The sequence below is a fragment of the Bubalus kerabau genome, chromosome 10, assembly GCF_029407905.1.
Source record: "Bubalus kerabau isolate K-KA32 ecotype Philippines breed swamp buffalo chromosome 10, PCC_UOA_SB_1v2, whole genome shotgun sequence".
NCBI lineage: Eukaryota > Metazoa > Chordata > Mammalia > Artiodactyla > Bovidae > Bubalus > Bubalus kerabau.
In genome coordinates, this window is record NC_073633.1 from 8,627,182 (window position 1) to 8,699,270 (window position 72,089).

General features: G+C 43.4%; 1 long non-coding RNA gene and 1 pseudogene across 1 annotated transcript; one reads left to right on the forward strand and one right to left on the reverse strand.

Moving 5' to 3' along the window:
• The first annotated feature begins 23,181 nt into the window (after positions 1-23,181).
• LOC129620727 (GTP:AMP phosphotransferase AK3, mitochondrial-like) lies at positions 23,182-23,879 on the forward strand (annotated as a pseudogene).
• A 266-nt stretch (positions 23,880-24,145) lies between these two features.
• Positions 24,146-53,589, reverse strand: LOC129620813 (uncharacterized). Its single transcript, XR_008698731.1, has 3 exons — positions 53,422-53,589; positions 33,080-33,196; positions 24,146-26,833 (listed from the first exon to the last, which is right to left on the reverse strand). It is a non-coding gene; the product is annotated as an uncharacterized LOC129620813 (long non-coding RNA).
• Between the last annotated feature and the right edge of the window lie 18,500 nt (positions 53,590-72,089).

Here is a 72,089-nt window from a genome sequence, read left to right on the forward strand (position 1 = left end):
AAGGCCCAGCCTCCCTGGCCCCACCCGGCATGACTCTGATAGCTGTCTCAGACCTAGAGCTCTCTGAAGAGCAGACTGAGGCTGTGGACCACATGGCCATTCAGCCTCTCCCTCTGCTCCACCCTCCTTCCGCCACCAGCGTGGATCCCAGAGATGCCATCCAGTAAACATCCTTCAAACTCCACTCCCCCTCAGAGTCTAACCTCCCAAAGAGCCCAGCTTGCAACAGCATCTATACAAACTGGCAAAACTAAAGCTATGGTATTAAATTTATTTACAGGGCAGCAAGGGAGAAGCAGACACAGAGAACAGACTTAGGGACACGGGGAAAGGGGAAGAGAGGGTGAGATGTATGGAGGGAATAACATGGAAACTTACATTACCATATGTAAAAGAGATAGCCAACGGGAATTTGCTGTATGGCTCAGGAAACTCATAAAGGGGCTCTCTATCAACCTAGAAGGGTGGGCTGGGGAGGGAGATGGGAGGGAGGTTCAAGAGGGAGGGGACATATGTATACCTATGGCTGATTTATGTTGAGGTTTGACAGAAAACAACAAAATTCTGTAAAGCAATTACCCTTCAATAAAAAAAAATTTTTTAAGAAAAAAAAAGAAACAAAGTGAAAAAAAAAAAAAAAGCTATGGTATTAAATGGAAGAGCCTTAGATTTATGGTGTATGAAACCTTGGAAGAGAGACAAGAATTAACTGAGAATCTGAGTTTCCTCTTTTGATACTTTCAATATTAGCAAGAATAATTACTATTTCAAGTAAGGTACAAACTCATACAATATATTTGTCAGCCCATTTTTGGTCTGTGGATAAAATTATTTGGATCTGGGCTTCCCTGGTGGATCAGTGGTAAAGAATACACCTACTAATGCAGGAGACACAGGTTCAATCCCAGGTCTGGGAAGATTCCTACATGCTGTGGAGCAATTAAGCTCGTGCCCCACGACGACTGAGCCTGTGCTCTAGAGCCCTGGAGCGGCAGCTACTGAAGCCCACACGCCCTTCTCTGCAATGAGAGAAGCCACACAGTGACACGCCTGCTCACCACAACTAGAGAAAAGCCCACACACCAAGACCCAGCAGAGCCAAAAATAAGCAAATAGATACAATTATTTGAATCTACTTTATTTTTACTTGGTAGGTGTAAAAGATTGTAAAAATGACTATAATTTTCCCCTCCTTGTACCTGAGCTTTTAGAATGTGACTACAACCTTCCCCATCAAGAGGCAGGCTAGCCCTTGAATCCCGGGTATCCTTGTGACTTGCTTTGGCTGATAGAATGCGGTGCAATTGATGTCGCACAGTTGAGCACTTCTGCTCTCTCTCAGATCCCTACCCAGATACCATGTGCAAAAGCCTCAGTCAGCCAGCTGGAATGTAGGAGACACTATAAAGCAGCAATAAGCCAACCAACCTGGGCCCACCCTGCAGTTGCCAGCCAACCCTGCAGAATCATGACTGAGCCTTCCAAGACCAGAAGAACTGCCCAGCAAAGCTCATCCACAAAATCGTTAGCCACACAAGTGGCTATTGTTTTAACCTACAACTTTGGAGGCAGCTTATTATGTGGCAAAGATCAGATCAGATCAGATCAGTCACTCAGTCGTGTCCCACTCTTTGCGACCCCATGAATCGCAGCACACCAGGCCTCCCTGTCCATCACCAACTCCCGGAGTTCACTCAGACTCACGTCCATCGAGTCAATGATGCCATCCAGCCATCTCATCCTCTGTCGTCCCCTTCTCCTCCTGCCCCCAATCCCTCCCAGCATCAGAGTCTTTTCCAGTGAGTCAACTCTTTGCATGAGGTGGACAAAGTACTGCAGTTTCAGCTTTAGCATCATTCCTTCCAAAGAAATCCCAGGGCTGATCGCCTTTAGAATGGACTGGTTGGATCTCCTTGCAGTCCAAGGGACTCTCAAGAGTCTTCTCCAACACCACAGTTCAAAAGCATCAATTCTTCAGCACTGAGCCTTCTTCACAGTCCAACTCTCACATCCATACATGACCACAGGAAAAACCATAGTCTTGACTAGACGAACCTTTGTTGGCAAAGTAATGTCTCTGCTTTTGAATATGCTATCTAGGTTGGTCATAACTTTCCTTCCAAGGAGTAAGCGTCTTTTAATTTCATGGCTGCAGTCACCATCTGTAGTGATTTTGGAGCCCAGAAAAATAAATTCTGACACTGTTTCCCCATCTATTTCCCATGGAGTGGTGGGACCAGATGCCATGATCTTCGTTTTCTGAATGTTGAGCTTTAAGCCAACTTTTTCACTCTCCACTTTCACCTTCATCAAGAGGCTCTTTAGTTCCTCTTCACTTTCGGCCATAAGGGTGGTGTCATCTGCATATCTGAGGTGATTGATATTTCTCCTGGCAATCTTGATTCCAGCTTGTGTTTCTTCCAGTCCAGCATTTCTCATGATGTACTCTGCATAGAAGTTAAATAAACAGGGTGACAATATACAGCCTTGACGTACTCCTTTTCCTATTTGGAACCAGTCTGTTGTTCCATGTCCAGTTCTAACTGTTGCTTCCTGACCTGCATACAAATTTCCCAAGAAGCAGATCAGGTGTTCTGGTATTCCCATCTCTTTCAGAATTTTCCACAGTTTATTGTGATCCACACAGTCAAAGGCTTTGGCATAGTCAATAAAACAGAAATAGATGTTTTTCTGGAACTCTTTTGCTTTTTCCATGATCCAGCAGATGTTGGCAATTTGATCTCTGGTTCCTCTGCCTCTTCGAAAACCAGCTTGAACATCAGGAAGTTCACAGTTCACATATTGGTGAAGCCTGGCTTGGAGAATTTTGAGCATTACTTTACTAGCGTGTGAGATGAGTGCAATTGTGCGGTAGTTTGAGCATTCTTTGACATTGCCTTTCTTTGGGATTGGAATGAAAACTGACCTTTTCCAGTCCTGTGGCCACTGCTGAGTTTTCCAAATTTGCTGGCATATTGAGTGCAGCACTTTCACAGCATCATGTTTCAGGATTTGAAATGGCTCAACTGGAATTCCATCACCTCCACTAGCTTTGTTCGTAGTGATGCTTTCTAAGGCCCACTTGGCTTCACAGTCCAGGATGTCTGACTCTAGGTCAGTGATCAAACCATTGTGATTATCTGGGTCGTGAAGATCTTTTTAGTACAGTTCTTCTGTGTATTCTTGCCACCTCTTCTTAATATCTTCTGCTTCTGTTAGGTCCATACCATTTCTGTCCTTTATCGAGCCCATCTTTGCATGAAATGTTCCTTTGGTATCTCTGATTTTCTTGAAGAGATCTCTAGTCTTTCCCATTCTGTTGTTTTCCTCTATTTCTTTGCATTGATCGCTGAGGAAGGCTTTCTTATCTCTTGTTGCTATTCTTTGGAACTCTGCATTCAGATGTTTATCTTTCCTTTTCTCCTTTGCATTTCGCTTCTCTTCTTTTCACAGCTATTTGTAAGGCCTCCCCAGACAGCCATTTTGCTTTTTTGCATTTCTTTTCCATGGGGATGGTCTTGATCCCTGTCTCCTGTACAGTGTCACAAACCTCATTCCATAGTTCATTAGGCACTCTATCTATCAGATCTAGGCCCTTAAATCTATTTCTCACTTCCACTGTATAATCATCAGGGATTTGGTTTAGGTCATACCTGAATGGTCTAGTGGTTTCCCCTACTTTCTTCAATTTCAGTCTGAATTTGGCAATAAGGAGTTCATGGTCTGAGCCACAGTCAGCTCCTGGTCTTGTTTTCGTTGACTGTATAGAGCTTCTCCATCTTTGGCTGCAAAGAATATAATCAATCTGATTTCGGTGTTGACCATCCGGTGATGTCCATGTGTAGAGTCTTCTCTTGTGTTGTTGGAAGAGGGTGTTTGTTATGACCAGTGCATTTTCTTGGCAAAACTCTATCAGTCTTTGCCCTGCTTCATTCTCTATTCCAAGGCCAAATTTGCCTGTTACTCCAGGTGTTTCTTGACTTCCTACTTTTGCATTCCAGGTATCTCCAATATTGATTCTGGAAAATGAATTTTTAGCATATGGGTCCATTTCCAAAAAACATGACAATCAGTAACACTGCTTTTCTCTCCCATCTGCCTTTGTCCTTCTTCCAAGGTAGGGATCTGAGTCAATGCTATTGAATAGATAGGAGGAAATGAGGAAGAAATGCTGTATGCTACTGCTGCTGCTAAGTCACTTCAGTCGTTTCGGACTCTGTGCAACCCCATAGATGGCAGCCCACCAGGCTCCGCCATCCCTGGGATTCTCCAGGCAAGAACACTGGAGTGGGTTGCCATTTCCTTCTCCAGTGCATGAAAGTGAAAAGTGAAAGTGAAGTCGCTCAGTCGTGTCCGACTCTTTGCGACCTCATGGACTGCAGCCTACCAGGCTCCTCCATCCATGGAATTTTCCAGGCAAGAGTACTGGAGTGGGGTGCCACTGCCTTCTCCGAAATGCTGTATAGGTGCAGTTAAATTTCACTTTACAAATCACTCAAGAAAAAACTGCAGAACTTCCCTGGTGGTCCAGTGGTTAGCAATCTGCCTGCCAATGCCGGGGACATGGGTTTGATCCCTGATCTGGGAAGATTCCACCTGCCTTGGGACAACTGAGCATGTGTGCCACAGTCCTGAGCCTGCTCGCTGTGAGCCTGTGCTCTGCAATGAGAAGCCACCGCAATGAGAAGCTGGAGTACTGCAACTCCAGAAACCAAAGCAACAAAGGCCCAGAGTAACCAACAATAAATAAATACAATTTAAAAAAAAGACTGCACAGCTAAGAAATGAACTTTCAACCAATTATACAGAAAGAGATTTTTGGTCAGGTTGGACGTTTTAGAATCAAGATTATGAACGTTTCTATGCAATCTATTGTCTTGATGTTTCTCCTATGAACACAAAAGTGGGGACTGTAACAGGCTCCCTTAGAGAACTTTTAGGAGGCCAGCAGCCTCCCTTGCCTGCTAGGGATTACAGCAAGTATAGGAAGAAAGAATATCTCTGTTTTTCCAATAACAGAATAAACCGTGTTTAAAAATAATCATTTCAGAGCCTGACGTTGTGTCCCTTACTTCTGCGTCTAGTACAGAAGTACGCTGGCAATGCAGCCATTTCCTGGAAAAACGTCTGCTGGTCTCTGGCCCAGGTCCTCACAGAAACCTGGTTCTTTCTGCTGCTGTGACCGTCCAGATAAATTCGCCCTCCAACCGCAGCTTTGACACAGAGCGAGGGGTTCATCCCTCTGGGATCTAGTGCCCTGGTGGTTTGCTAAGTCGTAATTAGACTTCAGAAACCTGACTCTTTTTACCTCAATCTCTGAAGCAAAGTTTCCTACAAATTTAACCTCAGGTCATATCATTAGGAACTTTAAATGTCTGAAAAACCTTTCACTATCTGATGCTTTTTATTTCTCCAACCTGGACACTTAGGACACACCTCCATTCATGAGGCTACTTCCTGCTCCCACCAGCTGGAAGAAGAAGCTGAAAGAGGCGGAGTGCTTACACCCCTGGGAGGTGGAGCCACCCGCTGACTCACTGCGTGGACACTCGGAACTTGCAACGTGGGCAGCAGGCCCTGAAGAGATGTACATAATTAGTGTGTACTCCCTAGCAAAATAACCAGAAGGTCCTGTGAGCAGGTCCCATTAAATCTTCCTATATTAGGGCCCTGACCTCTCAATAACCTCCTTATATTTGCATGAGTTCATCTGCACAGTCACGATGCCATTTGCATGACAGGGTTTGCCTTAAGAGAAAGAAAGAGACGTGAATGACAGAGGCGCCACGTGTATCAGCGTCTAGAATACAAGGAAGGATGGAAACATGTTGTTTTTCTTCCTAACAAACTTAGGTATTTTCTACCCCAGTTGGTCGGTGTAAAGCACGCTGACTCACAAATGCAGGGCAGTTGGGGCTGGGTGGGGGGTGGCTGGGGATATACGACTGGGTATCTTCCTGTACTCCTGAGACACACCTCCTGTGTCGGGGAGATAAAGGGTGATCAAGATGAATCTCTTTATCTATAGTCTTCAAGGAGGAAGTTTTGGGACAGTGCAGGCAAGTGGCCTTGCATCTGTGGGCAAGGCAGAAGGGAAACCCAGTCAGCTTTACCTGTGGGCTGGGGTGACATGCCTCCTCCTCACTCATCTGAAACAGCCCTTCATATGGGACTGCTAATGAATGTACAAGCATATAGGGAGCTCAAGAAGACCATGCTGTGGATTAAAGAACCACTCACAATGTCAGGGGAGTTTCTACAATTATAACTTTAAACAGATGTTCAGTATTTTGAGGCTAATAAAGTATAGCTGCTGCTGTGCTGTGCTCAGTCGTGTCTCTTTGCATGGACTGTATGGACTGAAGGCTGCCAGGCTCCTCTGTCCATGGGATTTTCCAGGCAGGAATACTGGAGTGGGTTACCATTTCCTACGCTGGGGATCTTCCTGACCCAGAGATCGAACTCAAGTCTCTGTGTCTCCTGCATTGGTAGGTGGATTCTTTACACTGTGCCACCTGCAAGACCATAAAGTATGGACAAATGATTATAAAAATTCTAAGCATGTCTGAATGTTTTACAGCATGAAAATAATCCAGTGCAGTTTGAACACTTAGGTAACTTAAGCAAAGGTTTTAAGTTTTAAGAAGTGGAAAAAAAAAAAGTAAAGTAAATATTGTATAACATCACTTACATGTGGAATCTAAAAAAATGGTTCAGATGAACTTATCTGCAAAGCAGAAACTGAGACACAGACGTGGAGAACAAACTTACGGATGCCAAGGGGGTAAGCGGGGCAGGGGAGGAATGAACTGGGAGATCGGGACTGACACACACACACTACTATGTATAAAACAGGTAACTAATGAGAACCTACTGCATAGCACAGGAAACTCTACTCAATGCTCTGTAGTGACCTAAACGGGAAGGAAATCCAAAAAGGAGGAAATACATGTGTACATATAACTGATTCACCGTGCCATACAGCAGAAACTAACACGACATTGAAAAGTAACTATACTCCAGTAAAAATGAACTTTTAAAAAGTATGAAAAAAACCCCGATGACCTATATGTAAGAACTACTAATGCAAGATTACAGAAAAGGTCATAGTATAAAACCAACAAAACTATAAAAAAGGAGTGAGAAGAGGAAGAACAATTCAAGAACAATAAGGAGGATGGTTAAAAATATGAATAATAAAAATGTAAGACTAAACTAAACAATCTCAAGATGAAATGAAAGAGACAAACCCAAGAATTACATGGTAAATGGGAGTACTGCAAAGTAAGGCTTTGGAGACAAGAGGTAAATACAATAAATATTATGTTAGTAGATACTAACATTCTTTAGAGAGTGGATGTAATTCTGGGAAGAGTTACATTGAATGCACAGAATTCTCAAGGTGTGTAGCATCTATGTAAACATACGCATTGCAGCAGTAGCTGCTGGAGTCACCATCTTTTACCAGCTTAGTCACTGGACAGTCAGGAACCTCACATACTGCTTATTCAGCTGTGTATAAACACTCAGTTCTCATGTTGTTATAATCATAAAAGCAAAAATAATAGCAATGATTTAAATGTATTTTTCATACCTAAGCTTTATTAAGATTTTGCTATCCCCTCGGCCCTGTACCAAGCTTTTCACGTGTAATACGGCATTGATCCTACTAGAACTACTATTACCCTCATGCTACAAACAAGGGATCTGAGACAGAGTTACTAGCCTTCAACCTAGACTAGCGATCAATGCAAAGAAACAGAGGAAAACAATAAAATGGGAAAGTCTAGAGATCTCTTCAAGAAAGTTAGAGATACCAAGGGAACATTTCATGCAAAGATGGGCTCAATAAAGGACAGAAATGGTATGGACCTATAGAAGCAGAAGGTATTAAGAAGAGGTGGCAAGAATACACAGAAGAACTATACAAAAAAGATTTTCATGACCCAGATAATCAAAATGGTGTGATCACCAACCTAGAGCCAGACATCCTGGAATGCAAAGTCAAGTGGGCCTTAGGAAGCATCACTACGAACAAAGTTAGTTGAGGTGATGGAATTCCAGTTGAGCTATTTCAAATCCTAAAAGATGACACTGTGAAAGTGCTGCACTCAATATGCCAGAAAATTTGGAAAACTCAGCAGTGGCCACAGGACTGGAAAAGGTCAGTTTTCAATCCAATCCCAAAGAAAGGTAATGCCAAAGAATGTTCAAACTACCGCACAACTGCACTCATCTCACACGCTAGTAACGTAATGCTCAAAATTCTTCAAGCCAGGCCTCAATTGTACATGAACCATGAACTTCCAGATGTTCAAGCTGGATTCAGAAAAGGCAGAGGAAGCAGAGATCAAATTGCCAACATCCGCTGGATCATGGAAAAAGCAAGAGAGTTCCAGAAAAACAACTACTTCTGCTTTATTGACTATGCCAAAGCCTTTGACTGTGTGGACCACAACAAACTATGGAAAATTCTTAAAGAGATGGGAATACCAGACCACCTGACCTGTCTCCTGAGAAATCTGTATGCAGGTCAGGAAGCAACAGTTAGAACTGGACATGGAACAACAGACTGGTTCCAAATAGGAAAAGGAATACGTCAAGGCTGTATATTGTCACCCTGCTTATTTAACTTCTATGCAGAGTACATCATGAGAAATGCTGGGCTGGAAGAAGCACAAGCTAGAATCAAGATTACAGGGAGATATATCAATCACCTCAGATATGCAGATGACACCACCCTTATGGCAGAAAGTGAAGAAGAACTAAAGAGCCTCCTGATGAAAGTGAAAGAGGAGAGTGAAAAAGTTGGCTTAAAGCTCAACATTCAGAAAATGAAGATCATGGCATCTGGTCCCATCACTTCATGGCAAATAGATGGGAAAACAGTGGAAACAGTGATAGACTTTATTTTTGGAGCTCCAAAATCACTGCAGATGGTGACTGCAGCCATGAAATGAAAAGATGCTTGCTCCTTGGAAGAAAAAGTATGAGCAACCTAGACAGCATATTAAAAAGGAGAGACATCACTTTGCCAACAAAGGTCCGTCTAGTCAAAGCTATGGTTTTTCCAATAGTCATGTATGGATGTGAGAGTTGGACTGTAAAGAAAGCTGAGCAGCAAAGAATTGATGCTTTTGAACTGTGGTGCTGGAAAAGACTCTTGAGAGTCCCTTGGACTGAAAGGAGATCCAACCAGTCAATCCTAAAGAAAATCAGTCCTGAATATTCATTGGAAGGACTGATGCTAAAGCTGAAATTCCAATACTTTGGCCACCTGATGAATAGAACTGACTCATTTGAAAAGACCCTGATGCTGGGAAAGATTGAAGGCAGGAGGAGAAGGGAATAACAGAGGATGAGATGGTTGGATGGCATCACCGACTCAATGGATGTGAATTTGAATAAACTCCAGGAGTTGGCGATGAAGAGGGAGGCCTGGTGTGTTGCAGTCCATGGGGTCGCAAAGAGTTGGATACGACTGAGCAAATGAACTGAACAGAACTTAGATTAGCCTTTATGACTTTTCAAATATCAGCACTAATCTTACGGGGTAATATGAAGTGTAAAGGGTTTCCCAGGTGGCACTAGTGGTAAAGAATCCGCCTACCAATGCAGGAGACATAAGAGACGCGTGTTTCATCCCTGGGTTTGCAAGATTCCCCTGGAGAAGGGCACGGCAACCCACTCCAGTATTCTTGCCTGGAGAATCCCATGGACAAAGGAGCCTGGAGGGCTACAGTCTGTAGGGTCTCACAGAGTCAGACATGACTGAATCGGCTGAGCACGCATACACGGATGAAGACTGAAATTGCTCCAAAGGCCTGGGATACTCAATGCTAGAGCTCTGTGGTTTGCTCCTGAAGCACACTGGGCCATGCGGCACTGCAGTCTTTTTTCCCAGTATTTCCAGAGGGAGCCTGTGAGCTGCCTCACACTGACCTGAGCCCTGGACACAGAGCGGGAGTCACATGGGTTTATGACCAATAGTGGGTGCTATCTTGAAGTTAACAAGAAACTGAATGACCTTGTTTACTTAACAGTCTCACTAACTGGGCAAGGCAGTGTCATGGCTAAGAACAAAAGAGGGGGTGTTGTAGAGTTAGAGAGACCCGGGTGCAAATCTAAATCTACCACTTACTAGCTAAGATTGCTGCTGCTAAGTCGCTTCAGTCGTGTCCAACTCTGTGCGACCCCAGAGACGGCAGCCCACCAGGCTCCCCCGTCCCTGGGATTCTCCAGGCAAGAACACTGGAATGGGTTGCCATTTCCTTCTCCAATGCTTGAAAGTGAAAAGTGAAAGTGAAGTTGCTCAGTCATGTGCAACTCAGAGACTCCATGGACTGCAGCCTACCAAGCTCCTCCGTCCATGGGATTTTCCAGGCAAGAGTACTGGAGTGGGGTGCCATTGCCTTTTCCGACTAGCTAAGATTACAGGCAAGTAATGGTATTACCATCTTTAGGTTTCTGTTTCCTCCCACATTGCAAAAAGAGAAATGGAGTTAGGTTCTACCTGTAGCCTGAACAATTTAACTGAAAAATCAATAGACTCAGGTTTCCTAGAATCAGCGTTAACTAGCACCTAGAAAGGTTTGCCAGCGAGGTTACAGAATTCTCTTTGCCATGAACCTTCAAAACTATGACACTGCCTCATGAGTCACACGGGTTTCGATGAGACCTTCCCCACTTCAGAGGGAAGTACTGGTGGTCTGTGAAGAAGTCCCAGGTGGTCCCTCTGGTCCCTTCATATCAATATTAATGAGAGCCTTTTGTTGTTAAACTATTTGCTTAACAAAAGATAACTTTCACTTAATGGAACCACTGTTTCATTTGCCCACACTCCAAGTTTTGTTAAAATACATTAGAAAATGAAGCTATTGCTGCTTGAAAATTATCTGCCACGCCTCTGTTTCATGATAGCAGAGAGCCTCCAAACATGTCTGATACTTTTTGTCAGTGTGCCTAAACATATCAAAATCAGTTACTTCCCAGCATCGATGAGATAAATAAGCAGACAAAGGTAAATGAGGAGTGGTTGGGTTAAATAAAGAACTTAATCCTCTTTTGTGCCTGAGCATTAAATTTGATTAATTTAGGTCTAGTCTATTTTTTTGTGGCAGGCAGAAAATAGAACAATGGGTAAACAAGCACAGAAATGTGTAGTCATGGGTTTTAGGCACGTGTGATAAGAGTCTGCCTGAATGAATGGACAAATTAGGCAGGTGCCAGTTCCACCTGGCAAAGACGCTAGGGAAAGTCAGCTCAGTATTTCTGTTTCAGGGCAGACCCAACCCAAGAAAAACCTGCCTTATGGTCCAGAGGTAGATACAGACTCAGTCCACCTATGGCGACGGTCCACCCAGCTACCTGCAGAATGGACCCACACACCAAAACTGCCTGTCGTGCTTGTTCCATACGAGTGAGTGAGCAACTCTGAAAATCTGTTCCATTACTTCACAAACGATGACTGTCCTACACGTGCAAGTCCTAATCCATGTTCTCAGGACACGTGTGGTTTGGTAAGAAAAAACACAATTACAGAAGTTACAATCAAGTATACTGAGAACCAGGATAAGGCAAGTAGAAGAGGGGTAGGGCAGGAGTCCTAACCAAGTCTAGCGGTCAGGGACTGCAAAAAAGAAACCAAGCCAGACACTAGCTACAGGCACTAAAGGCAGATGTCACTCAGGAACCACTACAGTAGGGGGAAGATACCTCAGTATAAAACTGAGCAGAAGTCCAAATACAGTAGAGACAGGTAGGGATTCACAGGCAACAAGCAGAGTGAGGGGGTCAGTGGATGAAAAATCACTAAGCAGACACCTCAAGGATTAAGGATTCTGGCTAAATTGCCCTAACAGGATTTTTGCTAAAGGCAAGCCAGGGACTGAGACATCAAGGGTGGGGGATGAGGAACCTGAAGAAGTGAAGTGAAAGTCATTCAGTCATGCCTGACTCTTTGCGATTCTATGGACTATAGCCTTCCAGGCTCCTCTGTCCATGGAATTCTCCAGGCAAGAATACTGGAGTGGGTAGTCATTCTCCTCTCCAGGGATCGTCCCAACCCAGGGACTGAACCCAGGTCTCCTGCAGTACGGGCAGATTCTTTACCATCTGAGCCACCAGAGGAAACTGATCAGATATCAAAAGTGGTAGGACACCAAGGAAGCAGGGAATTCCCACTAAACTCACTTAACAGGATTCCTGTGAAAACTGCCTTCAGCAGAAGAATAGGGCCCAAGGACAAGGTCTAGTCCAAAAAATGGCTCAAAGGAGGCTGTCTAAAGTTCGGTCAAGAAGAAAGTCTCTGCCAGAGTTCTAGTTGCACAGAAAGGAGTATTTCAACTACAAGTCGAAGCCTGACTGAAGCTGGATTCGGAGAGATTCTGAGAAGGCAGAAGAACACGTGTGAAGCCCTCTGAACTCAGGGAGCATGGTGTATTTGGGAAAGCGAAAGAAACTGGTTATGATTGGTCCATAAAAGTGGAGGCAAAGTGGGGAGGAAGTGAGACTAGAGACACTAGCAAAAGAGAGCTTTGGGGGTTTAGTGAATTTTGTTAGAAGCTCAGATTTTGTCCTAAGACCAGAGGGAAAGGTTGAGCTGGGGAAGTAATATGAATCAATTTCTCTCGCCTGCAGAATGGAAGAAAGGGAGATGGGAGCAGGCAAGACTGGGGGCTGGGAGTCCAGCTAAGCATGTGCGACAGCAACTTGGATGTTAATACAACTTGGGTGCTGGTGGTGGCATGCAGCTAGAGAGAAATCAAAGATTTAAGTTATTTAGGAAAAAAGAATAACAGGACATGATTTAGCGGCAGGAGAGAGAAAGGTAGGAGTCAAGACAGCTCCTAGGTTTCTGACTTTGGCTACTGGATGGCTACTGAAGTTAGGAACATTAATGGAAGAACAGCTTGGCAGAAGGTTAGTTTGCAACATGACAAGTTTGAGCTGTAAGCCATTTGAGTTTAGAACTCAGGAGTTGAAACCCTATTACCCTCAGTCCTACAGGGCTTTGCATTGTCTCTAGAGGGCTGGTGTGGCCATCCCTCACATTCTCACTGAGTATTAGGTACTTGGTCTGAAGACTCAGCTACACCTGGGAAGGTGGGAAGTCAAGGGACAGGGGCTGGAGAAAAGGGTAGCCAGATAGAAAGAATAGCCAGAGGGACAGCCAGTAGAAAGAGAACATACGAAACATCAAAAAGGATAATTAGTTCCTCCTTTACCTCTCTCCTTTTTAGAATCCCCCCTACCCCTGATATGATGTAACAAGAAGGGCACTTTACCTCTTTGGTATCTTTTCCAAAACATAATCATGTGAAAAACCAAAGACAAACCCGTCCTACAGGATAACTTGCCAATTTCTCAGGATTGTCAAAGTCACAAAAAAACAAGGAAAAACTGAGAAACCGTCAGACCAGAGGAGCCTGCAATGAAAATGAAACGAAATGTGGGTGCCTGGAATGGAATCTGGAACAGAAAGAGGATGTTAATCCAAAAGATGGAGAAATTCAAAGTCTGGAATTTAGTTAATATAATGTACCAATGCTGACTTCTTAGTTGTAACAAATGTATCGTGGTTATGTAAGATATTAAAAATGGGGCAAAGTGGATGATGGGATATAGGAAAATTCTGTACTACTTAAACAAAGTGAAAGTGAAAGAATCAGTCACTCAGTCATGTCTGACTCTCTGTGACCCCATGGACTCTAGTTCACCAGGTTCCTCTGTCCATGAAATTCCAGGCAAGACTAGAGCGGGTTGCCATTCCCTTTTCCAGGGGATCTTCCCAACCTAGGGATCACACCCAGACCTTCTGCATTGCAGGCAGATTTTTCACCATCTGAGTCACCAAGGAAGCCCCCCTTTCTATAATTCTACATTATTCCATCCAAAAAAGGTTGTTTTTTAAAGAGTAACTGTATGTCATCAAGAACTCTCCAATGCAAAATGAAGCCAACGAGGACTCCTCTGTGCCTTTGGGAGTCATAGCACATTATGAAAGTACAGTGGTACCTTATTTCCCAGCCCAGATGGAGAAGGAAATGTACCATGGAGGTCAATTTTTCAGAAAATTGAAACTAACCCTTCAGTCACAGAAAAACCCCACTATTTTCAGCATTTTTTTTTCATGCAAGCCTTCAAAAGTAGATGATAAAGTTCCCTGCCCTCTGAACAGAGGACACTAAATGCAATTGAATCCTTTCTGGGTTAATCAGGGTCATTGGTATGAACATCTGCTATTATATTACATCATACCAAGCATGGTTCTGCCTTTAGCTTTCTTCACTGAGTCATGGAGTTGGAAATACAGGGACCATCTCTCCACAGCCATGAAATGACTAGGGAAAGCCCCAAGGATGTGGATTACGGATATGACACGTGTGTATAGAACCACAGATGAGCCCCCATGGAGTAGAGAGCATCTCCCACATTCTTAAACATTAGCAATTCAGCTGGAGAGCAGCTGGCAGCTGAATTTCCCTTTCTGTGCCTTTTCTGTTAGTAATGCATCTTCTGTACTTTGCTGAATGCAAAACAAATCCTCTGAACAACTGAAAAACCCAGTCATCCCTACTGACATCATTCCAGACCTGAGAAGCAGTTAGAGATGAGGGGTAAACTCACTGATATTTTCAGGAGGAAGTTTAAGTTGGGATCCTTCCCAGCTGTAGCTGGGAAATATTTTTTTGTGTGATGTATATCAGGGGGGAATTATTTGGCTTCTGTTACACGAAGAGGGCTTCCCTGGTGGCTCAGAGTTTAAAGAATCTACCTGCAATGCAGGAGATGCAGGAGACACAGGTTCAATCCTTGGGTCAGAAAGATACCCTGGAGAAGGGCGTGGCAACCCACTCCAGTAGACTTGCCTGGAGAATCCCATGGCTGAGGAGCCTGGCGGGCTACAGTCCATAGGGTCACACAGAGTCAGACAGAACTGAAGCAACTGAACATGGACGCACATGAAGGAGTGTCTAATAAAACCAAAGAAAGCAGTATGATGTGAACCTTGGTGATAGGTCATTAGAAAAGTAGAGGAGAGGGATTAAAATCTTGACTTCCTACCAAGTCTTTCCCGTTATCCTTTCAGGGCTGTACGCCTGCCAGGGCTTTCTCCATGGAAAGACCACGTCTTTCTGGAGCCCAACCATGGCCCACCCACACAGCCGGGACAAGAGAATGGACTGGAAAGTGGACTTTACCCAGCTCTGTCCCAGCTTGTCAATCAGTCAACCATGGAACTTTACTTACTCTTACATGGAGACAAGATTGCCAATGCCTTCCTAGAGTCTCTTTCCCTTGAATATAAGCCCCTTGGACACTGCAGTCTCTATTTCTTGCCTCTTTCTTGCTGCCCAAATCACCTTGTTTGACATCAGATTAGCTTAGTGCTTATGCAATAAATCTCTCCAAGTAACCAGGTGAGGCACGAGATGATTAAGCACCAAATTATTGGTACGAGGAGACAGTTAAAGAGCAATGGGGGACTTTCCTGGTGGTTGAGTAGCTAAGACTTCGTGCATTGGCCCGGATTTGATCTGTAGCCTGGGAACCAGATAGATCCCATGTGTCACAACTAAGGCCCCATGTGCTGCAACTAAAAAAAAAAAAAAAAAAAATCCCATACGCTATAATTAAAAAACCCACACACCACAACAAAGACTGAAGATCCTGCAGGCTGCAACTAAGACCCAGCACAGCCAGATAAAGAAATATTTTTTTAAAAAGAACAATGGGAATGTTCAAGAAGCTTCCCATGCAAGGCCCACTTTGCTACTTGTTGGAGACACAACTCAAGCCTCTGTCAGCATCGTGCATATAAAAAAGCCAGGTAAGGTCGAAGGTTTTGACCTGAAGTTGTCAGCTGACTAATCTCAGACAAAAGTCTGACTAAGGGAAAGATATTTTAATGTTCACACTATGTCTGCCTTGTTCTGGGAAAGCATGCATGGATCTGTACGCATTTAGGGCAGTTTCTCCCCTGCAGCTCTATTCGCATCTTCGGCCTGATAACCCTGTGTTGTGGAGGGCCGCCGTGCGCACTGCAGGAAGTGTAGCTACGAGAGTTCACAAATTTAAACACTGTGTTCCCAAACGTGAATTTCAGAGAGCAGCAAATTGCTTCAGTATATGTACATCCCATGCAATATAAACAGCATCCCTGGCCTCCATCCTTTGGGTAGCAGTAGCATCGCCACTATCCAACCCCCAGTTGTGACAACCAAAAATATCACCAGACATTGTCAAATGTCCCCGGGGACACAAAACTGCCCCTGCTTAAGAACCACCGATTCAAGGCGACACATCAGAAAGCTACAAATCTTAACCTCTTTACCTTAGCTTCCAGAAAACCTCTGCGTCTGATAAAATATCAGCAAAAGAATTAGTCACGTGAGACATTCTTCAGCACATCTTACTTAAGTAACCATTTTGAAAACATTACTTAGTCTGCTTTTTAATGTCCCTTGGGATCAACTCCTTTTGGGTTTTTCATAACAGGTAGATTTTTGGCGGCTGTCTTTCAGAATTAGCAGGCTCACTTTGATCAGATAATGCAAATTAGGAAACCTATCATATTTCCCTTTTCCTTAACTGCTAGAAAGCTTAGAGGCAAATGTAATGTTTAGTTGCAGAAACCATCAAAGCTCATGTGGCTAAGTATTTTCTTCTTTTAAACAAACATCCACATAGTGGCTTTTATATGCCACATATATTTTAAAAGCTCTACAAATACTAGCTTCCTGAAATCATTCTGTCATCGCAACAACCCTATGGGTAAGAACTATTATTATCCTCCCACTTCAGGTAATAGGGCTTCACTGGTGGCTCAGATGGTAAAGTGTCCGCCTGGAATGCGGGAGACCCAGGTTCGCTCCCTGGGTTGGGAAGATCCCCTGGGGAAGGAAATGGAAACCCACTCCGGTATTCTTGTCTGGAAAATCCCATGGACAGAGGAGCCTGGTAGGCTACAGTCCATGGGGTCAGTAATAAACTCAGGTCATTTCTTTATTGTTTGTTTGTTTGTTTTTCATCTATTCTTTTTATTTTTTTATTTTTTTTAATTTTATTTTTAAACTTTACAAAATTGTATTAGTTTTGCCAAATATCAAAATGAATCTGCCACAGGTTTCTTTTTAAATGTCTATGAATTATTTCCTTCTCATCATCCTCATTTTATAAGTAAGTACTTTCAGACTCTGTAAGTCATGGGGCAAGAGTTGCTGTATCACACACCTACACCACTGCAGGTCCTCTGGGTCTCCCACCTCCTGTTCCAACTGCCCAACAGCAACCAGCTCCCAGGACTTGCAGGTGCACTGCTCAGAGCCCAGCCCTGTGTCCAGGCCACACATCTCCCACCTCCCATCCCTGACTTTCCTGTTCACAGAGGTACGGGGCACAAGGGATCTTGCTCCAGAGCCCAGAAGTATACAGCTCATATCTGCAGAGGAACTGACATCCTGCAGTCAAAGCATTGCCAAATGGGAGATGGAAACTGTTGATAAATTCATCCTCTTTTCCTCATTCCAAAAAGACTGTCCTGAGATGCAGCTTTGCACAGGCTGGTTCTTTAAGACAGAGCAACCAGGAACACTGGGTGGAAACCAGCTCAGTTACACCTGCTCCAGTTTCTCTTTCTCCTTCCCTGCCTCACCCCGGTGTCTCTCAGGTCTCTCATTTCTGCTCCTTGGCACTGTACCGCCTAACAAAGCCACAGCAACATATCCTTGTCTGGCTCTGCTTTCTAAGGAACCTCTCTCCGACTCTCTGCGACCCTATGGACCATGGCCTGCCAGGCTCCTCTGTCCATGGGATTCTCCAGGCAAGAGTACTGGAGTGGGTTGCCATTTCTTCTCCTCTAAGGAATCAGACCTAGATAAATATCAGTTCAGTTGCTCAGTTGTGTCCGACTCTTTGCGACCCCATGAATCGCAGCACGCCAGGCCTCCCTGTCCATCACCAACTCCCGGAGTTCACCCAAACTCATGTCCATCAAGTTGGTGATGCCATCCAGCCATCTCATCCTCTGTCATCCCCTTCTCCTCCTGCCCCCAATCCCTCCCAGGATCAGGGGCTTTTCCAATGAGTCAACTCTTCGCATGAGGTGGCCAAAGTATTGGAGTTTCAGCTTCAGCATCAGTCCTTCCAATGAACACCCAGGACTGGTCTCCTTTAGGATGCACTGGTTGGGTCCCCTTGAAGTCCAAGGGACTCACAAGAGTCTTCTCCAGCACCATAGTTCAAAAGCATCAATTCTTCATCGCTAACAATTATAAATAAAATCACACTGAATGGAAGTTTATCAAATTATTTCCATTAACTTCAGTCAGTAAATATTTCTTGTGATCCAACTGGAATGCAATCGAGGAACAACTATCCCCTTGTTGCTATTCAGTCGCTCAGTTGTGTCTGACCCTTTGTGACCCCATGGACTGTAGCCTGCCAGGCTCCTCTGTCCATAGGATTCTCCATGCAAGAATACTGGAGTGGGGTGCCATTTCCCCTTCTAGGGGCTCTTCCCGACCAGGGATCAAATCAGAGTCTCCTGAACTGGCAGGCGAGTTCTTTACCACTGAGCCAACAAGGAAGCCCACAACTAACCCTAGCAGCACTTTAAGGGCCAATGACATCATTTTTAAAGCTGAGGAAACCAAGATCCAGAGAGGGAAGGAGACTGCTCAAGATCACATGCCCTGTTAGTGGCATGTGAATATAATACTAACATTTATTTAGTGCCTACAATGTTAAATTTCCATATAAATGACTTCAGTCTGTGCTCAAAAATTGCATAATTAATCTTACTGTTCCCATTGTATGCACAAGAAACAGGGGGTCAGAAAAAGTGAAGTGAAATGTTTAAAGTCACAATGGCAGCAAATGGAAGAATGAGATGTGAACTCCGCAGGCCTAGTTCTTTCCCCAACTGCTTCCTAGAGTTTGGCTGTGGGCTCTGGCTGTCCTGGGGGCCTGGCAGAAAACCATGATGGACTCTGGAGGAAGACAGGCTTTCAACTGAAGTCCTAGCCCTACTACATAATAACTCTGTGACCTTAAGTTACTTCGTTTTTCTGAGCCTTGATTTTAAATTCAGAAAATGGAGATCACAACATCCACTCAGAGTAAATCTGTGAAAAGGAAATGAGATGACATATGTAACTCTCCCACCGCAGTGCCTGTACACACTAAGTGCCTAATAAATGTGAGCCAGCATCAGTCCTCTGGAATCAGAGATGCCTCCCAAACACAACATTAGCTTCTCTTTTGTGGGCGCATCTTAGGTGACACCCATGGTGCTAAGCATCTCCTACAGAAGAAATCACTTCTAACCATCCCAGCCTCACTGAGGGAAGGAAGATGAAGGGGAATGTTTATTTGTCAGTCATGTTCGCCTTTGTTGAACCCTGGTCTCTCTGTGTAGCAATTTTAAAACCAATTTATGGATTAGTTTTGTCCTAAGCAAGAATACCGTGAAGTATGAGGTTGGATGTGCTAGCCATATTTTTTTTATGCACATTAAAACATAGATATCCTTCATTAAAATTAAAAGGTGTTGTTATTTAAAATATCAAGAAAAAAATATGAGCTAGAACAAGACTGGCAAAAGATTGATCACTGTTGAAACTAGATTACAAGGACATGAGACTATACCATTCTCTCTCTAATTTTAGGCAGCTTTGAAAATTTCAAAATAAAACAGCTTTAAAAATAAGATAAAACATAGCTATCAAACCTGGGGTGGAGGAGAGGAATGTTCTTTCAGTTCAGTTCAGTCGCTCAGTTGAGTCCGACCCTTTGTGATCCCATGGACTATACAGCACGCCAGGCCTCCCTGTCCATCACCAACTCCCAGAGTTTACTCAAACTCACGTCCATCGAGTCGGCCATGCCATTCAACCATCTCATCCTCTGTCGTCCCCTTCCCCTCACCTTCAATCTTTCCCAGCATCAGGGTCTTTTCAAATGAGTCACCTCTTTGCATCAGGTGGCCAAAGTACTGGAGTTTCAGCTTCAGCATCATTCCTTCCAAAGAACACCCAGGACTGATCTCCTTTAGAATGGACTGGTTGGATCTCCTTGCAGTCCAAGGGACTCTCAAGAGTCTTCTCCAACACCACAGTTCAAAAGCATCGATTCTTTGGCACTCAGCTTTCTTTATAGTCCAACTCTCACATCCATACATGACTACTGGAAAAACCATAGCTTTGATTAGACAGACCTTTGTTGGCAAAGTGATGTCTCTGCTTTTTAATATGCTGTCTAGGTTGGTTATAACTTTTATTTTACTGAGACCTAAAATCATGTCCCATTCCCCAGGGAAGCAATTGTCACACCTTGGGAAACAGTAGCCCGAGAGACCCATGAGAAGGTCACATCACAGGGACACTCAGGATTCATTATATTTCATGGGCTGCATCCTCTGTGCTTAGAACAACTAGTCACACAGGTAAATGCCTGATTAAAGTCTGCTGAATCAATGAATGAATGAGTATCTCACCGCTTAGCCTCTCTGTGACTTTCAGTTCTGTCTCCTTGGATACCCTAAACTGGTAACTCTCCCTAGAAATTTTCTTTGAAGTTTTCACTTCAGAATGATTAGTACTGTAAAAGCAGGCATAATCTGAGGAGTCCCTGCTGTTTTTCTTTTACTGCTATACCATTTGGCTTCCAGTACTGTGAAAAAATACCTAGAAAGCTTCCACAAACTTCCACTATCACATCTGCTTGGCCCCAGAGGCTTTTTGTTAAATGTATTGTCTATATTACTTGGCTCATGCTAGTTTATATGTATTTCATCAAAGAATCTCTTACCATCTGCTAATAAGAATAAGCTTGATAACCCTTTGTCCCAAGTGGCTTGTTTGGTATTAGTCTGGAAAAGGAGGAAGGGGTGAGGTAATCCGAGGAGGCCAAAGTGACTCAATGTGCTTCCAGAGTGGGACTCTTACCAACAGGCCAACATTCACCATGTCTGCTCTAAGCTACACCCTACTCACACCTTTAGCCAAGTGAACCCTACCCATACTCCACAGATACACCTCTGAAATATTCTGGGATCAGAGGCTGGTACCAAATTAGATATCTCAATTAAAGGTTAAATATACCAGAAGTCTAAATCTATCTGGTAGGATAGAAAGGCCTTGGCAGTATTACTTTTTGTGTATATAATTAGTAATCCTAAAAGACAGTCATCCTGTGCAACTTTATTATGCAAAGCAATTAGTATTATGCAAAATACTGATTCAAATCACAGCATGATTTTTTTTTTGTCCTTTTGCAAGAAGATATGAGCTAAATTTCTATTAAATATTCATCTACGTTTTGAATCACCTGATGTATTCAGTTTAACTCTTTTGGATAAAGCAACAATAAAAGAAATTATATGACTAACTTAAAGATTCGAAATAGCAGAAACAAGTTTTTTCAAGTCTGGGAAATTAGAGCAGCAATTCTACTTTGCTGCCATAAAATACAAATACAGAAATTAGGTTTCTATTCTCAAAGCCTTTTTTCTGGAAATAGTTTTCTTTCTTGCTTATAGAATGAGAACCAGCCACCACAGCATTTTTATGGGTCTTTTTTCAGAAATGAAGTGGCTTAAGAATGGTTAGAGAAGGAAGTGGATGCAGGGCTGGTGGCTCAGCAACCTCTAATTAGAGAAGCCTCACGTGATGCATAGTCTATACTTGGACCACCCAAGACAAAACTGTCCACCTGTTTCACATCTTGTTGCGTAAACCAAACCCGAAGTATTTTTCCAAGGAAGTGATCAGCAGGTAACTGTCAGTTTAAAAATTCTCCATGGAGAAATAGTATAAATGGCCCATAAAAGAGATGAAAAGACGCTCAATCTCACTTATATTGAAGAAATTAAAATTAGTGTACTTTCTCACCTCTTTGTTGGTCTACTGAAATAGCCTTCTAACTGCTCGCCATCTTGCAAACGAAGCAATTGTCTAAAAGTAAAAATCATGCCCATCCACCGCTAGAAACCCGGCTTCCCAGTTCACTTATTAAATATATTTAACCATAAATTACACTGTTCTTTAACCTAAATTGTATCAATCTGAAACTTTTTACATTTACAATATCAGAAATCTTTTCATGTTATCACATAGATCTGTCTTTTTAGCTGCTGGGTAGTATTCCACAGGTTCCCTTAGCTATTCTCTAATTAATACACAGCTAAATTGTTAACAATTTTTTTGCTGTTACAAATAAGGCTGAAATGAACATCGTGTATGTGCCTTCTTGCCACACGAGAGTGTTTGTCTAAGGAATGAAACTCCAGTACTTTGGCCACCTCATGCGAAGAGTTGACTCATTGGAAAAGACTCTGATGCTGGGAGGGATTGGGGGCAGGAGGAGAAGGGGACGACAGAGGATGAGATGGCTGGATGGCATCACTGACTCGATGGACGTGAGTCTCAGTGAACTCCGGGAGTTGGTAATGGACAGGGAGGCCTGGCGTGCTGCGATTCATGGGGTCGCAAAGAGTCGGACAAGGACTAAGCGACTGATCTGATCTGATCTGATCTGGAGAAGTAATTTCTTAAAAAATAGCCACTGCCAAGTTACCTTCCCAACCAGCTGTGAGGACACCCCACCAGCGGAGTGTGAGAGGCCTATGAAACAACTTTGCTGACATTTGCTTCTAGACTCTTTGAACTGTTCCACTATCTATTCCTGTGACTTTAATTCTGGGAAATTCTTGTCTTTAATTATCCTTTTTTTTTTTTGCCACGCGGGCATGTGGGATCTTAGTTCCCAGACCAGGGATTGAACCCAGGCCCTTGGCAGTGAGAGGAAGAAGTCTTAACTACGGAGCCGCCAGGGAAGTCCCTTTAATTTTCTCTTTAAATACTGTATCCCTCCCTCTCTTCTCCTTTTTCTCCTGTGAATAGTGGAACTTCTGGATCTACACTTTGTTTCTTCATTTTCCTTTCAGACTTTCCATCTCCTCCACCTTTACACCCTCCTAGGGGGAATGTCTTGACCCAATCGTTCAATTCACACATGCCCTCTTCCACACCGTCCATCAGCCCTGGGTGGCACCCTCTGAAGCAGCGCGTCTTCCAGGCGCCTCCCCGGATGCCGGGCAGCAAAGGCGGGGGCGCAGGCGCAGCTGGTGTCCACCCTGGGGACCAACAGTCTCCGCACTCCCGGCCTCGCTTGGCAGCCATGGGGCCATGGAGGCAGCTCCTGCGCTCCGTGATGGTGGGCGCCCCGGGCTCCGGCAAGCGCACCCTGATGCTGCTCATTACCAAACACTTCCAGCTGAAGACCTTCTCCAGTGGGGATCTAATCCGAGACAACATGCGAAGGGACACAGAAATCAGGGTGCTGGCCAAGACCTTCATGGACCAGGGGAAGCTCATCCCGGACGACCTCATTATTCGGCTGTTGCTCCAGAAGCTGAAAAATGTCACCCAGTATAACTGGCTGTTGTGTGGTTTCCCCAGGACACTTGCACAGGCTGAAGCCCCGGACAGAGTCCATCAGGTACACTTGGTGATGAACCTGAATGTGCCATTTGAGGTCATTGGCATCGCCTGGAGGCTCGCTGGGTTCATCCAGCCAGTGGCCGCGTCTATAACCTCGGATTTAACCCTCCCAAAGTGGTCGGTGTGGACGATGTGACTGGAGAGCCTCTCATTCAGCGTGTAGACGATAAACCTGAGACACTTAGCAAAAGAATGAAGGTTTACCAAGACCAAACGAAACCGGTCCTGGAATATTATCAGAAAAAGGGAATGTTGGAAACATTTTCTGGAACAGAAACCAGTAAGATCTGGCCCTGTATGCAGGCTTTCCTGCAAACCAAAGTCCCACTGAGACACCCAAAAACTCAATTACTCCAGGAGGAAAAATCCTTGTGATCAGTAAGATGAACAGAACTATTCCTTCTTTCACAAGAAGTTCCTCGTTCTAAGACTCCACCATGTACGAATTCTTTGAAAATTAGTTTTATTTCTGTGGATTTTATTCTGGACATAAAGGATATGCCAAATGAGTCTAATAATAAGAATTGTCTTTTAAAATTGTCTAGTGTGTTTTATCCAGCTGTCTTCTATGGGTGTACAATTCAAAAACATCAGAGATGTCTAAACTTTAAAAAATTCTTTTAGACCAAAAGTAAAAGAGCAATTGGTAGTAATCTAACTTTTGTTTAGTAATAATAAATGACTGGTAAGGTTTTATATTTTTCCAGAAAAGTAAAAAATTAAAATACTAATTTGGAGAAAATATTTCATCAGAAGCTTTTGCATAGCCAGATGCCCAAAAAAAGGAAAAAAAAAAAAAGACATTTCTAACATGGAGGACATGATTTTGTGAGATGCTATCTCTATAAAATTCCAGATAAAAATAACTGAATGCAGAATGCAAATTTACTGCTGACTTTAAGAAATCTATAAGGTGGCCGCATGAGCTACATTAATTTTGTTGATAAACATACCTTCCATTTCCTCAGAACTTTCTATTTTTTATTAAAAAAAATCAACATTTAGGTAAATATTATTTTGATAGAACTTGTTTTCTTCTGAAAATACATGTTTACTGAGAGATATAACTTATGTTAGAGATTGACATTAGAAGTTCTTGTATAAGCACCAAAATTGAATGAATTTTCTTTAATGGAAAATGTAATTGACATGTTTTCAGATGTTAAGAAATGTGTGTTTTAGGAGACTTCCCTGGTCCAGTAGTTAAGATTCCACACTTCCTCTGCAGGGGGTACAGTTTCGATCCCTGGTTAAAGAACTAAGATCCCACATCCCACATGCTGTGTGGCCAGGAAAAAAAAAAAGAGTGTTTTAGGATCTTCTTGCCAGTTCTCCTTTTGATCAATATGCCTTGGTGAGTAACACATTAAAGTATTAAAAAAACAAAGAATGAATAAAAAAACTCATGCCGTTATGTAAAATACAAATAATGTATAATTAAGAAACAAAAATAGATCAAGCATGCCTGGTGGGAAATTTCCTTGACAGAAATAGCTATCATAATTAGTAAACGGAAATTTACTTGCTAGAAAAAGCCATCATAATTAGTAAATGTGGCACTAGAAAGGCTTTATATGATAGAAAGGACTAGGAAAGTAACTGAATTTGCTGAAGGTGGAGTTCTTTATTCCTGATCAAAGAAGTTGATACCTGCTGGCGTTCACTGACATCCCATCTTAAGGGAAGAAAATCTTGCCACTTTTTTCTGAGCAACCATTTTAAAATAAGCATTTTGGGTTCCTTTGGTGGGGTCAGGAAAATGTGTGCTATGTTTTATGGCCTGGAGTAGTGGAGCAGTATGAGAAGCTAGGCTATTTCTTAAATGATATTTTTACTCTATTTTAGTTAGTGCTAAATCAAATGAAACAAGTCCTTGTACAAACTATTACTGCCTTTGAAAAATTCATCCCATTTTAATCCAGGCACTTAAAACACAAATACCATCAAATGTTTCTTATGTATTTGCAGGGTAGGGGGAGGGGGCTTATTTTTCTTTCTTTTGATTTTTTTCATTCATTGTCAGTTTTTCAAAACGGACCAAGCCTTTTAAAAAGATCTACAGAAAACATTTCATACTTTAAAATACTTTCTGCTGCTGCTAAGTCGCTTCAGTCGTGTCCGACTCTGTGCGACCCCACAGACAGCAGCCCACCAGGCTTCCCATCCCTGGGATTCTCCAGGCAAGAACACTGGAGTGGGTTGCCATTTCCTTCTCCAGTGCATGAAAGTGAAAAGTGAAAGTGAAGTCGCTCAGTCATGTCTGACTCTAGCAACCCCATGGACTGCAGCCTACCAGGCTCTTCCGTCCGTGGGATTTTCTAGGCAAAAGTACTGGAGTGGGGTGCCATTGCCTTCTCCAAAATACTTTCTATAACGTCTTATACTGTTAGATGCTTTCCGAGAAGTAAAATACTGAACTTATGAACTATCACTAGTCACTAGGTTATAAGGCATCATTAGTCTTTATTATAAAAAAACTGGACTTCAGAAAAAAATATCTACCTATTCAGTATTTTATTAAACAGGCCAAGTTTTCATCTTCATGACCTCCAGTTGATTTGTGACTCCTCTATCCTCACACATCTATCAGAAAAATCTACATATGTTTATTCTTAATTTCTGCTTTGCTTGCTCTGTTGTTTATCTTGCTTGAGTGTTGGTTCGTCCTTCCTGTTGCACCTGCCGCCTTTGGTAGCGTTGGTCTTGCTCGTATGCGTGGCGACCTTGTCTCTGTAGTCTGAGGTTGAGGTTCTCTGCTGGATGCATGAACTACATCCTCTGTCAGTGTGCCATATTTGTGGGAAGACTGCCAGTCTAAATTGTCCTCTGGCCTTTTCTCGGGGACCAGGAAGAAGGAAAATCCACTGGGTGAGATTTCTCTGGGGTGTTGAGGTCTCTTGCCCAATTTCCCTCCTTATGGCACAGGGCCGTATCTGTCTAAACTGCTCTCCCTGGCCATGACTCCTACCTGAGGCTCACACTCTGTCACTGCTGTTTGGCTCAAGAGCAGATGGAAGAGCATCAGTAGAGGATGAGTTGCTGGCCCCTCCTGCAGCAGTGCCCCGAGGACCGATGTGTCAATTGTCCTTGATACCCTTCTGCTTCCAGGGTCTGCCACCTGTGGGGATGGCGTCTTGGTGCTCCTTCCCCTTCTGGGCACTAGGCTTCTATAAGCATTTTAGATTTGGCTCTGTGTTTTTGCATCAATGCAGTCTACATCCCATATTTTAGGATTTATCGTGGTTTCTGGTTCACTGAAAGGTTCACTTCTTACATAGGATCATTAGTTAAGGCCCTTGCTGTAGGAACGAAGATGCTGGTCCACCATCCTGAAATAGAACCAAATTTCCTTGTCCACCCTCGAAATACGTAAGTCATCAAGCCTAGAGCTATGCCCTTCAACTCTGGCCACACATGAGAATCAGCTGGGAGCTTTAAGACAGTACACTGACACCCTGGATATTTTGATTAACTATCATGGGTGGAAGCCATGGTTAGTACTATGTTGTACTTACAACGTCCCCTGGCTTTTGTAAACCACTACCTTAAAATAGGGGCTTCCCAGGTAGCTCAGCGGTTAAATAATCTGCCTGCAATGCAGGAGACACAAGTTCGATCCCTGGGTCAGCAAGATGCCCCAGAAGATGGCACGGCAACCCACTCCAGTATTCTTGCCTAGAGAATCCCATGGACAGAGGAGCTTGGTGGGCTACAGGCCATGGAGTCACAGAGTCGGACACAAATGAAGCAAGTGAGCACGCACACATGCACCTTTAACAGCAGAGCTGACTTCCTCTGAGACAGCCAGCCTTCAAAAAAGTTTTCAGCAGAGACTCAAAACCCACCTGGCAGTCTCACCAGCTGGAACATTCATCACAAAAGGCTCTGTCCGCCTTGTCATTTTTTCCGCCCACACACAGAAATATTTAAGCAATCGATGTTTTATCATTATTTTATCATTAGTCATCACCATGGATAACTAACCCTTTTCATTTTATCTGTGTTATTTATCAACTGCCACATCAAATATGTCACCTACTTATTGATTTTTGGAAGCTTGCTTAAATAAACACCTTTTCCTGTGTGCCCAGTGGGTCAAGCTCTCTGATAGTTCTATTGTATTTAAACTCAGCTAATGATGCTCATTTTCAAGTATGAAAGTGAAAGTGAAGTCAGTCGTGTCTGACTCTTTGTGACCCATGGACTGTAGTCGGCCAGGCTCCTCCATCCATGGGATTTTCCAGGCAAGAATACTGGAGTGGGTTGCCATTTCCTTCTCCAGGGACTCTTCCTGACCCAGGGATCAAACCCACGTCTCCCGCATCACAGGCAGACTCTTTACCATCTGAGCCACCAGGGAATGCCTGTATTTTCAAGCATGCAGCTTGTGAAACCAACTTACAATGAAATCATGATAGATTTTCTAGTCTACAATAGCTTTTGTTTAGTTCTAACTAAAAACTTGGGGAAAAGCCAATTAAATGAATTCTGACGATGAAGTAACCCAAAATACAATGCAATTATCTAAAAATTTGCAAAATTTTCTACTAGTAATTGACATACACACACACACACACACACACACACACACAAACACGCTCAGCCATGTCTGACTCTTTGTGACCCATGGACTATACAGTCCATGGAATTCTCCAGGCCAGAATACTGGAGTGGGTAGCCGTTCCCTTCTTCAGGGGATCTTCCCAACCCAGGGATCAAATCCAGGTCTCCCACATTGCAGGTGGATTCTTTACCAGCTGAGCCACAGGGAAGCCTAGTAACTGACACAAACTTATGTAAAGGAAAATGGGAACATGTTTATGTGCAACTGTAGGATGTCCTTACTCTCCAATCAGGCCTAGGATCAAGGTCTTGTGAAATCCTTGTGTGCTTCTGGTGGCTGACCATCTGGATAGCTTTACTGTGATGTCTCCTCCAGCAAGGGGAAGGAAAACACCAGGTATGTAGAATGAAAACAAGTCAGAACAGAGTCCAGGTGGGGAAAAGGTATTAGGAAGGAGAACAGATTGGAGATGTGAGAGAACTTTGAATATTATGACACAGCAGTACCTCTCTCAGCAAGCTGAGGAAATTTCCATCATGTCAAGGGATTGGGAAAAAAACATTCAAAAGTAAAGAGGATGTCGGGCCACCTGGATACAGAATTTGGTTACTGAAAACTGTAAGGATTGGGGAATGTATCAGATCTCCCACTGAATCACACTGTTCCATGGATGGTGAAAGCCCACCCAGTTATGATTATGGGAAAGGGTAGAAGTCATGGGATGAAAGATGAGGAGGAAGCAAAGTTAGAAGTTGACTGGAAAGACTCTGGGAAGAGAATGGGACATTGTTACTTGGTGGGACATGGAATTTGAGGGTGGAATAAATTAGAAGAAAATCTTTGGAACTAAGAAAGAAATCAGAAAATATTGGCAAGAGAATTGATAGAATTGTGATAGAAAAAAAAAAAAAAAGGAACAGACTCAGAACAAACTCTAGTTATGCTTTCTCAATATTTTTTCCTCCTTATAAAAAAAAAGAAAATGCCTACTATATATCCTGTGAACACTGGGACACTGGAAAGAACCATTAACTTAGGCAAATAAAGAGGTCCAGGTCAATTACTTTGAAGCAAATGAAGTCTTAAGGGGTTTGCATCTAGCAAGAATAGGATTCACTTCCTGGCACCATCAATTACCATTTGGAATGGTCATTTCATGCTTTAAGAGGTAGAAAAGTTGCATGTAATATGTCTCCAAATGTGATCATTTCAGAAATCATTTGAGAACTGGTAAAAACCTTTAGCAAGTTTAACAATCCTAGAATCTTCCTTTTCTGAGTCTCCATAATACTGCTCTCAAAAGTTAACAAATTTAATGCAGTAAGATTAGATCTCAATTACCGGAGAAAACTATTAAAAATTCCAACATACGGAGGCTGAAAAACACGCTGCTGAATAACCAACAAATCACAGAAGAAATTAAAAAAGAAATCAAAATTTGCATAGAAACAAATGAAAATGAAAACACAACAACCCAAAACCTGTGGGACACTGTAAAAGCAGTCCTAAGGGGAAAGTTCATAGCAATACAGGCACACCTCAAGAAACAAGAAAAAAGTCAAATAAATAACCTAACTCTACACCTAAAGCAACTAGAAAAGGAAGAAATGAAGAACCCCAGGGTTAGTAGAAGGAAAGAAATCTTAAAAATTAGGGCAGAAATAAATGCAAAAGAAACAAAAGAGACCATAGCAAAAATCAACAAAGCCAAAAGCTGGTTCTTTGAAAGGATAAATAAAATTGACAAACCATTAGCCAGACTCATCAAGAAACAAAGGGAGAAAAATCAAATCAATAAAATTAGAAATGAAAATGGAGAGATCACAACAGACAACACAGAAATACAAAGGATCATAAGAGACTACTTTCAGCAATTTTATGGCAATAAAATGGACAATGTGGAAGAAATGGACAAATTCTTAGAAAAGTACAACTTTCCAAAACTCGACCAGGAAGAAATAGAAAATCTTATCAGACCCATCACAAGCACGGAAATTGAAATTGTAATCAGAAATCTTCCAGCAAACAAAAGCCCAGGTCCAGACGGCTTCACAGCTGAATTCTACCAAAAATTTAGAGAAGAGCTAACACCTATCCTACTCAAACTCTTCCAGAAAATTGCAGAGGAAGGCAAACTTCCAAACTCATTCTATGAGGCCACCATCACCCTAATACCAAAACCTGACAAAGATGCTACACAAAAAGAAAACTACAGGCCAATATCACTGATGAACATAGATGCAAAAATCCTTAACAAAATTCTAGCAATCAGAATCCAACAACACATTAAAAAGATCATACATCATGACCAAGTGGGCTTTATCCCAGGGATGCAAGGATTCTTCAATATCCGCAAATCAATCAATGTAATACACCACATTAACAAATTGAAAAATAAAAACCATATGATTATCTCAATAGATGCAGAGAAAGCCTTTGACAAAATTCAACATCCATTTATGATAAAAAACTCTCCAGAAAGCAGGAATAGAAGGAACATACCTCAACATAATAAAAGCTATATATGACAAACCCACAGCAAACATTATCCTCAATGGTGAAAAATTGAAAGCATTTCCTCTAAAGTCAGGAACAAGACAAGGGTGCCCACTTTCACCATCACTATTCAACATAGTTTTGGAAGTTTTGGCCACAGCAATCAGAGCAGAAAAAGAAATAAAAGGAATCCAAATTGGAAAAGAAGTAAAACTCTCACTGTTTGCAGATGACATGATCCTCTACATAGAAAACCCTAAAGACTCCACCAGAAAATTACTAGAACTAATCAATGAATATAGTAAAGTTGCAGGATATAAAATCAACACACAGAAATCTCTTGCATTCCTATACACTAATAATGAGAAAACAGAAATAGAAATTAAGGAAACAATTCCTTTCACCATTGCAACAGAAAGAATAAAATACTTAGGAATATATCTACCTAAAGAAACTAAAGACCTATATATAGAAAACTATAAAACACTGGTGAAAGAAATCAAAGAGGACACTAATAGATGGAGAAATATACCATGTTCATGGATTGGAAGAATCAATATAGTGAAAATGAGTATACTACCCAAAGCAATTTATAGATTCAATGCAATCCCCATCAAGCTACCAATGGTATTCTTCACAGAGCTAGAACAAATAATTTCACAATTTGTATGGAAATACAAAAAACCTCGAATAGCCAAAGCGATCTTGAGAAAGAAGAATGGAACTGGAGGAATCAACCTGCCTGACTCAGGCTCTACTACAAAGCCACAGTCATCAAGACAGTATGGTACTGGCACAAAGACAGAAATATAGATCAATGGAACAAAATAGAAAGTTCAGAGATAAATCCATGCACATATGGACACCTTATCTTTGACAAAGGAGGCAAGAATATACAATGGATTAAAGACAATCTCTTTAACAAGTGGTGCTGGGAAATCTGGTCAACCACTTGTAAAAGAATGAAGCTAGAGCACTTTCTAACACCATACACAAAAATAAACTCAAAATGGATTAAAGATCTAAACATAAGACCAGAAACTATAAAACTCCTAGAGGAGAACATAGGCAAAACACTCTCTGACATACATCACAGCAGGATCCTCTATGACCCACCTCCCATAATATTGGAAATAAAAGCAAAAATAAACAAATGGGACCTAATTAAACTTAAAAGCTTCTGAACAACAAAGCAAACTATAAGCAAGGTGAAAAGACAGCCTTCAGAATGGGAGAAAATAATAGCAAATGAAGCAACCGACAAACAACTAATCTCAAAAATATACAAGCAACTCCTACAGCTCAATTCCAGAAAAATAAATGCCCCAATCAAAAAATGGGCCAAAGAACTCAAGAGACATTTCTCCAAAGAAGACATACAGATGGCTAACAAACACATGAAAAGATGCTCAACATCACTCATTATCAGAGAAATGCAAATCAAAACCACTATGAGGTACCATTTCACGCCAGTCAGAATGACTGCAATCCAAAAGTCTACAAGCAATCAATGCTGGAAAGGGTGTGGAGAAAAGGGAACCCTCTTACACCGTTGGTGGGAATGCAAACTAGTACAGCCACTATGGAGAACAGTGTGGAGATTCCTTAAAAAACTAGAAATAGAACTGCCTTATGATCCAGCAATCCCACTGCTGGGCATACACACTGAGGAAACCAGAATTGAAAGAGACACGTGTACCCCAATGTTCATCGCAGCACTGTTTATAATAGCCAGGACATGGAAGCAACCTAGATGTCCATCAGCAGACGAATGGATAAGAAAGCTGTGGTACATATACACAATGGAGTATTATTCAGCCATTAAAAAGAATACATTTGAATCAGTTCTAATGAGGTGGATGAAACTGGAGCCTATTATACAGAGTGAAGTAAGCCAGAAAGAAAAACACCAATACAGTATACTAATGCATATATATGGGATTTAGAAAGATGGTAACGATAACCCTGTATGTGAGACAGCAAAAGAGACACAGATGTATAGAACAGTCTTTTGGACTCTGTGGGAGAGGGAGAGGATGGGATGATTTGGGAGAGTGGCATTGAAACATGTATAATATCATATATGAAATGAGTCGCCAGTCCAGGTTCGATGCACGATACTGGATGCTGGGGGCTGGTGCACTGGGATGACGCAGAGGGATGGTATGGGGTGGGAGGAGGGAAGAGGGTTCAGGATGGGGAACACGTGTATACCTGTGGCAGATTCATTTTGATATATGGCAAAACTAATACAATATTGTAAAGTTAAATAAAATAAAATTTTAAAAAAAGTTAACAAATTTAAGTAGCAAGGCAATCGGATGACGTATCTGTGTGTATTTGGGACTGGGGCTCAGAGGCAAGCTTCACAAGTGAAGACAAGCTGAGATTCAGGCTATCTGTATATATAACAACTACCATCTGACAGCAAAGTAGTTTGTTAGTTGCTCTCTTGTTACTTAAAATGTCTTCCCAAAATGCAGGAGGCAGGGACCCTCAGGACCTGAAATCTTACCTGGAAGCTGTAGTGACTCTTGAGTCCCGAAGAGATGCCATGTGTCAGCCAAGGCTGCTTCCATAGTTGTGGGCACCAGAGGGAGGGAAAATGTCAAGTTCTTGGGGAAAAAAAGAACTAAAACAAAATAAAAATTTAAAAAAGCAAATTAAAACAAACAAAAAACTAATTAAAAACAGCAACACATAAGAATCATTTGAGCCCCTTTCGGGGACACTGCCCCTCTATTTGGATGACTTTATGGTTCTGGTCTCTTGTTGGATATGCTGGGGGTTTTGCCTTTAGCCAAGCATGCCTTAAACCATGATTCATGGTGTCAAGAAAGTACAAAAGTCCTCCTATTTTCCACAGGCCCTTTCCCTTCTGATGATAGTCACTGAAAGGGAAACACATTCTTCTATTCCATAGTTAACAGCAAAGCTTAGAATCATCTCAGAAGACTTAGCGTTAGTCGCTCAGTCGTGTCCAACTCTTTGCGACCCCATGGCCTGTAGCCCGCCAGGCTCCTCTGCCCATGGAGTTCTCCAGGCAAGAATACTGGAGTGGGTTGCCAGTTCCTTCTCTCAGAAGACTTAACACAGTGACTAATACTTATTCTAGAAAAAGAAAAGAGGAATATAAGAGGGCAGTGAGAGTGCCGGTTATCTACAGCAGAGATGGTGCTGGGTTGGGATGTGAAAACCAGGAGCAAGGTCAAGAAGACTGGGACAGAAAGGGAAGCTAAAGGATAACCTGCCACACACGTGCCTGTGCAAGCCTGGGAGGTAGGTAAGTATCGTGTTAGTCCAGGGACCTTCCTCCTCACCTCCTTCAGAGAGAGCTCTAAAAGTCTTCTCTGAGACAACAGGCAATGGGCACATGTAATCCCTGGAAATCCCTAGCTTTTCCTGCACCAGGATTTTGCAGTGTTTCTAGACAACTACTTCCCCTCCTCCTTGCACTAGAGAAAAGGGGTCCATTTCCTGCTCTGATGCAATACGGATGCCAACTGCCTGGAATCCACTCATCACCACATGGTCTTTTCAAGTCAGAAGGCTCCCCTCCCCAGGTCTCACGTGAGATTGCTGCAAGTCACAGGATGACCCTGTCAGTGATCTAAAATGGAGCCAGCTGAGCACGAGGGCCCACAGGCAGATGGAGAACTCAGCCAAGTTCTCCTATGCAAGCATTCACATCACATGAACATCATGAGAACATGTTCATACAAGTGTGTGGGGCGAGGGAGGTTTCCTCCTCTCCAAACACATGTTCTAAAAGTGTAAAACCCGCTAATGTGCCTCAGTCTAGAGCTACATTAGGAAGCGTGTGCATCCTTAGGGAACCACACACTCTATATGGTTTATCAGGAAAGTCCAGACACAGGCACGTGTGTGCCTTCGGTCCAGATGTTCGGTCTTGCTCCCACTTGTTCCGCTGGTTCCTGTCTCCCCAAGGACAGAGCCTGGGGCTGTATGCGTGGATCACCAGGGCTGAGTTGAACTAGTCAATTCAGCAGGTTTACATGCTCAATCCGACCCTTACAAGAACCAAAAGGAGGTTCACTGTGGCTTTAGACAAGGGGTCATACTCTCCCTGGGAATAAACTCAATGAGTTGTATTTGTGTTTGGACTGCCCTGCCCACACTCACCACCTATTTTAGACAGCACATGACTCTGACTCACAGGAGAGAGCAAAGTACAGCATGATGGCTTTAAAACAGGCTGCACACCCACTCCCTTGGGCCAGAGCCCCAAAACACCCAAGTCCCCGAGTGCCAGCATCGAGGCCCCTCTCCTCTCCTGGCATCGCCAAACAGTGAATGAGGTCACCCACATCCAGCAAAACAAAAGCAAACATTTAAAAATACCTTCCAAGCACACAAGTTGACAACTTGAACAAGAATGTGGCGGGGTGGGGGGGGGAAAGGCAAGTCATTTATAACTTGATGTCTTCTATGATATAGTTAGCTGTGCCCAGATGCTGCGGGTGGGATGAAGCCGGAAAGAGGCCACAACAACAGAGGCTCTGAGGCCATCAAGGAGGGGCTGGAGGACCTTTTCAGAAGAGCCAGCGGCTCCAGGTGACAGCATGGAAATGAAGTGCCACACACGCCAGCTCCCTTCCCCGTGGCATCATGCCTTTGCTAGGTTAATTCTCAGAAGCTCTTTGCAGCCAGGTCTGAAACCCACTCAAATTTGCTCAGATAAGTGGTGAATTGTGTGGGGGTAGAAGGGAGAAAGGAGCATGCCCACTCTAGGTATGAAAAAGTCTTGGGAACTCAGGATGATGACTAATAAATTAGAGCCCAGAAGGGGCAGGAACTGGGATCCCTGAGAAGCACCCCCAAGTCAGAGCCAAGTGCCCTCACTTAGGGCAGGGGTCTCAGGTTCCAAAGCCTATGGGGGTTCACATACATGAAACAGGGGCCTTAAATGGGAAAGTTCTTGTCACTGAGGCTCAGGGTCCCATGGCAGCAAGTGGTCACCTACAAAACTCTAGAGGAAGCTTTGCCTTCAAATGAAGGCAAAGGTTTATTCTAACTCTTCCCCATGAAACTTGCTAGTCTTTAGACATGAGTTTTCTGGATCATCCGACATAATTCTTTCTGGTTCACAGGGTTGCCCCAGTTCAGATTTTATCATTAAAGTATGTGGTCAGGAACCAAGGTTATTTCCCATAGAAGTAACTGTCCTAAAATGGAAAACCCTAACTGAGCTGCTCCCGTGAGCTTGGCAGGCCGTGAGATCCCTCGGAAACCAATGTCACCTCTTCCACCATCTGCCTTGTGGCACCTGGTGGTCTTGCTGCTATCTTCCTGCTGTGTCCTCATCCTGTTCTCATAAGCAGGGTTCTGATGCCGCAGGAAAGAGTCAAAATAAACCTTTGCCTTCATTTGAAGCCTTGAGTAAATAAACTCCTGGGCACGTGCCAACTCCTGTCGGTGCACGTGTCCTCACCCATCAGCAAGAAGCAAACAACCAGGCAAAAACCACATGGAGATCACTGCCCGTTCCCAGCAGTGCGCGTTCAGGCAGTGTCGGTTCCCATCCAGGGGCTGGCGGACAGAATCCCTAACTAGCTCCACGGGTCCTGGGGAGATGATCCTCTGTGTTCTGTTGTCCCTGATTCTCTGCTAGGGCCCTGGGAAGGCCAGGTCCTTGGAGAGCCAATTAATAGTCCACATTTATGGAAGGAGGAGAGCCAGGGAAGGAGAGGAAGATGAGAAGTGGAAGTAAAAGAGAGGGAAAGGAAAGAGAGAAGGACAGTGACAGGGAGACGGGATGTGGGAAATAATACCTTTATTGCAGCCATTTAAATTAATACAGACTGAAGTCAGTCTGTACTTTAAATATTCAGATAATGATACTGAAGGAAATTTAATGAATGCAAACTCTTTGTGCTATTAATTTAGAAAATCAGGCTTGGGGAGGATTGTGCTATCGGAAATAACTCTATTACTAATAAAAAGAAATTGTAGAGAGATTGTAGAGAAAAAATTCAATCTGTACAAAAATATATACAGTGACAAATAAAAGACTCTCTCCACACCAACTTCCTGGGCCACTTTTCCTTCAGTTAGCAGATTTTAACTTCCTTCTGAGGAGAAAGAATAAACATATACACACACATAAACTCCACATATAAAAAGTATATATACACATATATAGTACAGTAAATTATATATGTATATATAATTTTGTATATGGTATATCATTTATTTTTTAATTTAAATTATAGATACATAATTAATATATGGCACAATAAAACAATAAGTATATAATATGTATTTAATTATATATAATTTATATATGGTATATGTTTATATATTATACAATGAATAAATATATATAATAAAATATATGACATAATTATATATGCCATATATTTGAACATTAACTAAAATGGACAGGAATGGTTGAATTTAATTCAGGTGACCATTATATCTACTACTGTGGGCAAGGATGCCTTAGGAGAAATGGAATAGCCCTCACAGTCAACAAAAGAGGCTGAAATGCATTACTTGGGTGCAATCTCAAAAATGACAGAATTATCTCAGTTTGTTTCCAAGGCAAACCATTCAACATCACAGTAATCCAAGTCTATGCCCCAACCACTAACACCAAAGAAGATGAAGCTGAATGGTTTCATGGAGACCTATAAGACTTCTAGAACTAACACCAAAAAAGGATGTCCTTTTCATCATAGGGGACTGTAATGCAAAAGTAGGAAGTCAAGAGATACCTGGAGTAATAGGCAAGTTTGGCCTTGGAGTACAATATGAAGCTGGGCAAAAGCTAACAGAGTTTTGGCAAGAGAACACACTGGTCATAGCTAACACCATTTTTCAACAACACAAGAGACGACGCTACACATGGACATCACAAACTGGTCAAATGGAAATCAAATTGATTATATTGTTTGCAGCTGAAGATGGAGAAGCTCTATATAGTCAGCAAAAACAAGGCCAAGAGTTGACTGTGGCTGAGATCATCCACTCCTTACTGCAAAATTCAGGCTCAAATTGAAGACAGTAGGTAAAACCACTAGACCGTTCAGATAGGACCTAAATCAAATCCCTTATGATTACACAGTGGAGGTGATGAATAGATTCAAGGGATTAGATATGGTAGACAGAGTGCCTGAAGAACTACGGATGGTGGTCGGTAACACTGTACAGGAGGCAGTGATCAAAACCATCCTGAAGAAAAGAAACGCAATAAGGCAAGGTAGTTGTCTGAGGAGGCTTTACAAATAGCCGAGGAAAGAAGAGAATCGAAAAGCAAGGGAGAAAGGGAAAGATATACCCAACTGAATGCAGAGTTCCAGAGAATAGCAAGGAGAGATAAGAAGGTCTTCTTCAACTAAGAGTGCAAAGAAATAGAGGAAAACAATAGAATGGCAAAGACTAGACATTTATTCAAGAAAATTGGAGATATCAAGGGAACATTTCATGCAAGAAAATGGGCACAATAAAGGATAGAAACGGTAAGGACCTAACAGAGGCAGAAGAGATTAAAAAGAGGCGGCAAGAATACACAGAAGAACTGTACAAAAAAGGTCTTAATGACCTGGATGACCACAATGGGGTAGTCACTTGCCTAGAGCCAGACATCCTGGAGTGTGATATGAAGTCAAGACGGCCTTAGGGCATTACTACCAACAAAGCTAGTGGAGGTGATGGAATTTCAGCTGAGCTATTTCAAATCCTAAAAGACGATGCTGTTACAGTGCTGCACTCAATATGTCAGCAAATTTGGAAAACTCAGCAATGACCACAGGACTGGAAAAGGTCAGTTTTCATTCCAATCCCAAAAAAGGGTAGTGCCAAAGAATGTTCAAAGTACCATACAATTGTACTTATAGGTAATGGTAGAAATCCTTCAAGTTAGGCTTCAGCAGTTCATGTACCAAGATGTTCCAGATATACAAGCTGTGTTTAGAAAAGGCAAAAGAACCAGAGATCAAATTGCCAACATCCACTGGATCATTGAAAAAGCAAGAGAGTTCCGGAAAAACATCTATTTCTGTTTTATTGACTATACCAAAGCCTTTGACTGTGTGGATCACAATAAACTGTGGAAAATTCTCAAAGAGATGGGAATACCAGGCCACCTTCCCTGCCACCTGAGAAAACTATGTGCAGCTCAAGAAGCAACAGTTAGAACTGGACATGGAACAAAAGACTGGTTCCAAACTGGGAAAGGAGCACAACAAGGCCGTATATTGTCACTCTATTTATTCAACTTACATGCAGAGTACAGCATGTGAAATGCCAGGCTGGATGAGTCACAAGCTGGAATCAAAACTGCCAGGAAAAATATCAATAACCTCAGATATGCAGATGATACCACTCTAATGGCAGCAAGCAAAAGGAACTAAAGAACCTCTTAAAGAAGGTAAAAGAGGAAGAGTGAAAAAGCTGGCTGAAAACTCAACATTCAAAAAATGAAGATTATGGCATCTGGTCCCATTGCTTCATGGCAAATAGATGAGGAAAAAGTGAAAACAGTGACAGACTTTATTTTCCTGGGCTCCAAAATCACTGCTAATGGTGACTGCAGCCATGAAATTAAAAGATGCTTGCTCCTTGGAAGAAAAACTATGACAAACCTAGACAGGATATTAAAAAAGCAGAGACATCATTTGCCAACAAAGTCCGTCTGGTCAAAACTATTGTTTTTCCACGAGTCATGTACGAATGTGAGAGTTGGACCATAAGAAAGGCTGAGAGCTAAAAAATTATGGTTTTGAATTGTGCTAGAGAAGACTCTTGAGAGGATAGCAAGAAGATCAAACCAGTCAATCCTAAAGGAAATCAACCCTGAATATTCATTGGAAGGACTGAAGCTCCAGTACTTTGGCCACCTGATGCAAAGAGTCAACTCATTGAAAAAGACCCTGATGCTGGAAAAGATTGAAGGCAAAAGGAGAAAGGGGTGACAGAGGATGAGATGGTTAGTTAGCATCACTGACTCAATGAACATGAACTTGAGCAAACTCCAGGAGATAGTAGAGGATAGGGAAGGGTGGTGTACTGCAGTCCATGGGGTCGCAAAGAGTCAGACATGATTGACCGACTGAACAACAATTATATACACAATTTATATTTATGTCATACAATTTATACAAAAGAGATCAAACTACACATGCTTTTTTGTAACTTACTCGTTTTCACTGAATGATAAGACCTAAGGCTCTTTCATGCCAACCCAGGTCTCACTGTTTGCCTGGCTGCCTGATATCCCACTGAAGGCTTATTACTGTAACCAGTCCCCATTCATGGATACATAGGCTGCTTATAGTGTTGGCTCTTACAAACAATACTGGTTCTTGGTGAATATCTACCAGGTGAAATCCTGACTGGAATTGCTGAGTCAACAACTCTATACACCTTTATTTTTGATTAGTGCTGTATTTATTGTACAATAAACAATCTGTTACCTGTATTAATTAGTTTTTAGGCTTTCTGTATCTAATTAAAAACCTAGAGTAGTTTTGGCTTAACTACATGAAAGTATATTTTCTCTTTGTAAAATAAGATCAGAGACTGGCACTTCAGAAAGTCATCAGAGACCGAGGTTCCTTCTTCTTCTCTGCTCTGCTACACCAGGTATGTGACTTCCACCCTCAGTGGTCCAGTGTAGTTACTGGAGCTCCATACCTCACAACTGCCTTCCAGGCAGCAGTAGAAAGAGAGGACAGAAAAAGAGAGACACACCTCTTAGACGAGTTAGCTCCCTTTAAAGAGCCTTCCAGAAAGTCCTATATAACATTTCTGCTTATATCTCATTGACCAGAACAAAATTAAACGACCATGCCTTATAATAAGGGGGCTGGGAATATTTGGGCAGCCATTCAGCCTGCTAAACAATTAGGTTCAGCTTCTAAGGAAGTACAAGAGAAAGGGGGCAACGAGCTTTTCCCACACATCATTACTCATCTTGATAAACTCCAAAATGCTTCTTCTCTTCAATTTTTAGCAGAAAGAGCTGGATACAGACATTTATAACAAACAAAAAAGCTCTTCTACAACTCCCACCTTCTCATGGCTCTGTTTCATCTCTCTATTAAAGCGGGCATTTGGAAGGCTTCATCTGAGAGAAACAGCAATGTTCATCGATACACACAGAGCAGACATGTAGCTCTGAGAAGCTTCTGGCGCATGGCAGTGGCAGCTGTCTTCACAAGGAAAGCCTTGGCTCCATGCATAATGAGTCCCCGCAAATCCATCCTCCGATTCTAACAAAATTCAACTCAGAGACAATCTTGCTTCAGCTAACTCCTTTCCACTCCCCCATATTTTTTGGAGAAAACTCCAGTCCTATGATTTCCTCTATAAATATCTCAGCATATATCTCTAAAACACAGACTCACAAAAACACCACAATGCCATCATCACATGTAAAAATAAAAACTCCTTAATACAAAAAGCTAGTGTTCCGCTTTCCAAGTCTCCAACTTTTTAACAATTTGCTTAAACAAAGAACCCAAATACGGTCCCTGCATTGCACCCATCTATCTCCCACCCAGCCCAAATTTGGTCTTGCACCCTTCTGCTTAAATATAGGAAGAGTAACATAATAAAATCATTGACAAAGAACTTATGTTTCATGTTCTGCATGGTTCAAAATCTTGTCTCTGAAAGCAATTTCCAGAATGTGTCCTCCAAAAAGGCTCACCTGAATATATAGTATCAGGTATCAAGCAGCGTGTTCTAGTATCTGGAAGACAGAGTCAATTCCCTGCCTATAGCTCAGACAGAATTGGTCTGGGCCTCGGTGTGTGCACCTTCTTGGCTAACCTCTGGGCTTCAGGAATGTCCAGGGCTCCTCAAAGCTCAGTTTCCTGGTTCACATTCTCTATCCTTTCCAGCTGGAAGATTGCCCTTCCCTGACTTGGTTTCTGCCTTCTGGATTTTTCCATGCCCACATGCCTGTGTCCCTGCTTTCAACCTGCCTTGGTGGCTAGTTTTTAACCTCTGTTCCTAGATCCCAGCTTGGCTCTCCTCGTCCCAGTTTTGGACCCGCCCCCTTTCCCAAATTGTCATTTCCGTCATTTCCCCCCCCCCACACACACACACAGGCACATGACCGTCATCACCACTAAACACACAAGGCCAAATCATTTCTCTTTAACTGGCCATGTTATCACCATACCTCCTATTTCCTTCTGTCTTGCAGAAATTAATCATGTTGTGACGCAGTAACACAGCTAAACGCATGCATGATAGCAATGCCCCTCCCCACAATCTGAATATAATAACAAATGTCCAGCATGACATGGGGACCTGGTATTTACTTGGCGTACAGAGATTCCCCAGGATGTTGAATGATCAGAATTTACTGTATGATGTACTGATGTATAATGTGTATCCAAACATAAGTTCAGTTTGGTGGCAAAGATGAAATTGTAAGAGTCTTGCTTCAGCAGCCTTACTGGATAAATTATACTTCTAAAATCCTGGGGCTGAATTAGTGCAGTAGCCAAAGAAAGGATCACATTGGGAGAAACACCGTTACTCTTCAAGTGTATTCACGCTCTGCTTTCTTCCTCTGCTCTGATCCTAAATGTTCTTGGCTTATCTGCACAAAACGGTCTCCTAAAATAATTTGCCCTCTAGGAGTCTCTGTCTCTGTTCCCTTCAATGGTGTAAACGAGTACCTTCTCAGTGGCTACCCTTTCAGTGAACTTTCTGCTTTCCAGAAATAGAGCTTGGCTAGAGCCGGCTAATCCTGGGTCCTGTGAACTGTCCCAGCATGGAGGGGGCAGGCTGCTGTGACTGAGACTTATATAAAACCCTCCAGGGAGGTGCAGAGCCCAGCAGATGTAGGACCGCAGCAGGCAGGGCCTCCCAGCTGGCCCAGTGCCCCCTCCCAGCTGGCCCAGCACTCCCTGCCCCTGTCATGCGAGCTATTGGCTAACTCAGGGTGGCTAATTCCATCACCTGTTATTTCCACTACAGCTCTGGCTGCTACCTTACTAGGGAATCTAAGGGAAGGTATCCGTCTACTTGCTAAGTTCAGATCAAGAAAGCAAGAACTCTTTGAAAGGACAACGTTCTTGACCGGGCCAGAGAACTAGGACTGAAACCCAGGCCCATCCCTACTGCGAGCGGCTGCAGCAGCACATTTATTTCCAGGGATGGGCTGAGCTGCAAGCCCCATGGAGGACAGCTATTTAGGCACAGAATCCTTGAACTAGAAGGGACCTGAGGAAGAGAGATGGTGCCGGGCAACTCGCTCATGACTGTCGTTAAAGGACATCAGGGTAACTGTCTAATAGACATCACCACCTCCCTGAGAGCCCTTGCATGCAGGGAGGAATGAAGGAAGGAGCTGGAAAGCCACCTGAAATGCATGGTTCTCCTCCAGTTCAGAGAAAAGCCTTAATAGGAGAGACTCTGGAAGCAACAGGAAAACTAAGATGCAGGTCACTAGCAGATCTACTTCTTCTTTCTAGTCCTCACTCCCAGTTTCATGGAAAATCAGGGGAGGTGATTCTATAGACAACATCCTAAGTGCCGTAACTGGTGAAGGCACATGTACTTGAAAAGTTAGGTGATTTGGCAAAACATTTGTCTCAACTGAATCCTCTCAGCTCCGTGCTTCAATTCATTTACCTGTGCTATCTTCAGTAGGCTATTTTTAAATGCCAAAAAGGAAAAGGCCTTTCACACAGACCCACACAGTCCCCTGGTCACAGTCCAAGCCGCCAGGCCTTGCCAAAGGAAACTGACCACTGCAGGTGGCCAGCATCGCTGAGAAGGATGCTCTTCTGGAACCAGCAGCCAAGTCTCTTGTCTTGAGCACGTTTAGTTATTGAGCAACTTTCAGCTGTCTTTACTTGCACACGTTAGAAAGGCTCCTTTAATCCATGTAAACTATCTACATACTTAGAATGAAGATTTCCTTTTAGACACCAAACTCCAGGAGCAACTCTTAATAGGAAAGTATAATTTACTGGAAAACATGACAGACAAGGCTAGAATCAGTGCAGGGACCCGAGTAACAACTGGCTCTACAGGGAAATAAAACTCCAATTTGTTGTGTTTGCCATTTTCCACAGTGTTAATACTCCCACCTAGGCCAAGACCAAGCTACTCAGCTGACTTGCTTGAATATGGAGTTGGGAGGAGATGCATACAATTGGCTCTTGAAGGCAGATGTGAGCCGGTGAAAGGTCTCCTCAGTAGGCCGCGAGCTGGAATGCTCAACCACAAATCATTCCTATCTCTTCCAGGGCATCTCACTTTTCCTACACCAGCATAGAACTACAGGATTTTTATTTACTTTATCTTTGTTCCCCCAAAAGGATCAAATCAGGCCATTTTTGAATCACTATTGTGTCTTGGTCTCTTCACTGTACAGAACTGACTCAATCCTTACTTTGGGATTCTGCTAAAATCTAGACAACTTTGGGATGACTTGATAAGGATCTGTGGAACCAAGAGAAGCAGAAGAGCACAATGATTGAGAATAGGATTTACCATCCAAGAAAAGAGGGTTCAAAGTCAATTCTATCATGAAGATAAGCTAGGAGAAACAACTCAATCAAAGAATCAGCGGAAGATCTAAAAAGACATTTTTCTAAAGAAGACATACAGATGGCCAAGAGGCACTTGAACAGATGCTCAACATCGCTAATCATGAGAGAACTGTAAATCAAAACTATAGTGAGATATTGCCTCACACCAGTCAGAATGGCCAACATCAAGAAATAAAAGCAATAAATGCTGGAGAGGGTATGGAGAAAACGGAATCCTCCTATACTGTTGGTGGAATATAAATTGGTACAACTACTATGAAGAACAGTATGGAAGTTCCTTAAAAACTAAAAACAGGTGTACCATATGACCCAGCAATCCCACTGCTGGTCACATACCTGGAGAAAACCATGGTGCAAAATGATACGTGCACTCCAATGTCACAGCAGCACTACTTCCAACAGCCAACATATGAAAGCAACCTAAATGTCCATCCATAGATGAATGGATAAAGAAGATGTGCAGTGTCTGACTCTATCAACCCCACTTCACACCTATAAAGAAACTGTCCCAGAGAGGTGAGTGACTTGGCCAAAGGCTGGACAATCTTTGCGTCAGAACTGGGCCATCCTGGACTTCAGGTCTCCTTCCACATCTATTCGTTACACTAGGATTCCAACCAAAGGTCATTTTTCCCTTATCAAGCCCCACGCTGGACAACAGCCCCATTCCAATGCCTGCCTCCAAAGGATGATGAATCCTCTTCGCTCTCCCAGTCTGTGTCTGAACACACTGTTCCCATCCTACATTTGGCCAGGGAACCTTTCTGAGCTTGACTAGTTCTACGTGATGAAAGCACAGCTGAGGCTCTTGGACTTCCCTAAATGGACTCTTACTTGTGAGTGATGTAAAGGCTTTGGAATTCTCAAAGGAAAAGCATTAAACAAACACTGGAGCTGGGAATGACTTGAGGGATGATCTAGCCCAGCTTCTCATGGCACTGACAAGCAATCAAGGTAGGGAGCTTGAGGGACATGGATCAGATTCCCAGACTGGTTGGCCAGTGGCCAAAGGGAGCCTAGGTCCCAGGCCTCCTGGCTCCTGTGTGCTGCTCTTTCCCCTTAGGCCAAGGCTGTTTTGCGGGCCTTTGAATCCTCTTCTATAGACTTGGGATTTTCCATTGCTTTTTATAGAAGGCATTGAAAAAGAAAATAGAGGCAAGACCATAAATCCAAATGTGGAAAACAAACACAAGTTCTTCCTTTTCTGTTGCATGATCCTATTTCTTTCCCTGGAGGTGGACACGGCAACCCTCTCCAGTGGTCTTGCCTGGAGAATCCTATGGACGGAGGAACCTGGCGGGCTATGGTCCATAGGGTCACAAAGAGTTGGACATGACTGAAGTGACAGCATGCTATTTCTTTACCCACTATACCCAACACAGGGAGGATGAGACAATGTCAGTTAAGTACCACACCTTAAAACATTCTGTGGTATTTTTAACATGTAAGTGAAATCTGATTCCTAATGAGATTTCCTTATTCAAATGAAATCAAACGTCTGAATGAGTGGCATAAACACCAAGCTCAGAATGTCTTGGAATTCTTCTTTCTAAATAGTCTTAATAATTTCCTTTAGAGTACTTGCGTGTCTTCAGTGAAATGACCCTATACCTTGGTGGAACTGGGCTCTTACCACCTCCTCTAGCAAAGGCTACCCAAAAAAAGACTCCACTGTGCACCTTCATCTGTGAACCATGATGACACAGAGAATGTTGACCAGTTATGTCAACTGAGTATTCCTCCAGCTCTGAGGAAGCCAACCGTCTTAGGGAACCTGTACTTCAGGAAAGAGACCTAGCTATGCCTGCTTTCAGGATCAAGGACAAATCAGTCTCCCTTCAAGACCCAGATAAGCAATTCTATGAGGTTTGGTATATAGTCCCCTTCCTCCCTCCTTCCCATCTCCTGGTTGCTTGCTGACACCAAAATTCTCTTTTACAAATGGTTGCATATAGAAAGGTAGGGCTTCCGTTGGTGGCTCATCAGTAAAGAATCTGCCTGCCTATGCAAGAGACGTGGGTTTGATCCCTGGTCTGGGAAGATTCCACATGCATGAGGCAACTAAGCCCACGAGCCAGAGTTCTGATGGCCACATACCCTAGAGCCCGTGCTCCGCAATAGGAGAAGCCACTGCAGTGAGAAGCCTGGGTACCGCAACGTGGCCCCTCTCCCCACAACTTGATAAAGCATGCACAGCAATGAAGACCCAGCACAGCAAAACATAATAAATAAATAAAAACCCCAAAGAGGCACAAGCTCAGATTTCCTCAATTGCACAAGGCTCCTTCAAAGGCTCCCTAGCTAATTTTATGTTTATACATTTGTGGTTTTTTTTTTTCCCCTTAAAGAAGCCCCCTTCTCCAGATTACATATTTAGCCCCTGAGTGTGCCAGGTCAAGGTTCTGCAGCAGAGTCACATGTGCAGGGCAGGCTGATGTGGTCCTGGACTGAAGCACTCAGAGTTGCCTCTTCCACTTAGGTTTACTACAAGGACCACATCTCTCTATTTTCTGTGAAATCTACCTGATTTCATCCCACTCTGCTGAGCTGTTGTGCGCAGATACACACACACACATGCACACACACCTCTGAGGGTGGCTGCCCTGTCCATGCTTGGCAAAAATTTCTGCCAAGACCAAGAACTTCAGAGTCTGTGTCCCCATCCCCTCAGGCATAGCATACAACCATCCCCCTTGAGGATTAGCCACTTCCTTGGGCTCCACTGACGGGGAAGAACAAATCTGACTCCATACTGGATCTGGTTTTTTTTTTTACTTTAACCTTTGCATTCTTTTGCTTTTGTTACCAACTAATCACTAAAGGGGTGTTGTCTACAGCTTAAAGTGTACATAATGGCCATCTCCAGGAGCCCTGCCTCCCATGCCTGAGTGTTAAGCTAAAATATCTTTGTTTAGCTCAAAGGAAACATCCTGACAAGGCCTACCTATCAACAGCTGTAGGAAAGAAGAAATTAACACATTCCCTCCAGAGTCTGGCTGGAACAAGGAAATACCTGTAACAACTTACTGTCTTTGGGGGCTTCCCTGGTAGCTCAGTGATAAAGAATCTGCCTGCTGATGCAGGAGATGTGCACTCAATCCCTGGATCAGGAAGATCCCCTGGAGAAGGAAATGGCAACCCACTCCAGTATTCTTGCCTGAGAAATCCCATGGACAGAGGAACCTGGTGGGCTACAGTCCATGGGGTCATAAAAGAATAAGATGCGACTCAACAACAAGAACAAATTGCCTTTTTTACTTTATCTCCTTAACTCTCCCTGTCTGCTCTATTAAAACAACTAGCATTCAAATCCAAGCAAGATGGTTCTTTGGGACATTAGTCCACCATCTTCTGGGTCTGCTGGCTTTACAAATAACACTGCTATTCATTGTCCCAAAACCTCGTCTCTCACCTGACTGGCCTGTTATGCAGTGAGCAGTATGAACCTGGACTCAGTAACACTTCTGACCAAATGACGGGCACATTCCCTTCTCCAGAAACCCACTGACCTATTTCCTCTTCTGCTATGAGAGAACCTCCCTCCTCTTCACTAAGCAGCTTCCTTTAAGACACTTGCCTCTTCTCTTTTCTGTTCTTTTAAGATAATCCTTTTGGTCTACTCTACCCCAAGTCTGAAGATAAACCAAATGCATGGGGTAGAGGCCCTGATTAGCAAACACTCCCAAGAAGAGAGATTATGTTAGCTCCATTTGATGTAGACAAAAAGGGCAGAAGGGAGTGAAAACGGTACATTTCCACGTCAAGATAGAATGTTTCTTTCCATTAAGCCCACATGTCACCACATGCAGCTGGTCTAGCCTCCTTATGTTTCTAATCACTGGGAGAAAAGGCTGTAAGCCCTTCTTGAATTTAGATGGGCATAGAAGACAATATGGGTTGCATATAAAGGAATGCTCATTTCTAGGCTTGATCCCTGGGCCAGGAAAAACTCTCTAAGTGAGTGGCCAGCGCTCTACATGGTTGGCCCAGCACTAAAACAGCTTAGCTTCTCACTCTCCTATTTAGTGAGCCAATATTTGCAAAAGTGCTGCAAATATCACTGCAAGGAAATGTTATTAATATGTTCCATGGCCCCGTTTTTATTGTTTGTTTATTGTTTTTCTACTCCAGATTCATTATAAGGTCTCTTATCAGGTGGTTTGCAGCTCGGGGTAGAAAGGTTCATGGCTGAACAAGAAATAGCCACACAGTCCCTCTTGAAAGCCAGACCTGACCAAGGAAACCCTGACGTCTCCTTGGTTCTTTAATCAGCAGGACTGCCTAGTCCCAAAGGGCAGGAGAGCTGGCTGTCGATATTTACCCAGCTTGTGAGCAGGGGTGATCCAGCCAGGCTGGAAACACTTCATAAAGAAATGTATGCTCTCTTTGAGAACTGGGGTCAGTTCTCTATTATTTTTTGTTTGTTTTTGGTGCATGGTTACCTGATTGCTTGAATCCATTTCACATTAATGGAATAACCAGGTGCATAAGGCTTTCCTATGCTCAAAGAGGTGATGAATTCAATTCTGTGGTGAATCAGATCTTTGGGGAAGAGTGACCTCTCTCGGGGTTTTTCCCCAGGCCGTTGTAAACTCTGTGCTATAAATCTAGCTGAGTGTCTGCGCTCCTGAGAATTAGAGCTTCCAGTCCATGTCTGTGTGCCTGCGCTCACACTTCAGTCGCTCAGGCGTGTCTGACTCTTTGTGACCTCATGGACTGCAGCACGCCAGGCCTCCCTGTCCCCACCAACTCCTCGAGTTTACTCAAACTCTTGTCCATTGAGTCGGTGATGCCATCCAACCATCTCATCCTCTGTCATCCCCTTCTCTTCCTGCCTTCAATCTTTCCCAGTATCAGGATCTTGTCCAATGAGTCAGCTCTTTGCATCAGGTGGCCAAAGTACTGGAGTTTCAACTTCAACATCAGTCCTTCCAATGAACACCCAGGACTGATCTCCTTAGGATGGACTGGTTGGATCTCCTTGAAGTCCAAGGGACTCTCAAGAGTCTTCTCCAACACCACAGTTCAAAAGCATCAATTCCTTGGCACTCAGCTTTCTTCAAGTCCAACTCTCACGTCCATACATGACCACTGGAAAACCATAGCCTTGACTAGACGGACCTTTGTTGACAAAGTAATGTCTCTGCTTTTTAATATGCTGTCTAGGTTGGTCATAACTTTTCTTCTAAGGAGTAAGCATCTTTTTATTTCATGGCTGCAGTCACCATCTGCAGTGATTTTGGAGCCCCCAAAAATAAAGTCAGCCACTGTTTCCCCATCTACTTGCCATGAAGTGATGGGACTGGATGCCATGATCTTAGTTTTCTGAATGTTGAGCTTTAAGCCAACTTTTTCACCCTCCTCTTTCACTTTCATCAAGAGGCTCTTTAGTTCTTCTTCACTTTCTGCCATAAGGGTGGTGTCATCTGCATATCTGAGGTTATTGATATTTCTCCCAGCAATCTTGATTCCAGCTTGTGCTACCTTCAGCCCAGCGTTTCTCATGATGTTTTTAACTCTGCATATAAGTTAAATAAGCACAGTGACAATATACAGCCTTGATGTACTCCTTTCCTATCTGGAACCAGTCTGTTGTTCCATGTCCAGTTCTAACTGTTGCTTACTGACCTGCATACAGATTTTTCAAGAGGCAGGTCAGGTGGTCTGGTATTCCCATCTCTTTCAGAATCTAAAGTTGCCAAAACAACACTCTTGCTAATGATGTTTTAAATTTCCCTGTTACCCAACTTAGTGCTAAGCACACAGGAGGAACAGAATAAATAGTCCTCTGTTGATTCCACCTCTCTGTATTTAGCCTGTAACTAGAATGTCCAAGGAGAGAAACTGCTCTGGAATCAATTCGCTGATACTGGATGCCACCTTAGGCATACCTGAGCCTTCTATCACTCTCACTGTATTTTATCTCTAGAACCCACTGGTGCCTGTCTCTATATTGAATTAATCTGACATTTTTAAGCCTTTAGCAAAGCACCACCAAATTTCCCCAGGATGTTTACTATCAGTTACTCATCCTAACATGCCTGTTGGGCAGAGGAGTGTAAGCACTGGCATTTTATAAAACAGGAAACATACTCCTGATGACACAGAGGGAATCTGAGACAGAACCATGGCTTACATGATCTGAGACAATGGTAGGTATTTTCATCACTGACTCATTATTCAAAGCATAACCTTCTCCAAAAAGCCTTTCTCAACCACTCCAGTCCACAGGGACTCTTTTCTAGCGCACCCCTCCCCAACCACCTCTCAAACTCCTAACACACACTATATTTGTATGTTACGCTGGCCTTTAATCACATGCTCTTTACAATTATTTTCAATGGATAACAATATCTTCTCTCTGGAATATTACCTCCTTAAGGATACCCCTGTCTGTATTCCTCTACCACCCCCAGCACCATGCTTATTCCAAGATGAAGCTGCCTGTGACCACCACTAGCCTTGATGGCTGTAATTGAAGAGGATAAATTGATATAAAAGTGAATCACGATGTGATTCTCAGCTTGATCCAAAAAGGACAAACAGATAACCCCTCCCAGCTACTGCCTCCTTGGAGGTATTCTCTGACCCAAGCAGATAACAGCCACTGTCTCCCTACAGTCCTTGCAGGAGTCTTGCTCAGCAGGTACCCATCCATGAATGCTCGCTTTGTCTCTCAGGTTCATGTAGAAAAGTCTGATGAGCTAACCTTGAAATGAGTACCCACAGACTGTCAGAATGCCCTGGGTAACAGCCTGCCCTCTGAGCTCAACCAGCAAGCCTAAGGGTAAACCCACCTGTCTACCCAGCAAGCTCCCCATCTGACCATACAAAAACCCAAAACACAGTGACTCAAAAAGCCAATTTAAAAAAAAAAAAAAAGGTTAAAAAGTTCAACATAGAAAGTTTAGGAAATGAGGAAAAGAAGACTAAGTTTAAAAATTATACACTATTTCACCACCCGAAGATAGCACCACTAACATGCTGGTATATTTCTTTCCAGTCTTTTTCTTTTTTGTGTAAAAATATTTTTCTAATGTAACAAAAACTGTAGTTTTGTAACCTGACTTTTTCACTTAGTGGTAACATCTCACTTAGCATTTTTCATGTTATTAAAAATTCCAAAAGCATGATGTTAATGATTTCATATTTCTTACCACAGAGGTACTTTGATAATTTAGCCATGCTTCTATTACTATTCTCTTCACACCTCATATTAATGTTACTGGAGGAGTCCCAGACTGGGAATCCTGCCCCAAATCATTCCATTGAAGTTCTGGTTAGGAAACAAACAAATAGATTCTCTTCCTAATGGAGAAAATAACTACAATTTCTCATGCCAAACCGATGTTTTCCAACTATATAAAAATGGCCAGTGTGACTGACCCTGTTGATATTCCAGCCCATATTTCCCTTGATCTATTCACCTACAAGATGGCAGACCCATTCCTTGCCCTCTGGCAGCTTCTCACCTAAAGCAACAAGCCTTTCTCCTTCTCTACTTGGAGATTTTCTTCAGATTCAAAGCCTCCAGGGAAATCCTCAACCAAGGAGGGCAGAGTTGATGAATAAATACTTCCAACTTCTTTGACCCTCCCCGGGAAAGTTGTGATGTTCCTTCTACTCACTTACTTGACGGTCCTGGTGGGACCGAGCCACAGTCGCCAGCAGGGGTTATCCACTTATTACCAGCTTTCCTCTCCTGCTTTTCTAGTCCCATTCCTTCAGAGATGCTTCCTGGGATCCACTCCCAAAGAACTGACTAACCTCAACCTTGTCTCCAGATCTGTTTGGGGGAGCTCAGACAAAAACAGTCACCCAAGAGCTTACCTAAAAAAGAATACAGACGTGGAAAATCCCAGTATTTCACAGCTGGCCAATAAACTGCTGCTAGTATTCACTCTATGTGGAAAATACAAGAGTTTGCATCACTAACATAAGGACTGAAACTTCCTTCCTCTCCGGGCCATCTTGACTCCCTTCCATCCTCTTTGAAATTTCTCTCCGTGTTTTTGAGTGTAAATCGAGTGCCATTCCCCTTTATTTGGTGGCTGTTCTTCAGAACATACATCGTTTGTCCTTAGGGCTATTTAGAAATCAGCAATGTCACCTTCAGTACTTATTCTGTGAAGAATCTGGGGACAAGTAATTTGAAATGTCAGTGGATTTAAATAGACCAAAGTGCCTGCTAAATCCAACCAACAGGTTAACAGTCTCTGTTTATACAGCTGTGACTTGATCTAAGCCTGCAGCAACAGTCAAGTACCATATAAATAATTTACCGAGGACTGCTTGAGGCCAATTCATGAAGCAATGACTGTTTGAAATAAGTCAGAAAGCCAAAAGTCTTTGAAACCTCAAATTATTTACAAAAGAATTGAGACACCTCTTTCTACATAAAATAATGCAAACCTTTCACACATTTCTAAAATATTCTCTACTAAGAAGTACTGTGCAGCCCAGTGATTTTCTCCCCTCTTTGAACACTCATTTTCCATGCTGGTAAACTTTTTTATTCTTCAGTTCTTGCTTTTATGCTATTTAGCATTTAGAGACAGATGAAAACCTCCAAAGACTAAATTATGATACATTTCCCATTCCTTACTGATACATAATTGAAAACTCACACAGTTCTAAATCCCAAAATGAGTAGGAGAAAGACTACAAAGTTCTAATATTTCCTCTTGTGCATACTTTGATGCTTTCTTGAAATATCAAATATATTTCAAAAACATCTCTTTTCTGAAACCCTAATTATAAGCTGAGTTTGCCTATTCAGTAGCCTCATCAGTGGCACACCCAAGACTATGGACCATTAAGCCCCAAGTCACACATTCAACTACATCCCATACACACAATAGCCAAAGAATGAAAAGATGCTCCAAATGTGGCCTCTGGTTGGTACTCAGACAGGAGATGAATTTATTTTTCAAAACAGTGACAAATGTCACCAAGGATGGCTAACTGTGATGCCAGAGCTCCAGCAAAGGAGTGTATTACCAGTGAAAATCAAAGCAATCTACATATAACCAAACACACGTCTCCAGGTTTTTCCACCAGCAACCAAAAACAAATTGAATCTAAAATAGCCACTAGACAGGTCTGGCAGCACAGCCGATTTATCAGCACTCATGCTGGCCAAAATTCTCAGCTGGATTTGACATCCAGGAGATGAATGGGAGCAAACCGTTCAAACAACTCAAGTGGTCTGACGTAAAGCTCCACATCTTAGGGTTCTTTCAGTCGACAAGGAGAAACGCCCAACTCAAACTAGCTCAAAATAAAAAAGGAGGTGGGAAGGTTATGGTTAATGTACCTGGGGACCCCTGGGTCTTTAGGAAAGTCAGGGCACTTCAAGCCAGTCTGAATACAGGGGCTGGAACACTGCTCCTGTCTTTCCTCTCTCAGCTCTGGTTGCCTGGAACATGGGAGGCAACATTCTACAAACTGGAGCCTCTTCTTCATCACTTCAGTGATGGGGCTGAAGTCTGGGGCTGTCCCTGTGTGGTTCAGCTTGTATCACTTGCCCCCTCCTTAGTTTCAGGCTATTTTGGCCAAGGCTGGGTTAATCCCAGCCATAAATCTAGAGGTGGGGCTGCCCACATACATGTAAACAGAGAATGAGAAGAGGCGATTCTGCAAGAGATGCTGGGTGGCAAGAAAAGATGTTTACCATGATGCCTTATCCCTCATTTATATCTTATGTTCGCTGAAAGCAGCATTCAACCATATCCTGCATCTTCCTGTTAAAAGCAGCTGGAAGAGACCCTCAGCTTAACAGGAGCTCAACACCATTTGTTGCTCGATTGATTGACTCCATCAGAACAATAAAAAACCAAGGGGTTTGCTTTGAGCAAGGGCCATGTATGGCAGTCTCCAAAGACAAAGGACCTCACTAAAGGGCAGAACTTAGCCACACAGGTTGTTAATAAGACTCATACAGGTTGAGTCTCTGTAGATACCTGCCTACCTTAGAAAGCATTTTAACTTCAAACAAGAAGCCCAAATAGGCTAGGATATCTGAGTCCATCTAGACTAGATACCCAATACCCCAGAACAACATTTTTGACTGGTGAACTTGTGGAAGGTCCTGTGTATAGGAGGACTGGTTAGCTCTTTACACAATATTTTGACAACTTCACAAGCATTTTGAAGTCCCTACTTTCTCACTAGCCAATCAACCAAAGCCTGTGTGATAGAGCGTTACAAAAAAAACATTGGGGTGGGTTCTGGTCACCATGTTGCTATTAATAAAGATGTGTGATTTTGAGCAAATCACTTAGTCTCTCTGACCATCAGTCACCTAATCTATAAAACAAGGAATTTATTCCCTGCAAACTCTGACAGTCTACAATCCACAACTTCCTGAGCAGGGCAGTGACTCCTAACCTTGGCTGGACATTAGAAATAGCTTGACAGCTTTAAAAAATAACCCAAGGGGTACTTCTCTGCTGGTCCAGTGACTTAGACTCCGAGCTCCCAATGCAGGGGGCCCAGGTTTGATCCCCAATCAGGAAAGTAGATTCCATACGCCACAGCCAAGAGTTTGCATGCTGCAACTAAGAAGAAAAGATCCTGCAAGCCACAGTGAAGATCTAAGATCCTGAAATTAACACTGGGCGCAGCTGGCTGAATGAATGAATAATATTAAATATACCTCCCCCCCACCCGCAATGCCTAGGTCACAACTCAGACCAATTGCACGCGTATTTCTGATGATAAGAGCTAGAATGGCAACCACTCCAGTATTCTTGTCTGGAGAATTCCATGGACAGAGGAGCCTGGCAGGGCTCCAGTCCATGGTGTCACCAAGAGTTGGACATGACGGAAGCAACAGCACAGCACATACACGCTAGGTGATTTGCAGCCAAGGTTAAGAACCACTATCCTATTTCCTTCTGCAGTCTTCCTTCTGGAAGAGCAAGCTGAATGGGGCGAAAAATTCGACCTGAAAAACATATACCAGAGGTCCCATTGCAGCCACTGTGGCCCTGCAGGTAGTGGCATCTGCCATGAGCATTTCACTTACTGCCTTAGAAACTACTGTCTTTTATTGATGTGACTGGTACCATCTGGCACTCAGCATATTCCAGAGCATGTTTCAAGAATTAAGGTAGTATTATTTTGGGTGCTAAATTCTTGGCAAAAAAAATGGTTTACCTAAAACCATTTGAGCCAAAGGATATTTTTCACTCTCAAGAGAATAGAAAACTTCAAGGTACTTCTCATGGTGCATAATGAACTAGGAAATGAGACACATCCAAGCGATAGTTTAATCATTTTCCTCTTATGTAATAACACATGTTTTTGTTCAATCACATGAATCATCAAATTTTTCTAACATAAGAATGCATTGAAAAGCAGGGGAAAATATATTTTTAGCAATTAGCTGCTTTTTAAAAGAAAAAAATCATCATCAGTTGAGCTTTCTACGGTTCAATAATACCAACCAGCATTTATGTCACTTTCAATGATAGGTTGGTCTGTTTCACTGAACTTTTTTTCCTAGGAAAAAATTGCTATACAATTTTGTGATTCATATCCATACCTCCTGCCACATAATCGCATGTTCCATGCAAGCCTGCCTCCCACGTGCAAGGGCTTGCTTTTCACCTTTGTTGTTTGTTCCTTCTTCTTTCTGCTTTGTGAGCTCTGATGCCCTTTGAAAGTACCAAGCCAGAAATAACTTCGATTGAAGTTTCAGGAAGCTACCTTGCCTTCATGAAACGCCATTCATTCAAAGACTTCTTAAAATATATCTGACAGGATTTTTAAAAATGACAGAAATGAAGTTGATGGAAAGGTGAGCCCTATTCACTTTTTTTAAAAAAGGAAACATTTGGTGATTAAATAAAAACACATGCCTCAGTTGACCAAAGTTAAGTTTATTTATTTTCTTCAAAGAGGCTCAAACTCATGGGACCTATTTTCCTCTTTGGGTAGGGAGGTCCTTGGGTATAAAGGGGGATTTGTGCTTATTTTATATGGCTTCAAACTTAGTATTTCCTACACTTCAGTGTAGACTGCACTTCTGTGGGAATGCTCAAAACTACCTCTTCTACAAAACCCTTTCTATTGTAATTTCTCACAATAATTCAGATTTTTGGCTTCTCTTAATTAATCACATTGTCTAATAACACCAGACTCCATGCCCAAATGGCAACCCTTGCCTGGGGTTGAGAAGACATCACTCCTTTTAGAAGGAGCCTGGGTCCCTAATTCACCATTGTCTCTGTCATTCCGACTTCACTCACGTCAGTTATCATTTGTTTTCTGGGGTCTTAGGAAAGTTTTCCTTGCTCTCAGACTCCCTGAACTATAAAAGTTTTAAGAATCATGTATTAGTAAGGGTTTTCTGGAGAATATCATTAGATAGATAAAGATATAGACAGATATTCTGTATCTGTCTGCCTAGCCATCTATCTACACACACGTACATACATACAGAAGAGCAAAGAGATATACTGATTGATTTTTAAGGGTTTGGATCATGTGATTGTGGGGACTGTCAAGTCCCCACATTTATAGGCAAGCTAGAAATTGAGGTAAGAATTGATCTTGCAGTCTAAAGTCCAAAATCTAGAAACGTAGGCAAGGTTTCTATGTTGCAATCTATGAGGCAGAATTTCTTCTTTGGGAAACTCCAGTCTTCATTCTTAAGGCCTTCAACAGATTAGATGAGGCCGACCCACATCACAGAGAGTAATCTGCTTTACTTAAAGTCTATTAACTAACCACAACTTTAAAAATGTCTTCACAGCAACATCCAGACTGCTATTTGACAAATAATTTGGCACCATAGCCTAGCTAAGTTGACATGTAAAATTAACCATCACAGAGATGCAGAGAGCAGGGCCCCTTTCTCAGAAATATGATGTTTATATAACCCTTTGTTTCCCCTCCACTCTCCTTCTTCCTTAACCAGGAGGGTTTTCTCTAGTCCTGAAACCAGGGAGCCTCAAATTCACCCAAAATTATTGATGCTATTCTAAGAAATCTTTAGTCTATTACAGCAGCCTTTCCCTGAGTGTCATGTATACTCCAAGGCTGGAGCTGCCTAAATCGGGGAAACGCCTGGGTACAACCACATACGGGAAACCACATCCTCAAGCAGCACTTCAGAACATCACCTGCCCCCATTACATTCCATCGGTATTCATCGGTGCTGTTTCACTTATGCCCTCTTTTTTCCTCTTCCTGCCCAAATTATAAAAAGTTTCCTTTATGGCTTATTGCTAATTCTTCATCACCCACTTACTGTTAAATATATTTGCACCCTGACTTCTGCTTTCTACCTCCACCCAACTGAAGCCATGCACTGGGGAGTTCTTGATGGCTCTTTAAGATTCTCTTGGATCCCTAGTGTCTTTGACCCTTAGCTGCTTTTGGAAATGTTACTATGCCTTTCTTTTTGACTTTTCCCTCTGATTCTCTATTTGCAGGAAAATCTCTAACTGACATCCTAATCATGGTATTTCCCAAAGTTTTTCTTCAGCTGGGCTCTCTTCTCCACCACTACGTAACAATTTTATCTACTCCCAAACTTAATCACCATGATAAAGACGCCTCCAAAACATGTATCTCTAGCTCTAACTTCTTTCATAAGCTAATATTTTTCCCCATATTCAGGACTTCTCCACCTAGCTGTCCCTCTGGTACATAAATTTCAATATGTCAAAAAGTTACCTACAAAATGTCTATGAGAGACATACTTTAGGGTGAAAGACACACATAGATGGAAAGTGAGGGGATGAAATAAGGTATTTAATGCAAATGGAAACTACAGGAAAGTGGAGGTAGCAATAATCACATCAGACAAAGCAGACTATAAAACAAAGTCCATAAAAAAGATAAACACCATATAATGATAAAGGAGTTAATAAAAGAAAAGGATATTACACTCATTAACACATATGTACCCAATATTAGAGCACCTAAATATATAAAACAAATACTAACAGACATAAACAGAGAAAGTGACAGGAACACAATCAGTGTAGGAGACTTTAACATCCCACTGATATCAGTGGATAGACCTTCCAGACAGAAAATCAATAAGGTAACAGAAATCCTAAATGACACAATGAAACAGTTGGATTTAACTGATATCTATAGGACACTACATCCGAAAAAGCAGAGTACACATTATTTTAAAATGCACATGGAACTTCCTCTAGGATAAACCACACCCTAGGACACAAAACAAGTCTCAACAAATTTAAGAGAATGGAGTTTATTTCAAGCACCTTTACTGATCACAGTGGTATGAAACCAGAAACCAACTACAGAAAGAAAAATGGGGGGAAAAAACAATCATGTGGCAACTAAACAAAGTGCTATTTAAAAAATGAGTCAACAACAAAATCAAAGAGGAAATCAGAAAATATCTCAAGACAAATGACAATGAAAATACAAAATCTATGGAATGTAGCAAAAGTAGTTCTAAGATGGAAGTTCACAGCAATATAGGCCTTCTTTGAGAGAGAGGGAAAAAAACTCAAATTAAAAACCTAAACTACCACCTAAAAGAATTAGCAAAAGAACAAACAACTCAAAGTCAACAAAGGAAGGAACTAAGATCAGAGGGAAAGTAAGTAAAATAGAGATAAAAAACCAACAGAAAGGATCAATAAAACCAAGAGCTGCTGTTTTGAAAGAATAAACAAAATTGACAAATCTCTTCTTAGGTTCACCAAAAAGAAAAGACAGAGGACCCAAGTGAACAGAATAAAAAATTAAAGAGAAGAAATAATAAATGATAGCACAGAAATGCAAAAAATAATAAGAAAAGACTACGAACAGTTACATGCCAACAAAGTGGACAATCTAGAAGAAATGTACAAGTTTCTAGAAACATACAGCCTGTCAAAACTGAGTCTAGAACAAACAGATAACTTGAACAGATCAATCACTAGAAGTAACACAGAAGCTGTAATTTAAAAAATTAAAAAAAAAAAAAAAAAACATTCCTGCAAACAAAAGTCTAGGACCAGACAGCTTCACTGGGGAATTCAACCCACATTACAAAGAAGAACTTATACCTATCCTTTTCAAATTATTCCAAAAGACTGTAAAGGAGGGAATACCCCCAAAGTTCATTCTATGATGCCACCATCACCCTGACCAAAACTGGACAAGTGAAAAGTGAAAGTCAAAGTTGCTCAGTCATGTCTGACTATGTGCAACCCCATGGATTATACAGTCCATGGAATTTTCCAGGCCAGAATACTGAAGTGGGTAGCCTTTCCCTTCTCCAGGGGATCTTCCCAACCCAGGGATCAAACCCAGGTCTCCTGCATTGCAGGCAGATTCTTTTACCAGCTGAGCCACAGGGAAGCCCCAAAACCAGACAAAGACATTACCAAAACAGAAAAGTAAAGGCCAATGTCTCTGATGAATATAGATGTAAAATTCCTCATCAAAATACTAGCAAACTTAATCCAACAATGTATAAAAAGGATCATAGTGCTGCTCATAGAAGGTACTTCATAGATCTTTGTAGAAAGAAGTATGTGTTAATCTTGTTTATCTAGTGGCCACATACTGATTGCAAATATACTTTGATGATTCTCATAAGGTTTTAAACACATTTTTAAATTAGTTGCTTAACATTCAATAAATCAGAAATACACATACAAAAGCTGGATTTCCAGCTTCTCTTGAAAAACTGTGACATTGAGAAACACAGGACCTACATTCTTCACTGGATGACACTTGGCTGGAGCTAATGCAAGTGCCCTCCCCTTGGGACAGGGCCTAGATGCTCCAATTAGCCATACTTCCTTCTCACTCTATTTAATGTACAAGCCTGATCCCATTACAGGATTTTTGAACCCTTGATCTAAGTCATTCAGAACTAAAACTTCATTTCACCCACCAGTCAGGCTCTTCCTATAAAAACATGCTAAAGAGTCTTGCAGATTTCACCCTGATCTTCATCTCTGGCCTGACCCATGAAGACTCATTTCAGAGGGGCCAGTGGAGACATTCCCTACACCAATTACTGCCTGTGATCTCATCCTGATTACTTCGGCCTTTCTTCTCCTCTGTTTCAAGTAAAAGCAAGCCAAGGTTCTAAACAAAAACAAGCTTTCATCTTCACTCTCCTTAAAGAACAAATTAGAGCAATGACTGCCAACCCATCTCCAGCACAAGTACCTCTGCAGAACAAACATGAACAGCAGTCTGACATGGCTCAGAGGCCCTGGGGCTGCACAGGGAAATGAAGGACTCGGCACCAGTGGATCCAGAAGTGTTTTTAGATAAAATATGAATGCCGTAGAAGCCCTCTGGTTATTTTTTTTCTAAAGCAGATATTCAGGGACTCCCAGGAATCCTCCAGATAATTAATGAAATTTATCCCTTTCCATCCAGTTACCTAGCGCACTGCAGACTCAGTCTCCATCACTGAACAAGTCAGTATGGTCTGTGAACAGACTCAACTCTGAGTCTACAGCACAGCAGAAACCCCAATGATGAACATGAAATGCAAATTGCTGAGTGGGGTCCCAGTTAAGATGAAAAGCGAAATAGGGCAAACCTTCAACTGGAAATACGTTCAATTAATATGCCATCAAATTCCTCAAGTTTTACGGTAATCTGATTCACCCACAGCTAGTTTTTTCTCAGGGAAAATTTATATATATATATTGTACACACATTGGTTAATAATTGTACATACATTGGTTAACATTTGACTATGTTACTCTTCTTCCAGAACTTTAGAAAACACAACTAGATGCATCAGGAATATGTGAGCTAGGTTGTTTTTTTAACACAAACACAGTTTGTATTAAAAGTGACAGTGAGATGTTGTCACTTTTCCAGATGCCTCAACTTTAAAGAAGCAGGGGTTTTTAAAAACTCTCTCCTTAGCCTTATTTGTGACCATAAATGTACCTAATACAGATTCTTAGACACGTGTTATTATGAGAAATGATCTGCCATGCAGCTGGGCAGGCAGTGGAGGGACTAAAGGTCACTGATTTGATTCACCAACACCTCCCACACGTGCAGGGACAGCACAGCCGCTGGGACCTCTCCTGTGGGTGGGAGCTGGGACATTGGGCTGACTCAGAGCAGCCTAAGGGGCTGGCAATGGTCGTGGGTGGGCACCAGCAGACTCAAAGGCCCTGCTCCCACGTGCAGTTACCTGGTGGCAGCACTGACAAATGGTAAAAATAGTGATAATAACACAGGCATGCCCAGCTCTGGTCTTCTGCAGGACTGACAGTCAGCTGGGCTCCTTGCTTCAGAGACAGGTGCTAACCTAGGTGGGGGCCTGCTGACCCCCTCCTCCCCAAGCACCTACCCCCCATAGCTCTCTGTGCCACAGTGTCCTCTCTGGCTGAGAAGTCGGCTCTGCCACCTCTCCTTCCCAGCCCTGAATGTCTGCTCAGGTCCTGCCGGCCCAGAGCTCACAACCTGGCAGCTGAGGGGCTGGGCCCTGCCTGCAGGAAGGTCTGTGCATCCACAGAAGGTCCTGCTGGGTCACTGTTTTGCGTTCAGCCACTCCACATGCCCGCAGGTGAGTGTCCCCACCAAAACTTCACCGCGCAGCTCCCTCCGCACTAACTCCTATCGTGAAGGGGAGGGCAGGTTCCCACCCCTACCCCTGAGACAGCTGGCTCTGAGGTCCTGTCTCTGCACCTTCCAGCCACTCCCGACTCTACCCCGTAGGCTCCTCTGTCACTGTTCTACTACACGACTCTAATCTTGTTAAGGGTGTAGCATGTTTCTTCTCTGTCTTTTCTGTCAGTATGGGCTTTGCTTCCTTCCTGTTAGAAACAGGGAGCGCCTTGAAGACATGGACTGCAGGGGATTTTTTTAATATTTGTTTTTTAATTTTTGGCTCCGCTGCATCTTCACCGCTGTGTGCAGGCTTTTTCTAGTTGCAAGAGGGCGGGGCTGCTCTCTAGTTGTGGTGTGCAGGCTTCTCCTTACGCTGGCTCCTCTGCTTGTGGAGCGTGGGCTCGAGGGCGTGAGGGCTTCAGGAGTTGTGGCTTGGGGACTCCAGATCAACGGCTCAGTAGTTGTGGTACACTGGCTCAGTTGCCTCACAGCATAAGGGATCTTCCCTCACCAAGGATTGAACCCATGTCCCTGGCATTACAAGGCAGATTTTTAACCACTGGGCCACCAGGGAAGCCCAGACTGCACAGACTTTAACACAGGGCATTCTGAAGGGGCCTATGGCAGTACCAGGGAGAAAACACGATGGGCAGGGAGACAAGAAGAGAGGGACCATGGGGTGGAGAACCAGCTCATCCCTTTTCACAACGTCCTTCATAACATTCAAAAGAGATTCATGCTACCCATTCCTCAGGTAGGACACTGAGGCCCACAGACTGATGAGAGCAACCACAGACTCATAAGCCTAGACTTTCAACTCAGCGTGCTCTCTATTAAGCTGTCTAGTCTTCTTTTGACCATTTAGATATTTTTCAAAAAGCAGAAAGAAGCTAAAGAAGTATTTCTTCTATTGGGATAAAGGGAGAAAAATAAGAAACCAATGAAAATGTCCCTTTTTGTCATTCATGGTGGAGGTAAATGAAAGAGCAGATCCGCCAAATTAAGCCCCTTTGCTCAGCACACCCCACTTTTCTTGTGCATTTCTGTTACACCTGAAGGAGGAGGCCACAGGTCCCAGTGTGCCTCACTCTGTCCCCAAGCACTTACTGAGTGATCATGGGTGCAGAGCGTGTGCTAAGCACATGGTTCAAAACGCCTAAAAAATGACGCCAACTTGGAGCCGTTCTAAACTGTGAAGGGCAAGCCTATTTTGCCTGGCAGGAAAAATCTGCTACTTTTCTACCTTATTTTCACTGCTTCAGGAAAACTGTAAGAATGACAAAGTTACTCCCACATCTGTCCCCATGGCTCAGTGAGGTGGAGGTCGGGCAGGAGAAGCAGGGAGGCCCATCAGGGCTTCCCGCCAGTGCTCCTGGTGAAGGCTGGACTCATTCTGTCAAGTAAGACGAAGATGCAGGAGGATTCCTGAATTGAATCTGGACCAATAACAAGAGGAGAGGGCATGGTCTGTGTTAGGAGGGAGGGGGGTTAAGGGGCAGCTGAATGATTTAGCCGCCCCTGGGCAGGGCCAGGGCAGTCAGGTACCTGGTGGTTGCTAAGTGGGAAAACTTGACGCCCTGGGGTGCTTTGAGGTCTCCAGCATTGCCCAATAATAGAATAGAACAGTTGGTGCCAAGACCTCCCTCTCAGAAGCCAGGTCAAACCAGGCCTCTTTGCAGGTGGGGCCAGGGCTGGCAGCGAGCTGGCATCCAAATGCCCACTAACTCTTCGAGCGGCATTATCTCGGTGCCACAGGACTCAGTCAAGCCAGAGCACAGCAGAAAGATGACCTGGGAATTCTGAAGGGTGAGGCCTTGCATTCCACAAAATCCCAAAGTCATCACAACAGCCTTGGGCAGCATCTCAATCCTGCAAGTGATCCTGCTCCTGCCCAGCTCAGGACATGCCTTACTTTTTTTCACATCTACATTGGAGGGGACACATTTTCTCCTGACTGGCTCCTGTTAGGTATGACTTGACCAAAGTACCTGGCTGATGGCTCAGAGGTTAAGGATTTGGATTCCGCTCAAGTGCACACATATCTAGGAAGCCTCTGCCTTGGCAGCTGGTAGGGGGAAAATTTGCTGAATGTAATGACAACAATCCATTTATGTCTAAACAAATAATTAAAACTTTCCCCCTCCTGGTCAGCCAAGGTGGAGGCTTCCTAGATATGTGTGCACTTGAGCAGAATCCAAACTCAAAATGAGAATAAAATGTGCCCACTGAAAAATCTACCATTCTCTTGCTTACTACCACACCATCCATCCCATTCTCCAGCCCTCAAAGTAAGCATTTCACTAGCTTCTCAGTATCTCTGCAGTGTTCCTTTATGCAAATACAAGTAAATATGAAAATGCTCATTCCCCATCCCTTACTCAAAATGTAGCCAACTGTATACACTGTTTTGCATTTTTGCTGGCAATCATTCTCTCTCAGTTTACTAAGAACTTACTTATTCATTTTTATAACTATGTAGGGTTTATGTGGTTCCATCATAATTCATTTATCTGGTCCCCTGTAGATGGTCTCTTAGACTGTGTTCGATTTTTGCTATTTCAAAAAAGGGCTACAATGGAAAATGTTATATTAATACATTCGTCCTGTTATATATATGAAAGCTACATATAGAAAAATTCCCAGAAGTGAGATTGATGGACCTGCAGCCTAATGCATTTGTAATTTTGAGGGATAAAACCCAACTGTCTGCCATCCGGCTGGCCTGCATGGCCTCACAAGCATTGTAGGGAAGTGCGTGTTGGCAGGGGAAATGTTTGAGGAGAGCCAGTTTCCCGAGAAGGGGCAGCCCTGAAGACACCTGAGACAGAGCGCTGAGTGGCAGCAGGCTGTTGGGTGCTGTCTGAGTAGCATCCAGAAGAACCCCGGAATGCGGCTCAGAGAGAACAAGCCCACTGGAGTCACCATGGGCTCAGAAAGTGCCCTGTGCATGGTCACCCCTTGGGAGGCCTATTTTAGAATAGAACATGACCAACTGCTTTAGACCCTTAGAAGAACTCAAAAATGGTTTCATGTCCTTAAGACATGAAATCATGCCATCTGTGGCCATATGGATGGACCTAAAGAGATTAGGGTGTGGGCTTCCTTTGTGGCTCAGCTGGTAAAGAATCTGCCTGTGATGCAGGAGACCTGGGTTCCATCCCTGGGTTGGGAAGATCCCCTGGAGAAGGGAAAGGCTACCCACTCCAGTATTCTGGCCTGGAGAATTCCATGGACTGCATAGTCCAGGGGTTACAAAGAGTTGGACGTGATGGATCAACTTTCACAGAGATTGTCATACTAAGTGAAGTCAGAGGAAGACAAATATCCTAAGACATCACTTATATGTGGAGTCTAAAAGTGATACACATGAACTTATTTACAAAACAGAAATGGATTCGCAGACATAGACAACAAACTTAAGGTTGCCAAAGGGGAAAGGGGATGGGAAGGGATAAATTAGGAGTTTAGGATTAGCAGATACAAACTATTATATATAAACAAACAAGGCACCCCTGTATAGCACAGGAAACAGTATTCAATATCCTGTAATCAGCTATAATGGAAAAGAACATACATGTGTGTGTGTGTAACTGAATCACTTTGCTATATGCCAGAAACTAACACAACATTGTAAATCAACTATATTTGTTAGAAAAAAAGAAAAAGACTATTAAGAGCTTTTGAGCTTATGAGCCTCTCAGGGCCAGTGGCTGGAACCCTTGTGAAAGATGGGAGGGCGGTGGGCGGGGCTCAGGATTGACAGTTCTCCGTTCACTTCAGCCTGGCGATGACTACCTCGCTCTCAGAGCTTCAGGTGTCTTCCTCAAGCCACAGGTTCTGTTATCCTTGCCCTGCCTTCCCCTCAGGGTGGTCTAGGAAATCAGATCACATGGATGAAAGCCACTCACGAACTATAATGTGCCTGCTAAGTCTCTCAGTCGTGTCCAACTCTTTGCGACCCTTTGGACTGTAGCCCGCCAGGCTCCTCTGTCCATGGGATTTTCCAGACAAGAATACTGGCGTGGGTTGCCATTTCCTCCTTCTGGGGATCTTCCTGACCCAGGGATGAAACCTGCGTCTCCTGCATTGCAGGCGGATCCTTTACCGGCTGAGCCAACAGGGAGATGTTGTGGGAGTTATTCTAACTGAAAGGCGGTGTCCAACCAGCACGCCGAGGATGGCAGATCAGGCAGAGGGCAAATGCATGACAAGCGGGTTATGAGAAAACGGGTCTCTCGGGTATAACCTGGGTCAGCTGTGCAGAAGACATGAGTCGACCTGTTCTACACACTGCAGACACGGGCTCTGCTTGGAAACCCTCTGACCCTTCCCCAGCACTGCGTGGCCTCTGACAAGTGGTACACGGATGGGGGAGGACACGTGTCTCCAGTGTCAGAGGCTGACTCACTTCCCTCTTTTCTCGGCAGTAAGCACAAAGGCCAAAGGCGGTCCCTGCACCCAGAGACAGCCAGCAGCTCTGAAGGCAGGTCCTTCCGGATCAGCGGTGGAGAAACCGTATCTATGAATATTCATCCGCTGCTCAGTGCAGAGTGTTCTGTGTAAAGACCCTTTGAAAGCTGATGAGAACTGGCATAAAAGGGTTTGATTAATTCCTGAGTCAGCTGGCCCCTACCCCAGAACACGTGCAATGGTTGTCATAGAGAGCGGGTTAACTGAGGGACCGCTTCTGCAGATGTGTGGGCCTGGCGCGGCGGCAGCTGCCCACTTTCCTGCAAGAATCAAACGGGTGCTGGAATTGGGCTGGGACCTGAGGAACTAAGTAAGCCACGGATCTAAAAACCAAACCAGACCTCAGCTCCCTGAGGGTACGTCCTCGATGCTTGCAATTTCTAAGCTGTCAGGTCTGAGGAGGAGGGGGGACCTCTACCTGAAAATGTCCCCCTTCCCTGTCTCCTTCCTCAGTTCCCACCATCCTAGACGGATGGTCTCAGAGCCTCCTGCTGAAGGCTGCCCCCCTGCTCCACCCCACAGGGACGTTTCACTCTGCGGCCTTGCTCGTAGGCACCTCCCTTGGGGAAACCAGCTACACACCCTGCCATCTTGTTACGTCTCCCTGCACTGTTAGCCTGCTTTATAATGAGTTTTATGACCATTATTTAACACTTATATTCCCTTTCCCTGTTCATTCATTCCCACACTCATCTTCATTCAATAAACATATATTGAACAAATAACATGTACCTCAACTTAAGTGCTGAAGATTCAAAGATAATGACAAAGATAATAATGATAATAATAAATGATGATGATGATGTAACAACACAATAACAACCATAATAATAGTATTTACTGGATGCCATACTCCAGACCCTGGGTTATACTCTACCCCATTTAATTCTCACAACAACCCTTAGGAGGAAGGTTTATAATTATCCCCATTTAGGAACCATATTCAATATTCCCTGATAAGCCATAATGGAAAATAATATGACAATGAATATATATACATATACACACAGAGATATATATATATGAATCATTCTGCTGTACAGCAGAAATTAACACAGCCTTATACATCAACTATATTTCAATAAAATTTTTTTCAAAAACAAAAAGAACTAAGAAATCAAGACTGAAAATATATAATTATTCCCATTTTATCTAAGAGGAAACTGAGGCTCCAAAAGGCTAATTAATTTGCCTGAGGCTACACAGTTAGTATATGATAAAGCAGTTAAAGCTCCTGACTTTGGGAAGAGAGAAACCCCTTTTAAAATCTATCTGAGACAGACTGTGCCATACACACAAACTGTGGTCAGTTTGAGCTCCATGCAGGTTTACTGAAGCACCTCTGAATTCTTGCCAACTAACAGGTCCCTTCCCTTACACATGGTTTTAGGCCCCTTTCACATTTATAGCGCATGTTTCTTTCATGCGTTTCTTTTTTCACATTTTTTTTTCCCACAAAAAAAAAAACAAAACAGGATAACTTTATATAGCAGACCCGTTTAAATCCCAACCAACATTTACCTGACTGTCCACTTTTCAACAGCACCCAAATTTTGTTCACTCTCCCCCCAGGATCTGTGCACTTCGGGACTGATCTGAGCCTCCAGGAGTGGGGTTAGGATGAACATGTGAAACAATGCAATGAGACACAAAGGAAGACAGCCAGGGAGGCTTCTTGGAACATTTTTTTTCAACTCTTTAATAAAAGAGATAAGAGACTAAGCAAAAAAGAGTGTTCCCCCCTTTTTTTTTTGCCTCTGCACATGACTGTCTGCATGTGAAGCCTGGAACTATGGCAGCCACTTTGAGACCAGGGGAGGCAGACAAGCCAACACAGTCTAGTCGAAAAGAAGCTGGGTCTTTGATGACACTGTTAAATAAATTAGCCAATCCTGGAGCAGTCTTTCTGCCAGATTTCTTATTAATCAAGATCATAAATACCCTTACCATCCAGCCTTGTTGAATACCACTGTGATTGTTCATGAATGAAATGCAACTATGCTCCCTGCTAGCAACAGCCATGCACACTGATGTCCCCCAGAAGAGGACAGAAGGGTTACAAGCACACCCCGCTACCCTACAGCTCTCCACAGTCTGCCACGGTCTCCCCTGCACAGCACTGCCTGCCAGCTCCCTCACTCTGGTTCCCAGTCCAGCCCGTCTGAGGATAAGGGCCACACCTGATCACCTGAGCCTCACTCCTCTCCAGCCTCAAGTCACAAGGCCTCCCTAAGGCTTCGAGTGCCCTGCCCCTTGCTCTCTAGGTCTGTCCAAGGATGTAGGGGTGGGATGGCACCTGGCCCCAGTGCTGAAAAAACTGCACAAATTCGAATCCAGGACTGAGTAAAGCCCACAACAACACTGAGGCAGTCTCAAGGAAAAGAGGAAGAAGAGACTTTCTATGAGTGTCTGTGCCAAGAAACTCGGCTTGCAGAACTGCAGGGGCAGAATAAGTCATGTGAAGGGGGAAGAGACATGAAATGCTAACATGCATTTGTTTTGTAAAAGAGACCGCTTACTGAGCATTGACTCTGTGTCAAACTGTGCCAAGCGATTAAGAGAATTCATCTCCTTTCTGTGTTACTCTCTCCTTTTCTCTTTCCCAGTGAAGTAGAGATTTCACTGTCTCTGTTCCAGAGAGGAATGTTGAGGAGGTTATGTAACTTTGCCAACTTGAATGCTGCTAGCAAACAGAGAGCCAAGATTCAAACTGGCTTCAGCCTGACACACAGCCCACGTTCCTCAAACGACCACCAGGTACCACCTCATTCATTCCTTGTTTTAACAAGAATTTGCTGAGCACCAACCCTGAGCCAGCCAGGACTGGTGTTCAATACTTCAGGTACAAAGACAATTAAGACATAGTCTCTGATCTGATGGTGCTTATGAGCCAGCAGGTACACAGGCTCATCTCCATATCATACCATGGAAAGACCCCCAGGCATGATGGAGCACAAGGAGGGCACATAATTCACCCCAGGGGCAAAGAGGCTGAGAGGAGGAGTCACGGAGGAGATGAGATGCAACGTGCATGCTCAGTCATGTCTGACTCTTGCTACCCCACTGACTACGGCCGGCTATGTTCCTCTGTCCATGGAATTTTCCAGGCAAGAACACTGGACTGGGTTGCATGATACCGCCTCAATTTTAAACAAGAGTTAAGAGTAGCTAAGGATGGGACTTCCATGGTGGTCCAGTGGCAAAGACTCTGCATTCCCAACGCAGGGGGCCTGGGTTTGATCTCTGGTCAGGGAATAAGAGCTTCCCTTGTAGCTCGGTCAGTAAAAAAATCTGCCTGCAAGGGTTTGATTCCTGGGTCAGGAAGATCCCCTGGAGAAGGAGATGGCAACCCACTCCAGCATTCTGGCCTGGAGAATCCTACATGACACAACTGAAAAAAAAAGATCCTGTATGCCCCAAAAGGCCTGGACAGCCAAATCAATACATAAACATTTAAAAAAAAGAAAGAAAAAAAAAGAGTAGCCGAGGGGGCAGCGCTGCAGAGGGGAGGAAACCGTGAAGGCGTGGCTAGAAGGGACTGGAGACAGTTCTCGGCTGCGGGCGGCCCAGGGAGTGTCAGGAGACATCTCTGCCTGTCACAGTGAGGGGCTGGACCCACTCAGCGAGGGTGAGTGGAGGCCAGGGAGGCTGCTGAGCATCACAGCATGGCCCACAGTGAAGAATTATCTGGCCTAATTATCCAGCCAAAAAGCAGGTCGAGAAACTCTGCTTTAGATTTTTAACCTAGTCCGTGCGTGCAAAGTCCACTTCAGTCGTATCCGACTCTTTCTGACCCTATGGATCACAGCCCTCCAGGCAAGAATACCTGAGTGGGTTGTCATGCCCTCCTCCAGGAGATCTTTCCGACTCAGGGATCAAATCCGCATCTCTTGCATTGGCAGATGGGTTCTTTAGCACTAGTGCCCGCCTGGGAAGCCCTTAACCTACTTCAGCCCTAGTCATTTGGCAGAGAAGAAAAAGGTGCTAAGCACTAAGCCATCCTGACTCTAAGAAGCCCAGGGCAGGCAGAACTCTCTGCTGGCAGCTGACACCAGGAACGAGTAGAGCCTGGTGTGCCCCTATGGGAATGGCCCAGGCTCTGATGCCAGCCTGGGCTCAAATTCCACATCTGACGCTATGATTGCGCTACTTCGAGCAAGTCTCTGGTTTCAGTTTCCTCGTCCGTAAAATGAGGACATAACAATACTTATAAGGTAGCGTGGCTGTTCTAGTTATTTATTGCTGAATCCAAACTACGCAAAATGTAGTGACTTAAAATAGTCATTTTAGCTTGCTCACAAGACTGTGGGACAGTAAATCAACTGTACTTTACTTCAAAAAAAAAAAAAAAAGATCGTGGGTCAAGAATTTAAGCAGGCTCAGCTGCACAGTACTCGGATCCACGTGGTGTCACTGGGATGACACCCAGGTGGGGTAGTGGGATCCAAGATGGCTTGTTCTCTGCCAGGTCTGATGCCCCACAAGGAACAGCTTGAGGCGGCCCCGTCCCTCTCTGTAGTCTCAGGGCCCTCCACATGGTTGCTCCAGCAGAGCAGGCCAATCTCTTACGTGGTTCCCCAAGAGTGAGTGTCCAAGAGCCAGGGTTTCCAAAGGCAGCTTAGAGCTGGCCTGTCAGCACTTCTGCCGTATCCTATGGATCAGAGGCGGCAGGGGGCCATCCAGACTCCAGGGGAAGGCACACAGACCCCAATTCGCAGTGGGAAGAGTGTCAAACAACCTGTGGGCATCGTTCCTCTACCTCAGTGGCTGTGGGAATCAGAACTCCTGATACACAAGAAACACTGAGAACAGTCCCAGCATGAAGCAAATACACATTTGCTGTTAGTGCTGGCTTCCCTGGTAGCTCAGCAGTAAAAGAATCCACCTGCCAGTACAGGAGACACGCTTCCTTGGTGGCTCAGATGGTGAAGAATTTGCTTGCAATGTGGGAGACCCAGGTTCATCTCTGCATCGGGAAAATCCCCTGGAGAAGGGAATGGCTACCACTCCAGTATTCTTGCTTGGAGAATTCCATGGACAGAGAAGCCTGGTGGGCTACCCTTCGGGGGTCACAAAGTCGGACATGGCTGAGCAACTAACCCTTTGCTGTCAGTGCTACCACTTAATCAGTAGCAGGACACTCGAAAGCCTTCCTGGAAAAGCTGGAAAGCCAGGCCTTTCACAGGTGACTGCCTGCCTCCCTCCACAAGCCTTCAAATAAATGGGTGGTTTCATGTCTGAAAGAGGAAGAGGTAACCCTGACCCGATGCCTCCGCCCCAACAACCCTGGCCAAGACCAGTCCATGACCTGATGTGGTCCCGAGATGGACCTGCAGGTAGGGTGAGCGCGGCACCCGGGCCTGGGCCAGCAGAGAATACCAGCCGGGTCAACCGTCTGCTGCCCTGACTCACCCCAGGCTTGTGGTGAGCACGGCCAGCTGCAGTCACGTCCTCCACAGGACATTCTCTGCCAGGCTCCCGGGTAAGAGCCCGCAAGAAAGGGGAGGACCACCTTTTCCAGCTGTGCCTCTTGTCCTTTATGGCAAATATTTCCTATCTCTTCCTCCCCATCAAGGTGAATCTACGGAACCAAGCATGCATGCATGTATTCAGTCATTTAACAAACACTTATTTAAGCAGCTACTGAATACCAGGCAGGCTTCCCAGGTGGCTCAGTGGGTAAAGACGCCACCTGTGACACAGGAAACGTGGGTTCGATCCTTGGGTTGGGAAGATTCCTGGAGAAGGGCAAGGCAACCCACTCCAGTATTCTTGCCTGGAGAATCCCCATGGACAGAGGAGCCTGGCGGGCTACAGTCCAAGGGGTCACAGAGTCAGACACGATTGAAGCAACTAAGCGCACATACCAATACCAGGCACTGCACTAGACCCTGGAGGTACAGCCTGAACAAGACAGACAAATTTTTGCCAACATGAAGCTCA